Source organism: Homarus americanus, unplaced genomic scaffold (genome assembly GCF_018991925.1).
Source record: "Homarus americanus isolate GMGI-L3 unplaced genomic scaffold, GMGI_Hamer_2.0 scaffold31037, whole genome shotgun sequence".
In the NCBI taxonomy this organism is placed as follows: Eukaryota; Metazoa; Arthropoda; class Malacostraca; order Decapoda; family Nephropidae; genus Homarus; species Homarus americanus.
The window spans coordinates 3682994-3747636 of record NW_024722227.1 but is presented as its reverse complement, the minus strand read 5'-3'; the positions used below and the strand labels follow the sequence as shown (position 1 = coordinate 3747636).

The window sequence follows — 64643 nt, the reverse complement described above, 5'->3', positions numbered from 1 at the left end:
CAACTCTTTTAGCACTCTAGGATACACCATGTCAGGACCGGGACTCTTATGGACCTTTAGCTTTGACAGTTTATTTCTAATACTCTCTTCTGTGAACACAATGTGGGTCAGTGCCGTGTCGAACCGTCTGTCCTCAAACGCAGGAAGGTTAATCGCATTCTCTCTTGTGAACACCGAGGAAAAGAAGCTGTTCAATGCCTCAGCTTTATACTGGTCAGAATCTGCATAACTACCATCTTCAAGCCTCAGGTCTGATACTCCTACTCGCGTTTTTAATTTCGACTTTGCATAGCAGTAAAACGCCTTTGGGTTTGACTTGACCTCGCTTGCAACCAGCCTCTGGAACTCCTTTTCAGCCCTTCTACACTTTGACTTTGTTTGGTTTCTGGCTCTTGCATACATCCCCCTGTCCTACTCATCATTTGACCCAACCCACGTCTTGAATTTCTGGGTTTTCTTCTTAACTCTGTCGACCGCCACATGGTTCATGTGTAGGGATCCCCTCGTATTCCTAGAGGCAGTGGGTTTGGTTTTGGGTATGTATTTATCGATCAGATGGGTCACTTTACTAGTTATGATATTCAGCCTAGTGTCTGCGTTCTTGTGCCTTAATGAGTCAGGCCAGTGGATACCCCTCATCTCTTCCCTCATCCCGTTGTAATTTCCCCTGTAATATTTAAACCATGGCCTGGTCTTATCTTGAACTAGGTAACAGTTAAATCTGAATGACAACACTATATGGTGACTGGTGCCAACTGGGGCAAGGTGTTCCAGTTTGGCCACCATGCCCTCCTCGTTTGTTATGATGAGGTCTAGTGGCTTGGGTGTTTGCTCCCCTCTGTAATGTGTCGGGTCTCTAACATGTTGGAACAGAAAAATATCTCTCAGAGTTTCTACAAAACTAGCAGGGTTATTGAAGTCATTTGGGGTGAACTCGTTTCTCCAGTCGATGTCGCCATAGTTAAAGCCCCCCATGTAAGGAGGTGGCTGGGGTTTGGCTTCGGAGCATTGTCTATTAAGGCTCTTAAGTTCCTTTGATTTAGTGGGCCACAGTTGCCCGTAATCAATGGGTGGAGATGAGGAGAGAATGTTGGATATACAACGAGAGAGGGCGTCGGCGATCTCGTTGTGGCTGCCTTTAATGTGTTGGACATCGCTGGAGAACTCCGAGATATACGCCAAGTGGCGCAGGACGTGAGGTGTATGTGACTGGGAGGCTGAAATAAAGGCGTGGACGAGGGGCTTGTGATCAGTGAAGATGGTGAACTAACGGGCCTCAAGGAAGTGCTTGAAATGCTTGACAGCCAGATATACGGCCAGGAGTTCTCGATCGAAGGCGCTGTATTTGAGGTAAGGTGGTTGAAGCCGTTGTGAGAAGAATGCAACGGGCATGAGGATCCGTTGATCTCCTGCTGTAAGACGGCACCCACTGCAGTAGAAGAAGCTTCTGTTGTGAGAGTGGTCTGGGCGTTAGGTGCGGGGTGGGCTAGGAGGGTAAGGCGTGTGATGTGCTGTCTGATAGCGGTGAATGCCGTAATAGCCTCTTGAGTCCACACGAGAGGCTTGTGAGACTTCTTTGGGAGTCCCTTGAAAAGGTCGTAGAGGGGAACTAGGACGGTGGCAGCGTTGGCAATGAAGCGGTGGAAGTAGTTGACTAAACCCAGGAATTCTCGGAGTTTCTTCGCCGTTTCAGGTTTGGGGAACTCCCTGATGGCGGCTATCTTCTGTGGTAGGGGTTGGATGCCACTAGGCGAGACTCTGTGACCGAGGAAATCAATGGATGGGGCTCCGAAGACGCACTTAGCAGGGTGAACTTTCATGATGTTGTTCTGCAGTCGTTGTAGGAGGAGTTGTAGGTGGTGATGATGCTCGGCAGGCGTCGAAGATGTGACGAGGATGTCGTCTATGTAGACGGTGACAAAATCGAGGTCGTGAAGCATATGGTTCATGTACCTCTGGAAAGTCTGTGCTGCATTGCGTAGGCCAAAACTCATGAAAGTATATTCGAAGAGTCCGAATGGAGTGGTGATGGCTGTCTTCTGGGTATCTGCAGGTGCTACAGGGATCTGGTGGAAGGCACGCTCCAAGTCGATCTTCGAGAAGATTGTCTTGCCATGAAGTTTGTGGTGGAAGTCCTGGGCATGCGGAATAGGGTACCTGTCGGGTTTGGTGACAAGGTTCAGGGCTCTGTAGTCGCCACACACCCTCCAGTCGCCGGAAGATGGCTTAAGAACCATGTGAAGAGGCGATGCCCAGGGACTCTTTGAAGGACGAATGATGCCGTCTTGCAGTAGTCTGTTGAATTCCGCCTTGGCTGCGTTCAGGAGCTCAGGGCACAGGCGGCGGGAGCGTGAGAAGACTGGAGGTCCTTTGGTCTCGATGTGGTGGAAAATTCCCGACGTAGGTGGTGTGGGTGGAGAGACTCGGGGTGAGAAAAGTTCCTTGAACTCTTCGAGCAGGGGGGAGAACTCGTTGGACGGCGAAAGACAAGTGATAGTGTCGGTGTCTTTGGCACGTGAACCCTGGATCTTGCGTGCTGTAGGTTCATGGATGAGGCGAAGGTGGCTTGGGTCGACTCCAAGCTTATGAAAGGTGAGGAAGTCGAAACCAAGGATGGATTGAGACACGTCTGCGACTACGAATGATCAGCGCAGTCTTGGGGAAACCGAGGTCTAAGGCGAGGGTGCGTGCGCCGTAGGAGGCGATGGGGGTACCGTTGGCGGCGAACAGGTCATAAGAGGGTTGCCTTGACGTGTCTTGTCGTGGGGGAGGGATGATACTGACCGATGAACCTGTGTCGACGAGGAATTTCGTGCCGGAGGTGCGATCGGTGACGTGCAGTAGTGAGACGCCTGAAGGGACGGGGGCTGAGGCGTCTACCAACCTCCGTTGTTGCCGTTTCCCGAGTAGGTGCAGTGGGGCTCACAGCGTTGAGCATTGGGGCCAAAACGCCGGTGATACCAGCAGAGGGTATATTCGTTGTGCTGGGGGTTGGCGGCGGTTTCCGGGGCAGGAGGGCGCGTCGGGGATTGTAGGGCGCGGTGCGTAGGTTAGGAACAGGTCTAGAGGCAGGCATGGAGGAGCAGAACTGTTCAATTGTGTTCATACTGCGGCTCAAGGTTTGCAGCAGGTCCCTGATGTCTTGTGAGGTACTGCTCGGCTGAGGGGTGTTGACCCGGCTTTCAAGTTCGGAGGTAAGTACTGGTGTGGGCGTGGGGTTGTCCGCGGCCGCCATACACGCAGCCGCGCACTCGTTAAATATTCTGTCTGCCGCGGTTGCGTAGAGTTCAGGTGTCGTTGAGTAATCTACTGCGGATAGGATGGTACGTACTTGTGTGGGGAGCTTTTGTGCGTGAAGCTGGCGCAGGATAGAGTCGGGAAGTTTGTCAGTGTGCCGGGAGTTCAGCCTACACATCTCCCAGAGAAGTCCCGGAGTTGAGTTTCCAAGGGAGATAGACGATAGGTTCTGCAGGAGACTGGGGCGGGTCCGTTGGTAATGCGTTTTTAAGGCGTCCTGCAGGGTGGCGAATTTGTTGTTCTCTGGAGGGTTGGAAATAGTCCGTGATACATGCGTGGCGACTTCTGTGGGCAAGGAAGAGAGCAGGGCGCCGTACTTTTGCTCGTCAGTAGCTTGTGAGCCGATGAGGATTGCTTCCACATGATCTAACCAGTCCTCGACGTTGTGGTTGAAAGTCGGTAGAGAGATCCGTCCGTCCATTCTTGCGGAAGTGTATCACACAGTCGTGAGATGGTGTCGTAGTGGGGTAGCGCGTGGTGCTGTTGGTGTCGTCGTGGAAGAGTGGGGTAGCACGTGGTGCGGGTGGTGTCGTCGTGGAGGAGTAGGGTAGCACGTGGTGCGGGTAAGGCGGATGGCCTAGGCTGGCAGCAGGCAGGATGATCGTCTCAGCTCCAGGAGTAAGGCAGCAGAAAGGAATGTAGTGTTCACGGCTCCAGGGGTCACCAATTGTAGCGTACTGTTGTGGCAGGTTGTCAGGGTCTCTTATTTAGCCTCACAATGTACGTACATGAAATATATCCAACACTCAGGATTGAGGGAGAATAGAAAGTCACAATGTGTTTCCCGTTATATATACAGTATTGTTGCACAGCACAGTGTTAAAGAGATACTAGATCAGGCGAAGCTTGCTCAGAGTTCCTGTAGGGCGAGGAGCTTTCTGAGGGAGCGTGTAGTGTGGAGCTGTTGAGAGATGTTGCTTGCTGGTGGCGGTATGTAGAAAGAGAGCGATAACGGCCAGGTGGGGTCTTATATAGCGGGGGTAGGCGTGGCTTGATGGTAGGCCCCCGCTTTGTTCGGCGTCGCTGGTTACCTGACCTTGACCACGAGGGATACGCTGGCAGATTCGCGAGGGGTCAGCCAGTCAGCGACACTCAGCGTTTGTAGGGGAGGAATCCACTACAGTACAACTTCTAGTGTTTTTTCCTACTCTCAGCTTCCTCTGAAAGGCTCTCAGGGACTCCAAACACTATCATGTTGTTCCTACGTTCAAAACATTCCCTTCTGCTCCTCCTCTCCCCTATCAGTAGGTCTGCTAGTTGCCATCTCTTTGACACATTTCTTCAGAGTCCCTAGCTGTTGTAGAACTTATTTGGATCCTGCATTACTCTCCACCACTTTCTGTGGCCCAGCTAAAGCCTGACCATAACTCTTCTTTACTACTCCCTCCATTCTACCAGCTACTTCCTCAGTCTTAGCGAGGATCTCTTTCCCAACTTGCTCTAGTTTGGCAACCAGCAAAGATCCAGCCTCATCTATTTTCGTCCCTAAGTTTCTCATTTCCTTATGGTTTGCAATTGCCTCATTTATTCTGATTATGCAGTCAGGGCAATACCAACAACAGCCTTCATGCTTTGCCACATTCTGCATCATCCTAAATGCTGCAGAGCTCAGACCCACACAATGTACATCAGACGTCGCCCTGCAGTAATTATATGTCAACAAACTTCTCGGTGATGCTGGGGTTTTAGTCCCCGATTACCTATGTCTTGTCACAAACTTTCTTCTTCCCTTAGCCTTAAGCCAAATTTACAATGTGATAGTAGTACTTTATCCTTTGCTAGGACGGTCGGCCACGTCTCTGTTACACACTGTTGGCAAGTACTGGTCATGAACTGGTTTCAGAATGTATCTGTACTGGCTCTAGTGTTGGTCAAGATCAGCTGGTCTTGAATGAGCTCACACTCGGTGCCGTTACAACAATCCGGCAGATTGTTCCAAGATTTCACAACTCTTATTCCGAAAAAGTTTGTCCTAATAATTTTATGAACGTCTGGTTTATAAAGCTGGTTCTGCTTAGGAGGTAGCCGGAGTTAGAGATATGATGCCTGATCTCAGGTTGGAGCTGTGTTGATACCTACTAAGCTCAGGGAGAATGGTCTTTCAAGGTAGACCTTGTGAACCACTGAGCCTTGCCTTGCTCCAGAGTGCTAGAGAGATTCCTATTCATGTCTTCCTGAAACTGCATGTGCTACTATTAATGGGCTATAAGTAATGTACAAGTATTAGTTATGGTACTCAAGTAGTGTGCATTTGTGCAGAGATTGTCTGTACTGGAGGTAAATGCAGAAATTGCTGGTACTATGTATGAGGGAAAAGTGAACCCAGGTTATGTACTAACGGTCCAGTGAGCTCGTATTAAGGTACTATCACCATTTTTTGCAAGTGTTAAATGAATGTGTTTAATAACCATTGAGCAGAGCCAAATGATTATTTTTGTAATTGACGATTCAGTATGTTCAATCATAGATACTAAAATTTATCTTTAATAATGAGAAATTGATTGTTATACAATTATGTATCACATTTCCTTCCTCCAGTAAAATTTGCATGCCAGAACATACATAGAATTCACATCTTAACCTCTTGTCAGGCATGCCAGGGTGGTGGCAGCAAAGTTACCAGTTCTTTAATTAATGAAAGACAATAATAAGTAAGTAAAAATTTTAGGCTTGCCCAAATGAAATAATAAAATTAAATTGAAATTAAAATAGAAATGGCACTATAGTAGTTACTTTCTTCCCCTCATTTGAGTTCATGGAGGCCTTAATAAATCTTCATCGTCAAGTATTCAGAATTGCTGTTGTTTATTTTCCTGGTCACCCAGGTACTGATGGGGAGTTCATGGATGAATTTGGCTTGTTTCTTGAGACTCAGGAAAGAATGGGTGAAGGTTGATTTGTGGGTGACTTGAATTACTGTATTAGGTTGACATCCCACATCTGAAACCTTTTCTCGGAAATTCTCTATCTAAAATTTTTTCAATCATGTGTCGTGTCCAACACAACTTTCTGGACACACTGTAGACTTAATTTTGTTTCCTGCTGACTGTGATCGTGTGTTAGATGTTGAAGCTGACCTGAGTGATCCAGCAGTCTCTGACCATGCTTTGGTTACTTTTGGTTTTAATGTTCCAAGACCTACTTCTTACAATAAAACAACTACAGTATAGACTGCATTTACGCGGTCAATTGAACCCGTGGAGTACCGCGTAAAACGAGAAATTCGTAAATGAAATAACAGAACATATGGGATTAATTGAAATAGACTGGGCCGACCCCCAAACTCCACTTTTTCCGACACAATAGTGCATACGTTATAGTAAAAATAGCATCTGAATTTTATGATGGTATGCACACACAATTAATAATTAAGAGAAATATCAATAATATTAGGTTTTTTAACACTTACGTTAGTAGAAAAGCTGGGTCGGCATAAGTGGATGGCGGCTGGTTTCGAGGCAGAGGGCAGATTAGTTGCCCTCCGGTGAATCACTTTCACTACTTGCAGAGGTTTGCAGGGCCTCCCAGACAAACCTCTCAAAGTCCATGTACAGGTAGTTCTGCTATAACGCGATAATTGTGTTCTTGTAAAATATCATGTTATAGAAAATCGCGTAATAGAAATAACAGGGCTTATGGAGAAAATAGGGTTAGGTGCAGATTACTCGAAATCGAAAAAATTTAGTAGTTAGCCTAACACAAAGGATAGCACAGTCTAAATAAATGTTACATTCATATCTAATAATGAAATCATACAGTAAATGTAACACTTTACCTTGAAAAAATATGAATGTAACTTGATGGGGGAGAAGGGTGATTTTGAGGTTGATAACATCGAGCTTCTCTTCAAGTGTTATATCCTTTCTTTTATGATAATCACCGGGAATTCTATCATCAGAACGCTTTTTAGAGATATTCTTCTTTACCATAATCACAGTTAATACCACAAAATTGGAGAAATAGTAAGCAAAAATCGCGTTATAGCAAACAAGCGTTCGAGTTATACAAATATTGTTCCGAATTCATAAATCGCGTTAGAGCAAATTCGCGTTATCAAAACACGCGTTATAGCAGAACTCACTGTACTCACTGTCAATATCACTATCACTGACTTGGGCTGGCTGTGGTTGTGGTGGGTTGCGGGCGAGGAAGTCCTCAATACTATGTTGACGACTAGCATTGATGTTGTCGAGATAGATCTGGATATACGGCTCCATAACTTTCGTCACATGGTTATTACCGTAGACACTTCATATCGATGCTTGTCTGGGTCGTTGTCAAGGATGAGCTTAAGTTTCTCCCCCAACTTGATGATTTCCTTCACATTATCATGGCCTGGTCCAGATAATTCAATGGTTTTCTCTGGTGGTGGGGGTCCTGCGGAAGCCATTGTGAGTTGTGAGGGGAATAGCGGGCACAAGAGAGAACTGTATACGCGGACTGAGAACAATGAGACAGCCCCTGCTAGGTCGGCGACTTCTACCCTCTGGTGGCAGGGCACGTCATGTTACGTTAGACCAATCACAGCTAGCGGCGGAGGGAATGTGTGGGTGGTAAGGATGCGTGGCCCAATCACAGTCCGATACGTCATATGACATCAGCGATAACGTAAGAGCGGCCTAATGCGCACCACTCACCGCGCCGCTTCCTGCGTATGGTCAAGAATGGACCGCGTGGGTAAAAAATGGCGCGCCGGTCTGGACCTCTCCAGCCGCTCGCCGCGTAAATGACCAAATTTACCGCGTAATTAAAGCATTTTCATTCTGGCAAGGCACCGCGTAAATGACCAAACGTGTAAACAAAAGCCGCGTAAATGCAGACTATACTGTACTGTACCTTCAGGAACTATAGAAACATTGACCAGACCCTGAATGATCAGGAAGTCAATCATTCTTTGAACTGATTTGTCCCGAGATGGTTAAATTACATAATGATGTATTCCAGTTCATTTCACACCATTATTGTCCAAGGGTCACAAAGAGAATTATAGTACAAGATGACTCTCCATGGTATGACTCGTCTAGAAATGCTGAACGAGAGTGATGCAGGTAGTGAATAGACCTTACTGTACTTGATCAGAGTACAATATATGACTGTGCATAGGGTTGTTGTTTGTTCAGCGAGGGCACACAAAATTGAATACTACAGAAGTCAAGTAGCCTCTTGTGGCAGTGATCAGAAAAAAAATTAATGCAGTTATGAATGTGCTGTTGGGCCAGAGGTTTGGAACTACTTGTACAGTACTATGCCTTCTTCCACTTCAGATGCTCAGCTTGCCTCAGATTTTTCCTTGTTTATTTATGGCAAAGATATCACATACTGTATAAGAAACGACCTTGATGGTGTTTCTTTAAATGAAATATTTTCAGTTTAATTTCAACCAAGTTATACCATATTATTTACCATTACAAAGCCAAATAAAGGGTTTACACTGTAGTGATTACAGTGTATAAATTTTCAAAATATGTTAAACTTTTTCAACTATGTCAGTATACAGTACAAGCTGTTAAAGTAATTATAAAGAAAAGATTTCTCTTACCAGAATGTAGTTTATTTTACAATGGACAGGGATATACTGTACAGTACTAAAAAAAAAAGAACAAAATCTAACTCTAAATGCATTTCTAAGTAAAAAATTGCAATATTCCAATATTAATAAGCATATCCAAGTACCGGTACCCTGTACAGTACCTTAGAAGCTCTACGGAAATTGCCATCACAAGCAACTTGCACTAACGAAATAATCTTCACATACTGTACCTCATACAGTGAGGTAGTGGTAACATTCTTTATTCAGATTAGTGCAATGGTCACAAACCTAATGTATATTGAGGATGATCTCATATCATGCACAATGAGGCAACGATTATTTATTCCCATGGTGAAAACCTGGTCACATACGCAATAATATGGTACTGGTCATATGCACCATAGTATGGTACTGGTAACATGTACCATACTCTGGCACTGGTCACATACACAGGGCTGCCGAGATTGGCCAGGGCCCCAGGGAAAGATCAACTTTTGGGCCCCCTTTACAGACATATTTAATATTTATATCATCCTTTTCCTGAGCCCCAAGGTTTTACTATCCTGGATTCCCCGCCCTCTCGGTGGCCCTAAACATACACCAAAGTATGATACCATTCACATACAGTACACCATAGAGCAGTAATGGGCAACCTGCAGCCAATGAAACATTTTGTTTGACCGTTGACCACACCCAGGAGAGTCATATAAGAATGATTATCTGACCATGAAATATTCAGCCTATATTAAATGTATTTAAGCTTATTTATGGGGGTCATATTTAGTGCAAATACCTTTTTTTAATCTTATAGATCACTGAAATGAAGGAGAGCCACCCATACTGCCCACTGAGATGAAGGAGAGCCACCCATACAGCCCACTGAAATGAAGGAGAGCCACCCATACTGCCCACTGAGATGAAGGAGAGCCACCCATACTGCCCACCGAGATGAAGGAGAGCCACCCATACAGCCCACCGAGAAGAAGGAGACCCATACTGCCACCACCCATACTGCCCACGAGATGAAGGAGAGCCACCCATACTGCCCACGAGAAGGAGAGCCACCCATACTGCCCACGAATGAAGGAGAGCCACCATACTGCCCAAGAAGGAGAGCCACCCATACTGCCCAGAGATGAAGGAGAGCCACCCATACAGCCCACTGAGATGAAGGAGAGCCACCCATACTGCCCACTGATATGAAGGAGAGCCACCCATATAGCCCACTGAAATGAAGGAGAGCCACCCATACTGCCCACTGAGATGAAGAAGTGCCACCCATACTGCCCACTTAAATGAAAAAGAGCCACCCTTGCTACCCACTGAGATGAAGGAATTCCACACACTAGTCTAGGTTGCCTATCATTGGTTGAGAAAGACATGAAATTGGACACACACACACACACACACACACACGCATGCACACACACACACACACACACACACACACACACACACACACACACACCAATAGTTATATACATACAGTACACCATAAATACACTCCTCAAGTACCAGTCACACACCACAAGTATATCGTGTAATATAAGGAATAGCTTAAGACACCGATGAGCCGCCATGATTGAGAAAATACATTTTCCATTATCCCAGGATCCCCTGGCCTTGCTCTAGAGAATAGTGGTGAGAAACCAATGTTTGACATCATCCTACTGAAATTCCACTTTTATCAAAGCATAGAATCCAAGTTGTGTGTGGGAATCCTGCCAATCTTGGGTGTAAGACAGTAACTAGCTGGTTGGAGAGCCCCTCACATCAGTGGCCTATCAGCAACTTGAGCATAGTTTTGAGATGCTGTCAGCCAATGAGCCTCTGTCATGTGGTGCAACATTCACAGCATCTTGCATGCTAGCTATTGTGCTCCCCTCTGGTGTATTTTGTACTCTACTCTATTACTGTACCTCTTGTGTATGAACCTCTTTCCTACATGGCAATTATCAGTGATAGCACCCTCATTGTCAAGACCTGACTGAACTACCCACATAAGGCAAAATTGCATCTCAATTTTGCTTATAAAATTGTTAAACTAAAGAGATAATCAGCAGTGGTGCCTGGGTAGTCACAAAAGTGAAGGGGGAGCGTGAAGAGCTGGTTTGATGTGACAACACAGAGAAAAATGAAGAGAAGTATAAGAGGGGGGGGGGGGGCGCATGGCCCCATTTTGCTACTACCATTAACTTATTCAACCCTACGCAACAAGTTCGTGATGATTTAAGTACTTTGAAATTAATTCAGGCCCATAGTCAAGGGGGAAAGCCTCCAACAGAAAAAGAGATTTCCACCAGAGTAGTACTGTATTCTGCACTGTGCATATTGTACAATAGTAATTATTTTTTCACACACAAAACTCAGTGTGGCTAGAATTAATGTAATATCATAAAACAGATTGTAAAAAGTATGAGTGACTGAATCATGTGCCAATGGGATAAAGTACTAATATTCACTATGCTCATCCCCTGCTTACACCACTGGATAGAATTAAAGTAATGTCCCTATCTTCCATTCTCCCCCCCACCCCTCTTCCAGAAAATTATATATGCCACTGAACAGAGATAAAGCATACATTAGTTACAAAACTAAACACTCTGTTACTGCCCATGTTGTGGGGCTTGCATGTGCTTGTGGCTGCTTCAATAATGTAGGCATGGACAAGATTAAGGTTATTTTCAACAAGTTTTGGGCTATACATGATTTCAGTCAGCAAAATGCCTATCTGTCTAAGCTTGAGTTAGAATTAAGTGAAACAAAGCCATATTAGGACACTCCACCACATTACTTAATAGTCATGTATGAAAACCAGATTCATGATGCATGTTCCAAGGCCTTCTATAACATACACGATATTAGAGAGCATTATGCAAGACCAATATTAATGAAGCAGTCTGTTACTGCATCAACAGAAGTGGACTAATATGGCAAGTGACAGTCTATAAGGAAAATCTCAAGATAAACAGAGGTAGACAGTGTGTTCAGCCACTACAGTAAAGCCAAAAGCCCTCATAAGAAGTACCTGCCCACCAGTCTGAACATTAACATTATGTACAACAAATGAGGATGAAGGAGAATCATACCAAAATGGAACCTGTGAATCCCAAATACTATCGTGATGTTATCAAACAGGACCTTTAATATGGGGTTTGAACCTTCTAAAAGTAACACTTGTAACTATAATGCTGTGATAAAAGTGAATAGAGTATTGAGCTTTCTAGTCTTAGTGTAGACACATACTGAAAGTATATTTTAACTGAAAGAAAACAAACTCATATAAGAGGCATGTGACAAAGCTGCCCAAATCATTCATCACTCGTACATGGATGGCCAGGACCAAACAGCTGGAGCAATTACCTTTGATTTACAACAGGCATTACCAACCCCAAAGTTAAGTACTGTTGTACAATACAATATTAGAGCTACAAGTCATGGGTATGCAATTTCAGTGTGCATAACATACAAACTGGGAGGGTTGTTATGTATGTCTGGAATGAAACTAAAGGAAAATGTGAATCTGCTAACATTGCTAGTTGACTCAAACACTGAATCATTAATTACACTGAAGACACTTGTGATGTTTAGTTACAAATGCAATGAACAGAATAAGAACACAAACATAGTATGTGTACAGTACTTACTTGTCTCCTAAAACTCCATGAAAGTTGGTTCAATACTATTGACCATTAAGATATTTGGTCCTGCTTACCTGCCGCGTGACTGTGATTTTGAATACAGAAAATAAAATAAAAGATATGGTGATGTATACCCAGGAAAACTATGCATTTATGATCTACAGTGCACATTTAACTAAACCATTCACAGTAGTGATGTCAAGAAATCAATTCCTGGAATTCATTGAACAACAGAAGCAGGAGACAAAGTGGACAGCTACAGGAATGAGTTTCAAGATGGCAAAGTAATTGTCAGAGTTGGCAGATTTAAACTAATAGTTTAAACCCCCCCACAAAACACCACTGGTATTTTCATTGTTTTTAATCTATGCATTTTTTGTTTTTTATGGAGTGTTTTGTTGGTTTTTATTTCTTGCAGATGGGTTTAATGATTTATGGTAGATTGGGAAAATGCATACAATATGATAGGATGAACAGAAAAGCATCATGGGAGGTATTACAAGTGTATGGGGTGGGAGGAAGCCTTATAAAATGCGGTACAAGTATTCTATGAGAACATTTGAAATAAATGTGGGCGTTAGACAGGGATGTGTTATGTTCCTGTGGTTGTTCAATATAGACATGGATGTGAACTATTATACACTGGTGAAAGTCGTGATAATAAGCTTTCTTAGAGGGCTGCACACATCTCAAATTCCAATTATAAGGGAGCCAAGTTGCCACTGTCCAGTAAAACTGGTGACAGCTTCTGTTTAAGGTTGGGCTCTAAACCCCTGATTCTAATGTGTTCAGACCATTTAGTTTTTGCCTTTAAGTATGTAGGATGATTCTAGATAACTGATCAATGCTTGTGTTTTTCAAATTTGGCCTTTTCACAGTGATTTTTTGAGATGGAAAAGAGTATAAATGATTGCTAAATCATTCTGGATGTACTGTTTATGAATAATAGCATATCAAACAGTTATAGAAAGGGCTAAAAATACCTAAAACTTATTAAAAACAACATAATAGCAATGTTTTTTTTAAACAATTGTTTTTGCCAATCCCAGTATTTGTGTTTACCAAAACCTACAAAGAGGGCTTTGCTATTAGGTCCAAGTTCCATGCCAGTGACCTGATTCAGGTGAAACTCCGAAGAGCAGGGTCAGGGAGCAAGACCCACATACAGTAATATCTCCATTAGCCAGAACAATTGGTGCAGAGCACTTCCGGGAACGAGACGACTCTCTCAAAGCCGTAAAACAAATCCCTCATTCCCGGAATTGTATGGGTAATGGAAAAATGTTCTCGGAAGTTCAAGAAATTGCCCCATACATCATCTCTCAAACCTGGAAAAAAACTCCCTCATCAACGGAATTTTCCGGGTACCGGGAAAAAATTCTTGTAATTTTCTGGGAAATGTGCCCCTCGGAAAAACGTTCCCAAAGCCGGAATTTTCCGGAAAATTCCGGCTTTGGGAACAATGATCCGCAAAAATTTCAATTCCGGCTATCGGAGAGTTCTGGGCTTGAGGGATTCCGGCTAATGGAGATATTACTTACCGTCAATCTGTCTTAGATAGTTCTGACCAGTAAAGTAAGATGGGCCCATAAAATTGACAAGAGAGAAGCTAGAGGACCTGGAGACACTAATGAAATATAATCCCCACACGGTAAAAACAGTTCTACCTGGACCCAGTTGTTCTCCAAGACACTACAGACAACATGGCAGCAGTCGACAAGGAATACCAACAATCGGTACAAGTCAACAGTTATTTTAAGTTAGGAAAAGTAATTACAGGTGCTCCTCTACTTTAGAACGTTCAACTTACAAACTTTCAGCGATACAAACATCATCACTGAGGGGGGTTACCTGCCAGAACAGGTGTTTAATGTGGATGAGACTGGATTATTTTGAAGAAAATTCCAGATAGAACAGACATTACCTAAGAGAAGAGTGAGCCAGGTTTTAAGGCTGTATTAAAGGGTACAGTATAGCTGTACTAAATATCCATAATCTTTTAATTTTTTACAATATGTTTGGTATCTACAGGAGTAAGTTGGACTTACAAACAAGCCTCAGGAACGTAACTCTTTCGTAAGTAGAGGAACACCTGTATTCAACAATAATAGACACAGTCATGTGGTAATACTGTACAGGTAATACACTTTTTACCTTCACATCATAAATATTTGTGTTTGTTGCTGCATTTGTGGCCATATTTTCCCTTTTACACTACCCTACCCATAATCAATGGTAAAATACCTATGAAGTGAGACCTTGTTCATTAAAATCCAACAATATTTGGTGATGTTATGCATTTTTTCAGTCAAAAAACTGTGATGTACCATTTCTTATTTTTAAAAAGTGCCGGCTCGTCACTGTTGGGTATTGTCTTGTACTTACAAGATGAGGGACTGTACTATCCTTGATGCTTACTTAAGCTTAATTAACTACAGTATACACTTAGTGAGGCACTGGTTTGAAGCAGAGTGGGGAGAAGGAAACATTTTATGTTTCAACTACTCTCTTAAAATGGATAAAGAAGCCATCTTTTTCATATTCATTGAGCTTCATTTTTTATTATTACAGGTTGACAACCCTTTATCCGAAATTCGGAAAACCGAAAAGCTCTGAAAACCGAAAGTTTTTTTTGTGGAGCAATTTTTTTTTTTCAACAGGGATTAGCCCAGCCAGGCATAGATCACTGACCCACATTGGGACCTGGGGGGGTGGGGGGGGGGGGCGAAAATGTAATAGTAATAATAATAATTATTATTCACAGTAATAAATTTTTTAATAAAAAATACACCAAAATAAAATAATAATAACAATAATAATAATAATAATAATAATAATAATAATAAAATTAATAATGATAACAATAATACTGTAGTAATAAAATAATAATAATAAAGATACAGTCAACCCTCGCTTTACGCGGTCCCACTTTACGCGTTTCCACGTTTACACGGTACTCTGCCGAACACGGAATGCTCACTTTCCGCGGTGTGTATACCCTTTTACGCGGAGAGCGGCGCGAGCAGGGTGCGCACAAGGTCGCCCAGTCATCAAAACATTACCGAGTTCTTCACCCGCCACCCACCATAGCCGGCCCAAGTCAGTGATAGTGATAATGATAGTGAGGATATGGACTTATATGGACTTTGAGGGGTTTGACAAAGAGGCCCTGCAAGCCTCTGTGGTGGGTAGTGATACAATTGATACAAGTGATACAGGTGAGGGCCAATAATCTGCCCTCTGCCTCGGAACCAACCCCCAATCCCCGTGTGCCCAGCCATCTTTTCTACTAATGTAAGTGTTAAAAAACCTAATATTATTGATATTTCTCTTAATTATTAATTGTGTGTGCATACCACCATAAAATTAAGAAGTTATTTTTACTACAACGTAGGTATTGCGTCTGAAAAAGTGGAGTTTGGGGGGTCGGCTGGGTCTCTATTTCAATTAATCCTATATGTTATGTTGTTCACTTTACGCGGGCCACCGTGGGTTCAATTGACCGTGTAAAGTGAGAGTTCACTGTATACAAGAATGAAAAAAAAGATAAAAAGTGAGAAACACGACCTAAACCTATGAATTATTATTATTATTATACTTATTATTTTATTTTCGCCCCCCAGGCCCAATGTGGGTCAGTAACTTGTGCCCGGGTGGGCTAAAAAAAAAAAAAAAAAAAAAAATCTAAAACTGAAAAATTCCGAAATCCGAAATGCCTCTGGCCCCAAGGATTTCAGATAAGGGATTATCAACCTGTATTATTATTATTATATTTTTGATTATTCTCTACTAACTTGTGCAATATCTCATTCTTTTCATAGCTAGCTCACATCTTATTGACAAAACAAGTCTTTTATCACTTGCTAGAGGTTTCTGTTTCTATTCTTCTTTGTCTTTCACTGGTTCAGCAGTTATCAATTCTTTCTCAGTTTGTAGATGCTTTGCAAACTCCTCTTGCTGGCGTTTCTTCCATTCTGCCTTCACTGGGTTACATTTCAGGAACCCATCCCACGTAAGATCAATCATGCCTCCTTGATGTGCAATCTTTGCCTTGACTCTGTGAATGAGACAAAGTTCAGTACATACACAATGAATCTCCCTAATTGGATTTCCATGAACAAGAAACTCCTGTGGTTCAGACAATTTTAGGAAATACTGAAAAAAAAAAAAAATAAGTGTACAAGTTGTGGAATAAAATTGGGCACAAATTACAGGGTAGGATCCAAAAATTTTATAAATTACAAAAAACTTTACTGACACTCTACAACTGGGGTGTCAAACTCATGGTCTAGGAAGAAAAATACCTGATCCATGAGGCTCTTGAGAAAATATTAAGAGCCTCTGCAAATACTGTAAATACAGTTTAAATCTTCTAAAATGGGCATTTCTAACCATGAACACACAGTTAGCAAACAATTGATTAAACATATATAATTTTATTTTACTTATAAACTGTACATAGCATGTCCTTCATTGGTAAAAACAACAACTACAGAACAAACAAGAATATTTCAGTCTTGGAAACAGTGAATGTTTTGACATTTTCAGGAATACCAGACTCGCTTGAGATCGTACTATGGCTGCATATTTCATCAAGCCATTTTTTTATCTAAATTGTCTTTGATAATTTTTTGGCAAATCAACTGGTGAGTGTCACACAGGAACAGTATTTTCTAGGATTTCTGTGTCCCGGGCATCACAGATAAGTTCAGTATCCACGAAGATAACCTTGCTTGCTAGCTTTGGAAAGTCTTCATGATCAGACTTGTGGCAGTTATGTGAAAGAGGCTATTTTAATAAATTTTATGACTAGAAGAGTCCCTCATTTATTGTGGAGTAAGCTTGCTGGGCTGACAACAGATGGAGCACCAGCAATGATGGGAAGAGAAAATGGTGCTTTGACGCTCATCAAGAACCATGTGCACTGTGATAATTCTAACTAGGATGTTCTGGCTGTCAATTGCATTGTCCATCAAGAAGCTCTCTGTGGAAAAACAATGAAGCTGGATCACGTGATGGATGTAGATGTGAAATACAAACAGTACACAGTACACAGCGCGATCACTAACGTCGGTACTCGAAAATACGTAATTTGAAAAATATTTTATACGACTGTGGCAGTCGTATGTCCGGGTGGCCGTAAGTTGAGGAGTACCTGTATACTGTGCAATGCTTTGTGGGCCTGCAATGGTGACTGTGTTGGTAATGGGAGAGGTGAAGCTGGAACAGCTACTGAGAAGGTAATACAGATAGTTGGCTACAATGCCCTTCATTTGAAACCATCAATTTTATAAGTAAAGTGTTCAGTAATTCTATGTTTTTCAATTTCTATTCTTGTTTCAGGTCTCATTTTATAAAGTGAAAAAAAAATTGTAAATCCATAAATGGCTTTCCCTTCCACTTTCTTCTTCTACTATACAAATTTTTTTGGTGAATACTTTACATTTTCATCTGCTTTGTGCTCCCAAGGGCAGATCCGGGGGGGGGGGAACCCCCTTTCATCAGAAAATTCTCATAAGTTTTCTTTAATGCAGTATTGTACTCAGGTATATTTGAATAGTAAAAAGTAAGTTACTATTTACCTCAGAATATCTCCTAATATCAAGTGCAAATGGCTTCAAAATGGCCTCAAAATGCCTATGATATTGGCCAGATAAAAAAAAAAGGGGGGGAGGGGGCAGTGCCCCCAACACCCCAGCTGGGTGAGCTCGCTGCACTCGCCACATTCCCCCACCCTTTTGATATTCCTGGATCTGCCCTTGGCTCCATTTTACATTCACTTTTAACTCAGGCTAGAGACCAGGATTTTTGGGAGACCATTTGGAAATAGGCAAGAGATTAAGCTGAAAATACCCCTATACTGTACAGGTATCTAGGATTGTTACACACAGAAAGCAATCGTCGAGCTAAATTTCATGCCTATTATATAAAAATGCACAAATCGTTAACATACACCTTCAGTTTCAAGGGTAAGTGATGAAAATGAGTAGTTAATATATAATTTGGGAAAAAGCAGATGTTTCGGGAACCACTGTACCAGATGATAAGATGAGATGAGGAGGATTCAAAACAAAACATAAAACAAGCATACAGAAAATTCTTTTATCTAGCAACAGACTGATAACATAATGTTAACAAATACCTGCATATAAATTGTGCAGGTATTTATTTTATTTTCTGAATCTTATACACCTGTACCCCTATATAAATATCGTATACAGTACATATTATTTTCATGAGTTCTTACCTATCAGCAAACGCTATGGCAGATTCACCAGATTTTTTCTTCATGGGCGGCAGATACCAAACATTGCAGACAATAGCCCAAGAAGTCATCATGTACAAGATATAATGGAAGAACTTGTCTTGCCACCAGAAGGCATCACCAAACCGTGCATCAAACCGAATGGCAATTGGATGAATGACACTGTCAATCTGCAAAAGATAAAATGCATTAGGCTAGGCACAACATAGTTTTACAATTTACCGATACAGTACAGTAAAAACTTTCATAATGTGTAACTCCATAATATGATTAGTTTTGGAAATGCTGAACAACAAACCTTACTTCAAACTTTTCCATATCATACCAAATAACTAACAAAACATGCCATGTGGCACATAGTGGAGGCAGCAACTGTCAATTAGCACAGGTGTTCAATAGTGAGAAGATGCTAAGGTTATATGGACTACAAACTTAGTAAATTTTGTGTACTTGTATTTGGAAGCCTCAAGTATTTCATAATGTTTACCAACGAGGGTCGTAGCACTTCCCACTGGAGATGTTAAAAAACTTTATTGAAACCAAGAGGAAGGTGATTCTGGTAGATATGCTTCTTTTGTAATTTGCCACATAAAATTTTCAAATGACGAATCCCACTGTGCTGTTACCGTACATGGGTCACACAATATTCCAGGGAGCTCTGCAGAGTATTACACCTTTACTAAACTACTGCAGGAAAACTCATACTGTTACTTGGAAGGAGAATAGTACCAAACACCAGGAGACCACTCAGCCACTTATCAATGCCAAGGCTACAATTTAGGAATGGGATTAAAACAAGAAGACAGTACTAGCTGAGAGTTACCCCAGGGAATCAATTTGAAAACTGAGGACTTGAGGAATCAGTACCATTGTAAAGAGTTTCCTAACTAGATGAGACTAGCTTCTCTATGGATTAACCTTGCAGTGAAATAAGCTGAGTGAGAGGTTTCTCCATTCAGAATCTGACCCTAACATCACACAGATGCAGGCTATTCATGGTAGCCCAGGATGAACTGATGAGAGTTAAGTAAGTTTTTTTTATGGACGTCCAAAAAGGGAAGCACATTAATGCTGAATTTGTTGGCTGTCTATTGGTGTAATCAAAATTTTTCCAACACTACCACTCTTCCATACCAGCTACCAATCTTTCTCATACTGGTCCATTTCACTTGGGGTGATAGACTTGTACATTATGGTACTGGGTGATGACCTAATCAGTCATATTGGTGAACACACATCGGGTTATGAAGGTGTGCATGGTGGAAGTGGATTTGGAACAAGAAACACTGAAGGCTTAAGAATACAGTAATTCCCTGATTTACGCGGTTTCGCTTTACGCGATTCTACATTTACGCGGTACCTCGCCAGAACCGGAATTTCATTTTACGCGGTGCATCTATTCATATACGCGGGAAGCAGCGCAGGCAGGATGCGCACAAGGTCGCCCAGTCATCAAAACATTGCCGAGTTCTTCACCCGCCACCCACCACACCGGCCCAAGTCAGTGATAGTGAGGATATGGACTTATATGGACTTTGAGAGGTTTGACAAAGAGGCCCTGCAAGCCTCTGTGGTGGATAGTGATACAATTGATACAAGTGATACAGGTGAGGGCCAATAATCTGCCCTCTGCCTCGGAACCAACCCCCCATCCCCGTGTGCCCAGCCATCTTTTCTACTAATGCAAGTGTTAAAAAACCTAATATTATTGATATTTCGCTTAATTATAATTAAGCGAAATATCAATAATATTAGGTATGCACACACAATTAATAAATATTAATTGTGTGTGCATACCTTCATAAAATTAAGAAGTTATTTTTACTACAACGTAGGTATTGTGTCTGAAAAAGTGGAGTTTGGGGGTCGGGCCAGTCTCTATTGGAATTAATCCCACATGTTCTGTTATTCCATTTACGCGGTTTTCGTTTTACGCGGTACCCTGTGGGTTCAATTGACCTCGTAAATCGGGGTATCACTGTAATTGAATTTGGGTGTGAACTGAGAGTAGTTGTATGCAACACATTGTTTATGAATATGGTGAGGTGACTCATTAAATACAAATCAGGTGGTACAAAAACCGAGATTGACTACATATTTTTCAGGAAATCAGAGAGAAGGCTTGTTAGGGGTGCAGCGGGGAAAAATGTGCCTTGCAAAATAGATCACTTGTGTAACATGTGAAGTTAGAAAGGAGCAGGGAAAGAAAGAAATTGTTTGTTCCAAGAACAAGTGTGTGGAAATTATTATTAATATTTTTTGTTTTTAAGCTAGGTTGAGAGCGGTGGAAATGGTTAATAATAGTGTAAGAGTTAATGCATTAAGTTGCTGGGCCACAATAACTCCTGGCAGGCATGTCCCACAACAGGTGCAGGACAGAGGGTCACACTTTTCTGGATATACTGTAACTGTTGCAATATATTTTGAATGAGCCCAATTAAAATTTCCCATGTTTTGTATTTGCCGAGCACCTTTGTGGTGGCTTCTGACAATTGCTCCAAGATGGTGTTAGCCTCTCACCCATTAGTAGAATTGCCAGATTGGCAGGTTTCACTTCAAATTGGTCTAGTTTTAAGTATGGTTAGCTGACAAATTTTGACAGAGGCGGGTTGGTGGTTCTTGGGGTGTTTTTTACTCAAGTTGGCATTTTTGGGAGGCTGGTTTATGGGTAAAGTGCAATTTCTAATAATGGCATAACCAGTAACATAAATATGGTATTTTTATAAAGTTTTGTTCCCTTATGTTTACATAATGGTCAGTTATTGAACTGACAGTCAACTGAGGTTGACTTAGACCACCATTCAGTGACCCAATGACCCACTCCTCCCTAACCTTGCCACAAAGATGCATTAAGGCGGGACCTTTGACAATTCCTGTTTGCGAGCATTATGTCATTGGCAACAGGGCTGGACCCAGGCAAGGTAGTCCAGGGGGAAACAGTTTGACCATTAAGTGTGTTGTGATATCCCCGTTAGCCAGAATAATTGGCGTAGAGTTCTTCTGGGAATGAGAGATTTCCACATATTGAAACAAACTTTTCATCCCTTGAAAAAATCCATCCTGGAATTTTTCCAAGAGAATAAACTACTTAACTCACACAGACAGACACTATCCCACTTCCCTAGAATGCTTCAAGGTGCTGGGGAAAGCTTTTCGAGAGTCTAAACTACGCGTTTCGCATGGACAAAGACATAGCTGCATCTATTTACGCAAACACCACTGCACATGTACAATATATTGTAAATAAATAAAATATGGTACTATATACACTATACCTGTACTACGATTACCCTTTCATCATGCTCTTATGCTACATGTATCAACTCAACAATGAATTTGTCCTATACTTCCTAATTTAGTCCAATCTGTGGGGTATATGCTGAACTGTTACTGAATTCTTGCATTTAATCTTTTTACTTCTAGCACTTTCTCTAGCCACTTTTCAGCCATCAGGATCACTACACTACCTGACCCAGAAAAGATTTTGGCTGTCATTTTTACCAATAATCAACCTAAGAGCTCATTCTTTCCAGCTAGTTTCTTGTACACAATAGGCATCTACCTTTCTGAGACTCAATGTTACAACAACCTCACTGAAGCTTCCCCACAGAGTACCAAACTATGTACTGTATATCATCTAGCTAAAGCTAAAATTGAATAGTATTTATGTGCCCAATAAAACTGCCATGATCAAGCCAGTCATGAGCTGAAAACTTGTGCTGTCATCAGTTAACACCCTCCGCAATCCTGCTGGTCTTTACTGTATATATCAGGGGTTCGCAAGCATTTTCCAGTGCGACCCCTTCTAGTACTGTCGCCTATCCAGTGCGACCCCAAGTCATTACATATGCTGTATATATGAGGATCCTTAGAGTAAATATGGATATACCTGTATTGCTATATGTATTTTATTATAAAAACAGGTAAGGAAAATGTATTACATAATTGTGAAGCCTAAAAGTAAACACTGTCAAAACAGGCTACAACTCTGTCATGTTTAATATGTGACATGTTTCTTTGATAGTTTAACCCTTAGGCCACTGGTGACTTTCCAGAGCGTCCGACTAGTGCGCCCCGGGTCAAGTTCCAGAACGTCCACCTATTTTCCCACCATTTTTTTATTTATTTTTATTTATTTTTTTAAAACTATTTTTGGATTTTTTTTCACGGTTTAACCCTGCGCGGGGGGGAGGGGGGGTTACTGCCAGCAGCACCCTAACCCGGGGCTTAAGGGTTACCGTATATCTCGGCCTACAAGGCGACGGGGTGAAAAGATGGCCCCCAAAATTTCCATTTAAAAAGTCGCTTTTGAGCTCTATTCGCTGTATAAGACCAGTACCCCAAATGTGACACTTACCATTGGGAGCTTACTGACCCAGTAGTCCTTTACCAACCATCCCATTGACCAGTGCTGTTTACACATCCTTGGTTTTTTAAAATAAGGCCAATTCACTTCAAGTAATGTCATCAAATGTTACCGGCTGGTGTAGTGTAAACACTAGTGACTCACTTAAACTTCTGTTATTTAACTGGAACTAATGTCGGTGTCGAATACAATTGTTTCATTTACTTGAAATGGATTTACCGATTTATTTGTTTATTTATTTATAACATACTGAAATATATTAAACACACTGCAAGTATTTTCTTTAATTTATAAGCTTGCTTCACGAGAGACAATAGGTGGTGGGACTGTTCCGACTGTTTACACCAGCTACAGTATTCTAATTCAATAGTGTTTCATTAGGATTTGAGTGAAAAAGATTACTGTACATACTTACTACATACATTTATTACACAATATGTAAAAAATATAAATTTTAAATGAAATATTTATAGTGTGGTCGACTTCCTACACAAAGACGGGCTATAAATAGCCGTCTTATCTCCCCTCCATCCCTCTGTTCTCAGAGAGAAGGTCTTGGTAAATAACTTTTGTTTGTTTATTTTCATTGTTTGTCTAATTTATCATGTTGTATCAAAGTAATATTACTAAAATTTTTAGGCAGCTACCAAACAGGGAGATACTACCGCCTGGGAAGATATTGGAAGCATAATGTTCAGTATTGTCTAATGGTAGATCCTGCTTCCATATGGCATCACGAAAATTGTGACCAAGTCTTAAGTTGCTGATCTATCTTTCTGCCTCATTTACACACAATTGCAGAGTTTCAATTGTTTCTCTTCCTTTGACAACACAACATACATACAATATAATGTTTCTCACCTTTGATCTTTTTCCTTTTTGCATTTATTTATGGTTGGTTATTTAAAATAAAGACCAATTCACTTAAAGTATTGGCATCAAATTTTACCGGCTGGTGTACACTAGTGACTCACTTAAGCGTCAGTTATTTAACTGGAACTAATGTCGGTGTGAGTAAAATATTTCCATTTACTTGAAATAGATTTCCCAATTTATTTGTTTATTTATTTATTAATAATATACTGTAATATATTAAACACACTGCAAGTATTTTCTTTAATTATATACAGCTAGACCCCGACTTACGACTGCTTCGACTTACAACCGTCGGGACTTACGACCGCCGCAGTTGTGACCATTTTTTTTTTCATTTTTTTTCTCTCTCCAAATGACACACGCATTTTCTATACCGAAACGTTTCCAGTTAATGTAGTCTCCATGTATAATTAGAAAATTATGGGGGCCTCATGTGCATTCAGCTGACTACATTAAAGGTACAGTAAGTGCTCAGTCACACTGTATCCATTCCTCATTATTTATTACTTTCACTGTACTGTATCCATTCCTCATTATTTATTACTTTTACTGTACTGTATTTCATTGTAGACTTTTTATTAATGTTTTTTTTTTATATCTATGTCGGACTTATGACCATTCGGACTTACGACCTGGATTTAGGTCCCTAACCCCGTTATAAGTCGGGGTCTAGCTGTACTTGTTTTGCAAAAAAGGGAGGCTACCATTATACCTGGTAGGTGAAGTTGACCAGACATTTATGGTGATCATTAAGGACCAAACTCCGAATCCATGACGTGACTTCTGTTCATCATTTATATCCTAAATTTACCACTGTTGGTAGTTTCAAGAATTAAAACAGTCATTTACTGAATATTCTTTGTAAAAAAATAAATTTTAAATGAATTATTTATAGGAGATAAGTATTATGATCAGTAAATATACAGATATACATTACTGACCACCTCCGAACACAAGGACGGCTAAAAATAGCCACAGGCGGTCACAGTCAAGGTCACTTTCCCTTTCTTGTCACTGGCAAATGGGAGGGGGGGGGGTGATAATAGCAGCTGTGTTTATTACCGGGGTATATTGTTCTTTTACGGTATGTTAGACAGATTTATAATACATTTTTATTATTTTAATATTCCGGTAATCTTTATTTTAATCCAGCTTCCCAAACGTAAGTTTCAGTATAAAATAATTAGTGTTAGGACCTTGTGAGTGGCTTACGATGTTTCCATCACCACTCTTGACAGCTAAACCGCAATATTTAAGAGATAAGAATTTTATCTCTGGTGCTTAAGATGACCCCGTAACTTTGGGCTCATTTTTTATGGTTCAAATTCCGTCTTGTAGGCTGAGATATACGGTAATGTTCCATACCTGGGAATATAATTACGTGGTTAAGCAACATAACATACAGGGTACAATTTTCTTAAGTTACAACTACCGTATTTTGCGGCATAGAAGACGCACTTTTTATTGCAATATACAGTACCTTGAAAATTACCATGCATCTTCCATGATGCTAGTTGATGGGTTGTAGCAGATGCTTTCTTAGGGTCAACTGAAATCAGCCCCTTACAAAGACTGTTACCTCATTACAGTACTTAGCAATTACAAGTATTCTCTATACTACAGTACATATAAAACAATTGATTTAACTAATATTGTTGATATACTGTACTGCAAAAAATACAATTATTTACTTACTCAGTAGGTAAAAAATAAAAAAAATAAACGGCTGTAGCTACACAACCCTTGCTGCTGTGCGGTTTGTTTACTAATGGCAGTGGTGTGGCAGCGCCATCTATTGAGAAATAGCGAAAGGTTGTCTCCTGGTCTCAAAGCTCAGAAATTTTTGTTTCTTCACACCAAAAATTTTAATTCAACTGATTTTTACAGAGTTGCTTTTTCACTTTATTTTTTCAACCCTTAGGCCCCGGGTGATGTTCTAGAACGTTCGCCTATTTTCCAGCCATTTTTAATTTAATTTTTTTGGAAAAGTTGATTTTTTTTCACGATTTAACCCAGCGGGAGGTACTGCCAGCAGCACCCTAACCCGGGGGTTAAGGATTAAATAAAGATTTTTTGTTTTCTTTACACATTGATATACATGTTTACATTTGCTTACCTTCTACCGTTGGAAAATATTTCCCGTCGTTGTCATACCGACAAAAACAAGAGAAAGAATGTAAACACTACAGCCCGCTAGACGTGGAGGTGACCAGGTGTATAAAATGAGTGCTGAATTAAAGATTTCCACTTCTTATAGAGATCTTTTATTTAAATTGATGAAAATGACGACTGATAAGCAGTTCTAAGTGATGATATTCAAAGAGGTGTGTGTACTTGTGCCAAAAGGGCTGTATATCAAGCAACTGTTTCACTGGTGTCAGTTAGCAAGTATAAAAAGTTTTTTCCTTGAAATTTAGTTAACATATTGATAATATAGACAGTACAGGGAACATTTTTTGTGCTCCCATCAGCTGATTGAATCACCCAACAACCCTTCTCAGTTTAACTTTGTTTACAGTGGAGTGAACATCAATTTTATTGTGCTCTTGAATATTTTTGCATTTTTACATTAAAAATATTGGTCATTCTGAAATTTAGTTAACATATTGATAATATACAGTGCAGAAAGTATCATGAAACATGAAGAAGGCATTAGAACCAATGCACTCTGTAAAGGGGTTAATGTGCATAACTTTTTATAGCTAAATCAAGATATATTTTAGCGTGCTCTTTTACTTAGGATAAAGAAATGATGTTGAATCACCAACCAGTGAATACAGGAGGTCCCCGGGTTACGAACGGGTTCCGTTTCTGAGGACGTTCTTCAGTCAGATTTATACATAAGTTGGAACACAGAAACCAACTTTTTTGATATTTACTTCACTGGAAACGAATGTAAACATAGAACCAATTACTGTATTGGTGAGCTAGCTGATCAGCTGATGCGCACAACAAAACATGTTTGTTGTAAGGATTTCGTTAATCGAAGTTTTGTTCGTTAACCGAACTGAAAATCCTTATGGGAGCTAATTCGTAAACCGAAATTTCGTTAATCAAACAGTTCGTTAACCGATGGACCACTGTACTTGAGATACGGAGCTAATGAAGACAATCTCACATGTGGCCATCTCTCATGTTGTGGGTGGAACTAAACATCAAAGGCACAGAGATGAAAACAAAAGTAGAGAGGATTGTGATCTAGTGACCTACCTCAAATGCTCCCTTCTTGAACTGCATAACAGAAGTGTTGTTGACACAAACACCCTCAGGGTAGATGAGGATGGGAGGTAGGCTAACATCATTAACATGTTCCTGTAACCTGAAAATATTTTCAAGATATGTAAAAGAACTAATATCCCAACCTATGATTAAATAATAATTTGTAATATATCTTGAGTCAAATCCCAACTGCTTCTAGAGGCAACAACCCAAGACAATGCACTCGTATGGCTCAAATGTGGATATGAAAAAAAAACAAAAAAACAAACAAACATCCAAAAAAAAGTATTATGTATATGCCTGACCAATCCTGAGGTGTGAATTACCACGAGTTTCATTATAAACAAGCACAGCCTATAACAGCCTGAACAATCATATGTCAGAATAATCCTTATCTTGCAATAATAGCCTAGGCTTCACAAATAACATCTTAGAAATCTCATGTCTGGACCTTGCCCACAATGATACACCTGTAGAAAGCAATGAACTGAACTACAGGTGTGTGTGTGTGGCCAGATACACAACATACCAGGAAAGATGGCTCTCTTATACCAACACACTTGCAGTAAACACTGACATTAGGTCATTACATGGTGTAATCTTTTCCAATAAAAACATCCACTCCTAACCTCTTCACTACGGGGACGCCACGTTAAACATTTAATTTGGCTAAAGCCAGATTATTTCATTCAGCTCAGAGGTGGTATCATACACAAGGGGTTAACTTATTAAACTCCAGTAACACTGCTACTCGGTCCACCCTCAGTGCCAATGAGATACTGTGTGCACTTATCTTATTCTAAACACAGGAGTCTACCAGACATGTTTTTCCTCTGGTAGGTTGACCATTGAAGTAAAGGAATTGTTATATTCAGTTTCCAATTAACGAAAATCTTGGTGATTTTTTTTATACCATACTTTGATCTATGTGAAAAAAAAAATCCTCAAATTGTTTGTAATTTTTTGCACCATCAAAAGACACAGGCATTTCAGAGCTTGCCATCCCAGACTTGGTGAGTGCACTGTATAAAGACAAACTACTGTAAAAGCAACATATAGTACTGTGCTGTATTAAGAGTGGTTTACTTTAGCTAAAAATAGAAGTACAGGTACTGACCCTCAAGTCTAAGACCTTTGGGACCACGACCAAACTGGTTTTGCGGATTTCCTGGGTCCTAGGTCATCCACGATACCCAACCCAACAGTAGAATACATCAAGTGATGCTTCCACACACACACAAACTCAGTTGCACATTTGTTTTACTTCTTAACCCATTCATTACAGGATGCCACTTTCAATATATTACTTGGCTAAGACCAAATGATCTTATTCAGCACGGAGAGACCATTTGTACACAAGAGGTGAATAAAGAAAAGGCTAATAAAGTACAGGTTGTACCTCTCTAGTCCGGCAACCTCGGGACCTGACCGGTGCCGGACCATGGAAATTCACCCTTTTCCTAGATAGATAGTGACTTGGCTTGGAAGCACTAGCACCACTTTCTCTGCTTCATGGTCTCTTTGAAGACATATTGAAGGGTTAAATGTCGTACAGTAGCTTCTCAAATTTCGCGAGTTTTTAATTCGATGTTTTCTATTTGAACACACAAAAAAAACAACACATTTAAAAATTTTGACGGCGGAAACTCGAATTTCGACGGGTTTGAACGGCCCACCAACGTTCAGACGACGTGCACAATCTGTAAACAGCGTCATTTCTCTTATGTACAAAAGATTCATTATTGTTTATTACTGAAAGTCTTTTTGATTGAATTAATGTTTGTGTGAGCAAAATGAGCAATACAATTCATTAATAATACGTAGAATATTAAAACACGAGGAAATGAGCCAGCTTTGTTTTCGTTGATTACAAAACCAGTGACTGACTGGTTCTACATATAAAACTGAAGAAAATAAGACCTTGGTTGAAGCTGTAGTAAAATTAATATGGTTGTTTCAAGTAATGTTATTTAATGTTAATAAATGGAACAATAGAAGTACAGTGAGTTCTGCTATAACGCGTGTTTTGATAACGCGAATTTGCTCTAATGCGATTTATGAATTAGGAACGATATTTGTATAACGCGAACGCTTGTTTGCTATAACGCGATTTTTGCTTACTATTTCTCCAATTTTGTGGTAATGTATTAACTGTGAATATAGTAAAGAAGAATATCAACAAGAAGCGTTCTGGTGATAGAATTCCCAGTGATGATCGTAAAAGAAAGGATATAACACTTGAAGAGAAGCTCGATTTTATCAACCTCAAAATCACCCTTCTCCCCCATCAAGTAAAGTGTTACATTTACTGTATGATTTCATTATTAGAAATGAATGTAACATTTATTTAGACTGTACTATCCTTTGTGTTAGGCTAAATACTAAATTTTTTCGATTTCGAGTAGTAATCTGCACCTAACCCTATTTTCTCCATAAGCCCTGTTATTTCTATTACGCGATTTTCTATAACACGATATTTTACAAGAACACAATTATCGCGTTATAGCAGAACTACCTGTAGCTAACGATAATGGTAAAGAAAAAAGAGAGATCGTGTATGTAAGTGTGCACACGTGAAAACATCGTCATTACTTTACATAAGAATATGAAAGCAACACTTATTTACTGTTCATATATATTTTAATTAATGTTTCTGAATTTGTTTTTATTGAATTAATGTTTGTGTGCATAATTACAATTTATTAATAATACATGGAATATTAAAACACACGAGGATACGAGACGGCTGCCGGCATTGTTTTTGTTAAAGCTTACAAAACCAGTGACTGATTGGTTCTACATATAAAACTAAAGAAAATAAGACCCTGATTGTAGCTGTAGTAAAATTAATGTAAAAAAATTAATATGGTTGTTTGAAGTACCTGTAATGTTATTTAATGTTAATAAATGGAACAATATAAGTAGCTAACCATTAATGGTAAAAAAAAAGTGAGACTGCGCGTATGTAAGTGCGCACATGTGAAAACATATCGTCACTACTCTACATAAGAATATGAAAGCAACACTTATTTACTGCTCATATATATTGAAGGGTTAAATGTTGTACTCTGTATAGACAAGCAGAGAGAGAGAGCAGCCGAACTGCCGGATGTAAATAAACCTTAATTTCCCGCGGCTTTGTTGTTGTTGTTTTTTACGGGGATTAGCCCACCCGGGCATAGGTCACTGACCCACATTGGGGCTTGAGGGGCAAAAATTTAATAATCCTGTAATAATAATAATAATAATTCAGATAAGTAATAAAAAAAAAGAAAAAAAAAAGAAGAAAAAAAAAAGCTGCCTATCTACCTATTGGACAAACTAAAATCGTTCCGGACCACAGAATGCCGGACTAGGGAGGTACAACCTGTATATGAGACGTGGCCGTCAGCAGTTCGGTAATTATGGAGGGTGTTTTTAGACACAGTTTTGTACGCTGATTACTTTCACTTCTATTCATTTTCTTGGGCAAATGCTTACTTTTCTAGATATACTGTAGGTGAGTTAAGATATAGGATAGGTTCAGTTTGGTTAGGTTAGCACATGATTTCACCCATTCTTATACTTTCCCACAGCATAATACAGTATCTCCTAATAAAATCAGTGAAAACAGGGTATTTTTAAAACCATTTTAATGAAAAACAGCAGTCAGTCACGTCCCGAATAATTTCCAAAGAAAACTTCGTTGTATGCATAATTTAAATAAAAATAAACACATTTAATACAGTCTATTTAGAAGTTGAGAATTCCCTCAAGAGATTTAAATGGTTTGTTGACATTCCAGAAGCTTGTAGTGAGTCACAACATTTACCAGAAATATAGGTTCATTAATTATTGTCAAATTGAATAAACAACCCAATACAGTACCATGATTATCTACATTATATATATATATATATACTGTACTTTACTCTGTATTTGTAACAATAAATTATTATTATTATTTCTCCATTGGTTTTGAAATTAACATTAATAACATTAAAACAAAGATTTGAGATACGATAAATTATGCCAGATGCTATATGTAAAGTACTGTACATACTGTACTTGTTCTCACATTGACCATGTGAGAAGCTTCTGGAACATCAACAAACCCATTTAACTCATTTTTAGGGAACTCTCAACTAAATAGACAGTATCTAATGTAGTTTTTAATTTGAATTATGTAAACAATGATATTTTCATTATTTTGTTATTTAAGAAGTAAAATTAACATTTACCTGAGTTTGTAGAAAAGTGTCTCTGTAACTTCTGTTTCTTCCATTCCATGCATTTCAATTATTATGCTTAATATTGGCTTATAATTACCTGCACTACTGCTTAAAACAAAATTCTTATTAAAAACATTTTTCCCAGTGCTTTAAGACCTCTGGGGAAGTTTTTTTCGTAGGAACGTATCTCAACTTTCATATTGTGAGTCTACAGGTAAATGCAATCTGATTTAAAAAACTGAATTTTTAAAATGCTTTTGAGGAACAGAATCCTTTTGTAAATCAACGAATGTCTGCGTGGCAAACCTGGTTTACATAATTATTAAATGAAGAATTAGTTACACAGTGTCATGACTCTCTTATACTATTAGGGCAAACTTTGACCTCCAATCTTTGATTCTGAGCAAAGACATCATAGATAAGTAAAATAAACAGATTACCACCAGTCAGCATTGCTTTGGGGTTTATTGGGAACCACAAAGAGCCTGTGTGCATATATTCACAGGTAACTCCATACTGTACAACACTTATGTTACAAGAGTGTCAGCCTATCATAGGCAATATCACAGCATGAGGAGGAAATCACTGCAGATGTGGTTCTTTAAGTTCAGAGTGAATCAATAAAACTATCAGGGATGTACTGTAGACCACAGTATAGCAAGGAAGTAATTCTCAAAATACACAGCCATGAAGCACAAATACAAAAACACCACCCTATCAGGAAGAAGCAGGGCCACTATGCCATTAAACCTGAAGTAACCTGTAACAGGGGTCACTTTAATTCCTGAGGCAGGACAGAAAGAAGGCCCAGGCAAGAATTCAGAACCATCCTAAGTGTGGTGGGAGAGCTAAGTGCACTGCCACCAAGAAGACTTCCCTTCAAACCAAGGGGGTGACCCAAAATACTGAGCCAGACTACCAACTGGGCTCAACTAAGATGGAGCACACAAACTAACAAATCATAAGTTATGAAAGGTACATCAACAGGAACATTGTTCATTAGTACAAAATAGCTATAAACATAACACATACTTGTATAGCCTGTATAATGTAATTTGAAATTGCCAGTGAATGATGGAGGATATTTGTTACCTATAAACGGGAGCAGTGTGAATTTTAGGTAAACATTAATATTCCGTCAAGGATGTTTTCATAGGAAAGAGCGTTGGACCTTTCTATGTTCAACATCAAATACAAGTGAATACAGTACACAATCAGTCCTACAAGATATTATAAACAGACTTCAGTAATCCAGTGGTGAGACTGACAGTAAGCTCCCAAGCCATCAAAACTGGCAAAAAACAATTAACAAAATGAGTAAGACTTAGCAGTGTGAAAGGTTATCACAATGCCAGTGTATGATGGGCCCTTAAACCTTCATACAAGTTACCTGCTAGTAAGGATGCAATATACGTACATATACACTTGCAAAACAAAGTAAGTAAAAGCATAGTAAGGATTCACTCTTTACCTTTCATACAACAGAGTATGATACAGTCTAAACCAAACCCCAAGGAAGTTGGCAGCTGGTAGCTTATGTTATCATAGCACTTTCCAAGGATGAGGATTAGCCCAGTCATAAGAGTGGAGTCAAACAAACACAGAAAGATAATGTGTGGAAATAAGGTGTGAGTGGCCTTTCTAGGATGAAAGGTAAAAAAAAAACACCAAAAATCTTGTGGAATGTAAAAAAAGACATGAAAACTGCCCAACAGTGGCTACTATGGGCAAGGAACAAAAGGCTATCTTTTAAGTTAAGAGCATGATTTATAATAAAACATTTTTAAACCTTACCTCTTTACAACTAAAGATCTATCCTTGGCATCAGAACGCTCAAACCAGATGTGGGTGGAAGCTCGACTCAGTGCTGACATGAATATATTCAAAAAGCCATCATGTTTCTGGCCAACCTGTGAAATTAATAAAATATGAATTCAAGTAAGTACTGTATGCGGTAAAATATGATTAAAAATAGTCAACAATAATGGGGGATTGATTCTGAAACCCCTTCTAATGACCAATGGCAAGTGAATGGTCAGGTACAGTTTATTACTGTATTGCAATGCTATATACCAAATACTGTATCTACTTTATCCTGACTGATTATAGCAGTAATGTATTTGGTCCAAGGCGGATGGTCAAGAAGGTACTAGGAGATTTCACTCACAGTACAATACAGTATTTCCACTCCTGTTAATTTCATTTCCTATGCATTTCACTCCCAGTAAACTCACTCCTTGAAATAATTTATTAAGGTAAATAAATACAGTTTATCTATATTAAGTGATCTTTATAGAAAAAAGTATCAACATTAAAAGTGACATCTACCAATTTTTTTTAAGAGATACAAATCATTAGCCGTTCCTTGTAACAAGCAACAACTTACCGAGAAAATTCTTGGGGAGAGATTACAGTAGAGCCTCCCTCAAGCCAATAAGTCTTGGTCTCATAGGCTTTTATTTTCTGTGCTTTGTGTATGTACTTTGTACTTCATATCATCTACAGTACATGTTTTCCCCTTCCCTGGGTGCTGTTGATAAGGCGAGGCATGGTTGAAAGACCAACCCTCAGACCTCACCTGGCAGCAGTAACTGAATCACTCACCAGGTTAGGCCATACCTAAAGGTGGCAACACTTCCATGTCACTGATAGATCCATCTTCTGTGTATTGAAAAATATTCAGATCTACTTGTTTTTTAAATTAAAGTTAAAAGTAATTAAATTCAATCTTAATTGATATACATGTACAGCTACTGTACTGTACAGTATATCAATTTAGTAATCACAATACTGTCCTATACATGACAGTGCTGGGAGTGAATTACACCAACCTACATTATATAACATTAAAAACTTTTTTGTATTTTCACATTGACAAAATAATTCTAGGAGTGAGTTTACCAGCAGTGAAAATACCGTGAGTGAAATTATCAGTCACCAATCAAGAGTGTGAGGATTTGGTCTAAGGAGGATGGTCAGGACCTGTGCTTAATTTGTAAAATATGAAGTGGTGGAACTCTAGTGAGCCAGACGGATGCTACAAAGTAGCCGACAGAGCCTGCGGAACTGGCAAGGCACTTGGTATTACCAAGGCCTGTACAGATATATTGCAAAGAAATTACTGTATATGCATAGTACTGATTACACCTACAATTTATTCATGGAAAATAAGTGCCGGAACGCTGTTCTGGTATGTTCCACCGCAAATTGAGCACTGGTTAGATGTACAAATATCTGATCCAGGGAGGTATTCAGGAGTGTACAGTACCAAAAATGGTACTTGCTCAATCTCATATACAATGGAATACTGTAGCTACAAAACAGTATTACATATACTGTAAAATAAGAAACATACATTTATTACATATGGTTAAATAATTAATCATCATTCATCACATTGTCTAGTGATGGAATGAGTGAGGGCCTGAGGAGCACAGAGTAGGGGTAGGATGAGGTGTATGTGGGTGAGGTGTGGGGGGGAAGGGGTGAGGGGAAGAGGTGAGGGGAAGGGGTGAGGTATGAAGGGTGAGGTGTGAGGGATGAGGTGTGGAGAGTGGAAATGAAATGTAGGGGATTGAGGTTGTGGAATGCACTGTCCAAAGGTTGATTGACCTCCCCTACCCCAACCAAACCCTAACTGAGTGACCACAGACAGAAAAACAGAAGATAAGCAGAAAAAGAAAGAAGGGGAATAGATAAACATGGGGTGTGGAGGAACTATAAAGGCAACATAATTATTGCTAGGAGATAAAAAAAAAATACTCCTTACCATATCATAGCAGTTGTGAGTAGCCAGCACCATGGAGTCAATTGGTGAAGTGTGGTTAGCAACAGCTATGCCACCCTTTGGAGCATTCTCTTCATGGTGGAAAGTGGCAACAAGAGACAACGATCCTGCTATAAAATCAAAACAAAAAACCAGGAGTTTCTCATTAAGCCAGCGCTTGAAACTGCCAGCAGGAAACATTCCAATAGCTACCATACATGTCCAAAACAACAACACACCAAGAAGAAGAATGACAATACGTAAAGGAAACAGTAGGAAATAACGAACAAGAAAGCCAATAAGCCAGCATACTGTCAATCGGAAAGACACAAATTCATAAGCACGGTCATTTGTACGTGATAGGAGATTCCATGCAGGGAGCTGCTCTGGTTCAAATGATTTAGTTAGGTTATCTTCCATGATGGCTCCCATTCCTGCACTGATGTACTCCAATACATTATCAAGTTGGAAGCCTTTAATATCTTCTTTGATGCCCAGAGCTCTTGGATGATCAGCAGAAATTAATGGCCTGTCTTGCTCATCTAAAGAAGATTCTGATTCATCTGCTTCATTGTGTGGGCGTAACAAACGCTTACGTTCCACACGCTCTTGTCCAAAGGCAAACAGCCTCAAAAGAAAATTTATGTAATGCTTACGCAGACCTAAGTGATGGTGGACAGTTGCTGATAAAAACAGCACAAGAAATACAAAGGCATATAACCACCACAGTATTCTCCACAGTAGTTCCATGACTTCAGGTGTGTTATTTAGTATGGGTAATTACTGTATAGGTAGTTTAAAAACCCTTAATACTGTATTTAGAAAAAAGCAACATGTCAAAAAGCACTGGAGTTCATGCTGTTCTTGCTTCCCACATATATTGTTCAAAAGACTTCCTACACACCACAACGCACAAGGTATGCACTACAATCACAAGAGTTCCCAAACAAGTCTGCACCTTAAAAAGAAACAAAGAAAAATTAAAATTCTATACAGTATATTTAATATATACATACAACAAATATATATACACATACACAGAGTACAGTGCAGCATAATAAATCAGGGGCATGAGGTACACCCATACAGAATTATAAATACCAGTAAAGTATCTGACATGTATACAAGTATTCAGTTTGGAAAGTGCCATGTACTTGTATCAAGGATGGAGTGACTACAAAAGTTTAAGTATTTGAATGAAACTACTTCTAATTTCTAAGAATATAAATATGAATACTGTACAAAGAACAATGTCACTCCAAATACAAATACTTTATGAAAATATTCATGAATGCATTCATAAATAGTACAGGTATATTAGTAAAAAAAAAAATATACAAACTTTTTATTGATCTTAGTATGGTATGCAGCAGTACATGATTTTATGATTAGTATTCAATACATCATACCTATCTTGTGTAGATATATTTATTTATAATTTCCTCGTACAGTGCTGTAGTCACAATAGAAACATACAGGGCTTCATCATCATCTACTAGTTATAACGGAAAAATTTTAGCTTCGGTCATCCCTGTATTTATATATCCAAACTACTGTATGTGATTTCCGACAGATTTGAAGGTACAAATCATTCAAAACACATGAAAAACCATCGGAAAAACAGTTTGAATACCTAACTTAACCTAATTCCCAAGATTCTCTGGATATCCAAAACTAAAGAGATACCATTATAACAAACTGAAAACAAATTATCTAACCACATTAAAACTAGTAATGTTATAACAAAATCATATTGGATATTTTGCCATGACCGGCTAAGTTCCTACTAATGCTATTTTACCTTGAGTGCGCTCTGATTGGCTAAGTACTTCCTCTTTAATATGACGGTGATGTGCGCTCCGACCAGGAAGTTAGGTAAGGTTAGGTAGGTTTCCTTGATTGGTTAGGTAGGTTTCTTTGGTTGGTTACAAAAGAACATAGGAAAATAAGGAGTCTGCAATAGGCCGGTTGGCCTGTGCATGGCAGTTCCTGTCGAGAGTTACTACCACTCTCTATCATCCATGAATCTATCTAGCCTCCTTTTGAAACTTTCCAGAGTTCCCGCACTTACTACAAAGTTGCTAAGCTTGTTCCACTCGTCCACCACCCTATTTGTGAACCAGTTTCTTCCTCCTCCCTAAACCTAAACTTATCCAACTTGAATCCGTTGCTCGAGAGTCCTATCCTGCTCGGATATTATAAGAACTTTATCTATATCCCCTTTATTGATTCCTTTCACCCACTTAAATACTTTCTATCATATCTCCGCACTCTTTTCTAGGGAATGCAAGTTAAGTTTCTTTAACCTATCCTGATATGGAAGGTTTCTAAGTCCCGGAATCATTTTTGTCATTCTTCGCTGCACCGACTCTAGTGAATTTATATCCATTCTATAATAGGGGCACCAGAACTGAACCACATAATCGAGGTGCGGCCTGACTAGCGCAAGATATACTGTAGTTGCAATAAGACCTCTGCACACTTGTTACTTACACTTCTAGATATAAAACCCAATACTCTGTTTGCCTTATTTCGAACATTAACGCACTGTTTTCTAGGCTGTAGGTCCGGGCTTACAAGTACCCCTAGGTCTCTTTCACAAGTCGACTTCTCTAGGTTGATGTTGTTAAGGCTGTATACATTATCAGTACTTATTCTTCCAATATTAAGGTCACGTTGTATTAGGTTCTAGTATATGTCGCCTCTTTTATAATGATAAGTACATGTGGAAAAAATGAACAAAATCAAACAACTTCTGTTTGCCAGTAAGGGATGAATAGCCAACCAGAGCGCACTCACGGATAAATAGCACGAGTAGGAGCTTAGCCTGTCACGGCAAAATATCCAATGCCTAACAAAATTAAAAGCTATACCTAAAAAAATATACACATGAAACAACAGTAGAAGAGTGAGTTTCTATACTATTAACAATACAATGCTGGCTAACAATGTTCTCTACCTTTACCATATTTATCAACAAATACATACCAAACCGATTGTAAACTTATATGACGATTTTACAGAATACATATTATCAATACTAGTAAGTAGTTCTGTATACAGTATATATCATAACAACTAACTCCATTTAATTGTACTGTACACGTCATTAAAGTTCACATAACGGCCAGATGTACAACCACAAGTACTAATAACCTTCTCTGTACCAATAACATAACTTCAACATTACTCCCTAGAATTCATATGTGCATGTTATAAATGTCTATGCTTTTGTAAAATTTTCCCAAATAATACACCACTGTAAAAAGCGGAGGAAGGAGAATGCACTATCCACCAAGCACTCAAGACAACAAACTGCTCAACACTGTTCCACTGACGTCACACCTACACGTGCGTTATGGTCGCTTCATTCTCTTGACCGAATTGACTCTTATTGTCACATACTTTTACTTTTATCCTCTTAACCACTGATCGGCTCGTTAGCAGCTTGGGCGATCGGTCACGTCTCTGTTACACACTGTAGGTAGATAGGCAGCAGGGGCGCACCCAGAAATTGAGTAGAAGGGGGGTTTGTACTGAAAGTAATTTGGAAACCCCTGGGTGTAAGGGTCTACTTTTTCCTATTTATATTTGACGTCATTTGCACTGAATCTTAGGAAATAATCTGAGGTTGAAGATGGTGTAATTTAGCATCCTCATCTTTGTATATATACTTATAATACAGGATAATAGAAGTCATAAGATTTTTTAAAATATTTTATTTACACAATTTTAAAATACATGAATTTACTGCACTAAATATAGAGTAGATAATATGGTTATTACCGTACTGAATGTGGAACAATCATTAAGCATTTTAATACTTGTATATAATGACTAACTAACATTGAACACTAACAGAGCTCATAGAATCTGCTTAACAGTTTTTGAACACCCGTAAAATACATTGCCTTTATTTTTCTGCAAGTACATTGGCAAATTTCATCTTCCTGGGATTTCTCTGTGCAAATGTGTCAATTACTTAGTTTATATCCACTGGTATATCTCGGTGCATGTGCAGAATGTCAGGCCTGTCAGTCTCTCATTCCCCATTGTTGATGCGAGTGTTGTTTTTATTCGTTTCAGTCCACTGAATGATCTTTCTGCAGAGCATGTACAATGTAGATGAGAAAATGAAAAAATAAATAAATCTCAATATTTCACACTGTCTGGCAGTGCTGTATATTAAGTGCATTCAGGTGCAGGGGAATGGCAGAGGTGGTGGAAGTTACCGTGGGTTGGGGTGAGGTCAGGTAAGTTGACCCAACCTTCATGCTACTAAGGTGTCGCCAGGTCAGGTATGGGTTGGCCGCACCATGCAGTACCTGGAGGGGGGGTGGTTCCGGGCAACCAGGAAACCCCCCCTGGGTGCGCCACTGATAGGCAGCTACCAAACAGGGAGGTACTACAGCCTGGGAAGATATTGGAAGCATAATGTGTTGTCTAATGGTTGACCCTGCTGTCATATGGCATCACGAAAATTGTGATCAAGTCCCAGGTTGCTGATCTGACTTTCTGCCTCATTTACACACAATTGCAGGAGCCCTGCTGGTTGCCAAACTGGAGCAAGTTGGGAAAGAGATCCTTGCTAAGACTGAGGAAGTAGCCGATAGAATGGAGGTGGTTGCTAAGAGGAGTTATGCTGAGGCACTAGCAGGGCCACGGGGGATGGTGGAGAGTAATGCAGGATCACAAAAGGTTATACTGCAGCTAGGGACTCTGAAGAAGTGTGATAAAGAGATGGCAACTAGCATACCTACTGATAGGGGAGAGGAGGAACAACGGGAACGTTTCCAGCGTAGGAACAATGTACAGTAGTAATAGTTTTTGGAGTCCCTGAGAGAGGCGGAGGGAACTGAGAGTAAGGTAACACGATTAAATGCAGTTTCAAAATATTTGCACGGAGGTTCTCAAGATTCCATCAACCCCTCAGGATGTGAGGAGGCTAAGACAAAAGCAGGGGGATAAGCCTCGCCCCCTTGTAATGACCACGGTCATACACGTCAGTTAACGTAAAATCAGACGATTCATATTACGCTCAATAGTCCACAAAACATGTAGCTATGCTTTCTTATTGGAGTTACCCATCTGAGGAGTACGTTTTCTCATCACTTCAGGACGCCTGAGTTCTCCGTTTTCTCTCAATCTTAGAATGCACCCGAGACTTCATTATTCCTTAGTAATGACAAAATTTGAAATAGCAACTGTGGTTGCAATTGGTGAGGCAACCTAGATATGATCGTGATGACGGCTAACCTAAAACCCTTAAGGATTCATATTACGCTCAAACGTCCACAAAACCTTCTGAGTTCCCCAGTGGAAACGTCCCCCGTTTTCTGTTTCCTTTATGACGTCATCGAGAGGCCGTCTTTGTCTGAAGGAAACTTTGAATATAATCCGCGGATTTCGTAACAAGACGCTGTATGTTGGGACCTGTTGCCATCCAACCCTTTGTAATCAATTTGATTTTGCTTTTGATAGCTCAGTCAGAGCATTGTTAGTGAAGATAATAGTAGGGGATGAAACTGAGTTCATAATCTCAGTTTCAAATTAGAGTGTACAGTAAAGTAATTCATCGAAATAGAAGTAGGTGGACTCCCTGACCAAATTTGAGTGAGGGTGCCGCGGGCATTTCAACCGTTAGTAAGTGCTCGCCACTTCACCCATACAGGTCCCTAACGCAGCCTAGGCCGTGTCTGTAGCGTGGATGTTGTATCCACTATGTCTGGAGAGATGTTCGAGGTCCAGTAGGATCAGTTATCTTCGTGAGACCCGACCGTCAGACACGTCAGTACTACCTATGGGCCCCATAGCTGGCCCGTCTGACCCTAACGCTCGGCCAACGAGGTGACCCTGGATCACCAAGCCACACACAACTCCCAGCCCCCATCATTGGTGGATGAGTGTCTAACTCAATAGGGCTATTTGTGTGGTGGTGTTATTCCACTGGGATCTTCAGAGTTCGTTGGAAAGTACCCCCATGGTGGCGGGACCCCATAGCGGTTGTTTGAGTATCGCTCCTGACGACTGAGTGTTGTAGTGGCAGTTGCCCCTGGTCTTAATGGTGCTAAGTTACTATAAGAGTTTATGTGTTATTGAGTATGTCCACCCAGTAGTGGTGTGAGTATTTTGAGCCTGAGGGCATAGTACCAGGTTTCGTCTGTTGGCACATATATTCTTTCTCCTACCTCCATTTAATGTTTAAATAAATATTGTATTTGTATATTGTGTCTATTATTTACCTACAGTATCTATCGTTATTTCTTCCCTATTATTTGATACTATCATTACATATACTCACGAGCCTCCTCTCGTCACGCTACCAAGCACAGGCCCTTATTATCTGGATATGTCTGTTTACAGTTGGAACATTCAAGATCCATTGTGAGTGGCGTTGAAAGCTTCAACTGTCCTTATTGTTCGTAAAACTTGTCAAGTGAGTGAGTGTCGAGTTTGCCAGCTAGAGTGGCATATTTTATGTCGTTCGTGGGGATATCCTGAATTTCTGATCGCTCTTGAAGTGATATTATTTTGTTGCCCAAACATCAGAGAATCTGATGTTTGTAGTTTAGTTAGTGTCAGTTGTCTATTTTAGAAAGTCATTAATCTACTGAACAGTTCCTGTCAGACTCAAAATTCTCCAAGACTTAACGGCTGTTTTGACCTGGAATGTGGTCTGCGGTCAGGCGAGTAGAGTTGCTAGGGCATATATAACTCTATTTCACCTCTTTCCTGACAAACTCAATCTCTGATTAGATCATAAAGATGGACGTAGAAAATTAGCTTGATCTGTGACACTGACGGTCACAGCTAGGTTGTAGCGTACTGTATGCGGCCAGTTGTAAATTCTCTTTAGTTGTCTATTGTCTCTTTGTATGGTCACACAAACGTACGTACATGTAGATATCTCACACTCAGGAATGAGGTAGATTAGAAACTCACAATGCGTTTTCTGTATATATATATTGTTGTACAGTGCAGTGCTAAGGAGCTACTAGGTGAGGAGTAGCTTGCTCAGAGGTCCTGTAGGGCGAGGAGCTTTCTGAGGGAGCTGGGTGGAGAGGCACTGGAGAGAGTTCTTGCTGGTCCAGTAGGTCAGAGTAGAATGGTCTCCCTGATGATGATGATGATAATGAAGTAAAGTGGCAAATGACTTTGCACTGGGAAAGGAGAGGAGAGAGAGAGAAGTAAAGCGTAGAAACGGGAAGAAGAGTGGGAGGGGTAGATAGCAGGTGGGCTGTCCACCTAGCGGAGACGAGTTGAAATGATTGGGTGGCGGCAGCGTGCAGCACAGGCCCGTCCGCTCAGGGAAGGAGGTTGAGGAGGGAGGGGGGAGGAGTTAAGCTAGCTAGATATTCATTATTGTAGTGAGTGTTAATTTTTATTTGTCCGGTGGTAGTGTTATTTGTTTATCTCTTTGTGTAGAGTGGTTCTTGTTCTGTAATGTCAGCATGGAAGCTCTTAGGCCACCAGCTGTGTATTTTAGTTGTTCCTTCTTCTTTTAACTTGGAGAATAATGGATCCTCCATCTCTTCAAGTTTGGTCCATACTCTCTGTGCTTGGCTGTGTGTACGTATATTCAGTGGTTCGATATCGAATAATTCGTGAAGTTCTTGTATTTTGGTGGTGTATGGCGGAAGTTGCTTTGATGCTCTACGGATAGCTTTGTTTTGTACTGCTTGAAGTTTAAGTTGACTGGATTTGCTGATCGTGTTGAGTGGTATTGGTGGATATTCTAGGTGTGGGCGGATAAGTGCTTTGTATAGGTGTAGTTGAATTTTGGTGTCCATTTTGCTGAATCGTCTCAGTTTCGTGAGTTGTGATTGGGCAGTCTGTTTGCGTTGTTTTACGTGTTTTGCTATGCCTGTTCTTGTTATTGTGAGTCCCAGAATTTTACCTTGGTTGGAGTATTGTATAGGTACGTTGTTGACTGTGATTGGTGTAGGGTTTTTTCTGGCAATATGTATTATCATTAGTTTCTGTGTATTGGTTTGAATTTTCCATTTTTTTTCATATTCGTTGATTTGCTCGATGGCGTGGGTTGTTATCCTTGCCATCATTTGTTTGCCCTTGCCTGGATATCGGATGATTTGTGTGACGTCATCAGCATAGGCTACATATTCTCCGTGTACAGGAGGTGGCATGTCCGCCGTATATATTGTGTAGAGTGTTGGCGAGAGGTTGCTTCCCTGTGGTACTCCGCTGTATAATTTGAAGCTTGGGCCTGTGTGGTTACCTATGATAATTTTGGCCTCTCTATTATCGAGGAAGTTGCAGAGAATGGAAGTAAAGTTGTTGGGAAGTTCTTGGGTGGTAATTTTGTATTTGAGTCCTAGGTGCCAGACCTTGTCGAATGCTTTAGCTACGTCCCTTAGTACTACGTTACATTGTTCGTTGTTGTGCATCGCGTTTGCTATGTTTTCGTAAATTAGGGCTAAGGCTGTATGGGTTCCTCTATGTTTTCTAAATCCATGCTGTCTGGGGTTGTATTTCTCCTCAAATTCGAGGTGTGTTCTCAGTCGGCGGTTAATTATTTTTTCTAGGATTTTTCCCGGTATTTCTAGGAGAGAGATTGGTCTGTAGTTTGCTACTTGGGTTGGGGATTTGCCTGGTTTTGATATAAGTCTGATGATTGCTGTTTTAAATTTTCTTGGGAAGTAGCCAGAGGCAAGTGCTGCATTAAAAATGTGACTGAGTTGGTGTATCATGTTGATTGGTAAATGCTGGAGTATGGGTTTGTTAATTTTACTGATGCCCGGGGCCTTATTTTTGAAACTGATTATTGTTTTCTGAATATCCTCTGCGGTGATTGGTTGAATCAGTGTGGAAAGATCGTCCAAAGCGTGTGTGTCAATGCTGGGACTTGGGTGCCAGATGTGGGTTGTGTGTGTCATGTGATTGGTTACTTGTTGCTCGGTATTCATACAGAAGTTCCGGTTGTCTTCTTGGCTTATTTGAAAAATTTTGCTCCAGTATTTTCTGAATTCAGGTTCTTGTTCTTTGGGTTCAGTTAATTTGATTTGGTTGCTATTTAAAATGTAGTTTGTCTCGTTGCTTGAGATTCCCATTAGGTTTTTAATTTTTCGCCAGAATTTTTTCGGGTCGTGGTAAGTTGCTTCTGTGTCTGTTATTAATTTCTCCCAGTTCTTCACGTATGCTTCTTTGGACATGTCTCTTAGTTGATCGTGTATGGTGTAATATTGTATTCTGTATTCTGGCGTCCATCCATGTTCTAGGATTAATTTGAATAAGTTACTAAACTGTGTCTGTAAAATTCTTGATTGATGTGTGTATTGGGGGTGTGGTAATGTGCGGTGAGTGGTCGTGGGTATGTGGTGTTCCATTGCTTGGATCACGTTTCCGTACCATGTCTCCAGTGTGCTGTCTATTTGGGAGGTGTGTTTGTTGTTTAGCCTGGTTATTTGGTGGTTGCTTAACTCATTTTGGAATTCCTCCCAGTTGGATCGGCTGTAGCTGTATCTCGTCCTGGCAGGGATCTGAATTGGCGACGTGGAGAGTGTGGCTACGATAGGGAGATGGTCACTGGTGGTTATTGGGCCGGGTTCCATTTGCAGGTTAAGATGGTGATGCTGGTTTGTTAATACTATGTCTGGATGTCCGATTTTACCTGCACTGATGTATGTGGGGAATTCCGGGCCGAGGTGAATTGCGTTGCCGTGACTCAGTAATGTGTTTAAGATCTTGCCCACGGCGTTGTTGTCCTGGTGTCCCAAGACGCGATGTCGAGCATTTAAATCACCCAAGAAATATCCTGGTATGTTTCTTCTCAGGAGTTTGAGCATGTCTGCTAATGGGAATATGGGTCTTCTTGGAGGGAGGTAACAGGTGCCGATTATAATAGGTCCTGTTGGGCAGTTAATTTCGATCGCCAGAAAGTTTTCCTGAAATGAGTCGTGTATCTTGTGTTGTATGTTTCGTTTGATGGCTATGGCTATTCCATCATGAGGTGTGTCTTGATTGTTTTTTTGGTATACTGTGTAGTTAAATAGTTTTATTTTTTCTGAGTTTTTCTTTCCATGCGAATTGATGAGAATAATATCTGGGTCTATGTTACGGTATGTGTTGTATAATTCGCTTGCTCTTTGTGGGATCCATGCTAAGACATTGTGTTGGATTATTTTTAGCTTATTTATTATGAAGGCTGGTGTCTAGAGCTGGTTTGCGCCATTTTTGCTGACCGGTGCTCCCCTGACAGCCTCCTGTCCAGGCCCAAGCGGATCTTTTTAAATGTTGACTGATCAACTCTTTCTATTCTGTTGTGTTTTGTGAGGATTCTTCCCTTCTTCATTAGTGTTTCAATATGTGAGTCATCTAGGTTTTTGTCTGAGTATGTGTATTTGATCTTGCCTTGCCTTATTTCTGCCATTAATCTTTCTTTTGAGACTATGGGAGGAGCTGTAGTGGAGTAGAATCGGACACCAGTTTCATGCCCTAGATCTTTGTTCTCCGTAGCAGGTGGTACCTTAGTTCCTGTTTGTTTCTTTTTTGGGGTTTTGACTCTGGCGGCTTGTTCTATTATTGTGGTGGTTTCATCTTCGCTTGAGTCTTCCATTGATTCTTCATCGCTTGCTGGCTCGGGTTGTATGTCTGAGGTAGTCTGTTCTTGTGTTGATGGTTCATTAGTTGAAGGTTCGTGAGTTGTTGGTATTTGGATTTCAGTGCTCTCTGATTTGTAAATGAAGTTGAAGATTTCAGAGGAAGGCACATCATTTGGGAATTCCATATCTGGCAGGTTGTTGGCGGCGAACATGTCTCTTGCTGCCTTGGCGAAAGTTCCAGGTCTGGCTATATTCATTATGTGGGCGTGGATTATGGATGTCATTATTTTTACAGAAAGATTATTTCCAAGCTGAAGCACAATAGGTTGGTTTGCGGGGGGTGGTGTGGCGACTTTTTCGAGGATCTTTGTCGTTTCTCTGGTTAGTTTGGTTACAGCTGAGTATGTCTTGTTTTGCTGTTCCTGTGTCTTCTCCCTCTCCTTCTCCTTCTTTTGATTGACTATCGCTTTTCGTATGGGGCAGCGAGTGGCCAGTGTTCTGTGATCCCCTTCGCAGTTTAGGCATTTGGGGTTGTCTTTATTTTTGCACTCTCTGAAGGTGTGCCCCTTATTCCCGCATTCTGAGCAGTGCTTGATGTCCTTGTTAGGGCAGTCTGTTGCCATGTGTGAATATTGGTAGCAATTCCAGCATGGAGTTATGGGGAAGAATTCCTCCTGCTCCACCTGGCTGCTGCTAACGTGGTAGTAGGAGAGACACAGTCCCTCCTGGATTGCTTTTTGGGCCATGGCTATTTCAGTGAACCGTATTTTCAGCATGGATGGCAGTCTGGGCAGCTTGACAACTTCCTCCACCTTGGCCCATTCATTTTTGTCTTCTATATCAGATGCCAATTCCTGTTCGCTAGATTCTTCAGTGATTGCTTTATCTAATCTTTTGATCACGATTGACTTCCTCGCTCGGAGTTGAGGAGGGATTGCAACTTCGAATTTCGCGGACTTCAGTTTCTTTGTGCTGTCGTTCGATAGGAGTTGGTCAACATCATTCTCAGTCAGGCACAAGGCGATGAAGGAGTCCTTGGTCGTGATAAGGTTGGAAATTTTGATTAGTAGTGTTGTAGTAAGGAGTCTTGCTAATTCATTTTTTCTTCCGTCAGTCACGCCCCCTTCATGGGAGCGTATCCGTATCCGGTGTGCTCTCATACTAGAGGGTGTGTGGTGGACATGCCACCCTTGCGTGATTTCAAACTTGAGACCTACCTATTCCAGGACAGAGTTTGTTACAAGAATTACAACACTCCCCACCGCCACTTGTTGGTCGAGTGGTCGTAGAGTGGTTCCCGCAACACTGTCCCGAAAGCCCCGTCAGGGGATCCTATTTCCCTAGTGTTACTGAATGTTCACTTATAGGCGTGAACTTGATGTGTACCTATTCGGGGGAGGGGTGGAGGATTAAGGATTTGCGACCCCCTTCCTAGGTGGAACACGCACGATCACGGTTTCCCAGGAAGGCTCGGCGGAGAGGTGGGTTCTGCTCCTACCCCCTTTCGTGTTCACAAACCCCTACAGTGGAGGTGAACAGTTACAGGGGGGACCCAAGGACGAATACACCTCTAGGGTGCAGGTCCCCAGGCCAGAGCGAAAAAAGAAGGAAGAACAAGGTAAAACAGCCAGAGGTGCAAGTAACACCAATGGGATCGCGGCCCAAATCCGCTACAGAAAGCCGTTACAGATCACCCGATCAGGGCCGCCTCTGATCAGGAGTCACCCCTGATCAGTAGGAGCACAGAGGGCGTTGTCTGCAACGAGCTACCGGTGTGTGTAATGATGGGTGTGGTGGGTCGATTCGGGGGTCGTCAACGGTTGAAAAACAGGCTGGCAGGCTTTAGCAGAGAAGGTTCTAGAAAGAGGTCCGTTCACGGCGAAGGCTGGCTGGCGAGTGTCGTTGTTGTTGTTCATGGTCTTCCTGGCCAGCCACGGCCGTATTTATACAATTTAGAAACATCAGGATTTGGGGTGCGTGTAGCGTGAGAGCCAATCACAGAGGAGGACGCCAGGAATCCCTGGTACTCTGGTCCTAGCATTGCTACGTGTGCGACTGCACTGGAGAGTAGGTCTACCAGCATCGCTGGCTGTACGCTGATTGGCTGGTAGGCGCGCTGGAGCTCAGTCGTCACTTGTAGGGGATGGGGTACACTACAAGGTGCCCAGCGATCACTTTGAATAGAAGGTCTATTGTTAGTAAGATTAGTTTTTCTGGAGCCGATATGCCCTCAGGCATATCGATGCCCGAGCAAAAATCACCCTCTCGTGATTTCTTCTCCACTCATCTCCAGGTATGTGAATTAGTGTTCCCTACCGCCATATTAATTCAGTTTAACTTAGTCAATTTTGTGTATATCAGTGTTCATGTTGTAACAGTGAAATCGTCATTTACCCAGTGAAAGGATTAATATAAAGTAAGTGTGGTCTGGACCGTTGCCAGACCTATGTTTTGTATTGTGAAGTTAAATATTCACTCTCTCGTGATTTCTTCTCTATGCATCTCCAGACGCTGTTTGTGTGTTAGCAACACTACTGACGTTTGGTAGCTGCCTATGGGCAAGTTGGTTCTCGAAGGATGTCTTTAAGGTGGCGAGATTAGAATCCCAGGGCGAGATTCTTTGGTAGGCGCCATGGCCGACCCTCTGCCACAACCCTTCCCGGGCGGGGCGCTCCCAGCTAGCGGGAGAGCCTGTAAACAACTTTGGCCCGTGGACTCCGTCTTGTGATCGTGGTCCATCTACTGTTCTTGGCTATATGTATGGAGCCGGGTTAATATCTAAGGTTGGGATGACTTGCAGAAATATAGCATCCCAGGTTAAGTATTGAATCCATGAATGTTGGTGGTACCAAGGTTATTGTTATTCTCTGAGTTGAGTCCACCAAACCACTGAATATGAATTAAAGTGTCACGTTAGTCATTCCGAAATAACATGTTGTTATAAAGACTATTTTAATTCGGGATAGTGTCAAGTGTGTCATATTATCCACTTGCAGTAACAATGGAATAATATAATGATTGTTAAATGTTGTAACCAAGAATTGAAGATGTAATTTGTTACAAGTATGACCTAAGGGTCCAGTGTTATCTGACCGTGTGTAGTAACTCCTGAATCTTACTTGTCAGAGAAATAATACAACTGTTGTCTCATGAAGTAATGAGTATTGAAGTAGTTAAATGATATACTAAGTACTTGGAGTTGTTTAATGACATAATAAGTACTTGAAGTGTTTCATGAATTAATAAGTAATTGCGGATCTGTTTTGTCAATGGTACAGTAAGACCTGAGGGTCCAGCCTTGTCTGAGTGAATTTAAATAACATCTTATTCACTCACTGTGTTAATAAATATTGAATTAGTAATCTACGAGTATCACCACTCTATTCCTTCTAAACATTGGTTCCCAGAAAATAATACTTACTCACGTGCCTGTACATCTACCACACTACCCAACAGCTGTCCATGAGTTATGTTATATTCTACTAAAAGTCTGGGTGGTGGCAGCCTACCCTTGTAAGTATAATAAGTGTTGCACTAAGAATAACATGGTTCCCCAGAGAACCCATGTATGAGAATATAAGTAAAAACAGAGTATACTTCAGAAAGGTAAGGACATTGAAATTTAGAAAATATGATATACAGTATATGGAAAAAATATATGACATTTTTGTACATTGTGGAACTAAAGACACAGCATAGAAATTATTAAATAAATACACCATGAAAGTTTAATATAAAAAAATATACATAACTAAGAAAAGAATACTAAATAAGAATATAAGGTATATATATATATAAATAAAGAATTGAAGAATAATAACAGAAAATAATATCTGGATGGTAAAATATGAAGTAAAGAAACTCGGGCCATTACAAATAGTGACAGCTTAGATGGAATATAAAGTGAAAGAAGCTCCGCCTGTTACACCCTCAGGATCACACTAGTGAGAGGAAAAGAAATGGTAGGTTATTCGGTGGGCAAAAAACTTATCAAGGAGCGACGCATTTCGGGGTGTATTCATTCACCCAGATCGCACGGTAATGCAGAGGGAACATCACAAGAAGCTCCTGCAGGACTTGAAGGAGAAGAGGCAGGAGTCAAGGAGGAACGGGGACAGGTGTACATGGGTTATATTCAGGGGGAGGGTAGTGGAAGCAAGTGTGCCGACACAGGGCCAGGGGGCAGCAGCGCACCCTCCACTCGCTCTACCCCCCACCCGGGAGGCGGCAGCAGCTCTGCCTACCGGACAGGAGGAGATGAGAGCCGTGTAAACAATGACATTTCTAACCATACCCTGAAAAATACAGTGTACTTAGCAAATGCTGCAGCTTCTGAGAATGGGGGGAGGGGGTTACTACTAAGAGCAGAGACGTTACCGAGAACAAATTCTGGCTTGAATGTCATGTGCACTAATACTGACAGGTTTCTCGATAAGAGAGAGGAGTTTGAAACACTACTGAAATACACCAACCAGATATTGTAGGAGTTGTAGAACTGTTGTACAAGAACAGGAGAATCGACCCAGAGGAATGTGAGTTCAGTATTGATGGATACGACTCATTTACGAACCTTTCTCAAGAAACTTGCAAGAGGGGTGTGGTTATCTATGCTCGGCAAGACCTTAGAGCCAGCCAGGCGAGGGTACAGGGAGAGGATATTTTTGAAGAGTCTAATTAAATTAAAGGGAGGAGAATTACTTATTGTTGGGTGTATCTACAGATCCCAAACTGTGGCCCACTAAATCAAAAGTACTTAAGAGCTTTAATAGACAATGCGGCAATGCTCAACCCTAGCCACCTCCTTATCATAGGGGACTTTAACTATGGCGACATCGACTGGAGAAACGAGTTCACCCCAAATGACTTGAATAACCCTGCTGCTCTTTTTGTAGAAACACTGAGAGATAACTTTATGTTTCAACATGTTAGAGACCCGACACATTACAGAGGGGAGCAAACAAGCCACTGGACCACATCATAACAAACGAGGAGGGTATGGTGGCCAAACTGGAACACCTTGCCCCAGTTGGCACCAGTCACCATATAGTGTTGTCATTCAGATTTAACTGTTACTTAGTTCAGGATAAGGCCAGGCCAAGGTGCAAATATTACAAGGGAAATTACAACGGGTTAAGGGCAGAGATGAGGGGTATGAACTGGCCTGACTCATTAAGTCACAAGAACGCAGACACTACGCTGAATATCATAACTAGTAAAGTGACCCATTTGATAGATAAATATATACCCAAGACCAAACCCAGTGCCTCTAGGAATACGAGGGGATCCCTACACATGAACCATGCGGCGGTCGACAGAGTTAAGAAGAAAACCCAGAAATTCAAGACGTGGGTTGGGTCAAATGATGAGCAGGACAGGAGGATGTATGCAAGAGCCAGAAACCAAGCAAAGTCAAAGTGTAGAAGGGCTGAAAAGGAGTTCCAGAGGCTGGTTGCAAGCGAGGTCAAGTCAAACCGAAAGGCGTTTTACCGCAATGCAAAGTCGAAATTAAAAACGCGAGTAGGAGTATCAGACCTGAGGCTTGAAGATGGTAGTTACGCAGATTCTGACCAGGATAAAGCTGAGGCATTGAACAGCTTCTTTTCCTCGGTGTTCACAACAGAGGATGCAATTAACCTTCTTACGTTCGAGGACAGACGGTTCGACACAGCACTGACTCACATTGTGTTCACAGAAGAGGGTATTAGAAATAAACTGTTCAGGCTAAAGGTCCATAAGAGTCCCGGACCTGACATGGTGTATCCTAGAGTGGTAAAAGAGTTGAGCAACGAGCTTGCCGAGCCCCTGAAGATCCTGTTTTGTAAATGCCTGGATGAGCGAAAGGTCCCCAGTGAATGGAAAATGGCTTATGTGAGTCCTATCTTCAAGAAGGGCGATCGTCACTCCTCGAACAACTATAGACCGGTGAGCCTGACCAGCATAATATGTAAAGTACTTGAGAGTATTATCAGAGATGCCACAATGGAACATCTACTACGAAACAACCTTGTAAAGGATTGCCAACAAGGTTTTATGCCGGGGCGCTCCTGCTTAACACAATTACCCAAGGTACTGGATGTTTCGACCCAAATTCTGGAACAGGGAGGTAATATCGTCAATACATACCGGTACCTAGATTTTGCCAAAGCTTTCGACAGTGTACCCCGTGAAAGGCAAACAATTAAACTGGAAGGGTACGGGGTTCGGGGAAATGTCCGAGTGTGAATCGAACACTTTCTACATGACCGCAAGCAGTGTGTGGTGATTAATGGCACTACGTAAATTTTAACACAAACTCTACTGGCTCATTTACAGTATACCCTTAGTGCTATTCCCCCCAAAGCTTGTGTGTCCTTATGTTCTTTTGATTTACCTCATATAATTTTTCCAGCTTTCGGATAAACTGTACTGTACTCCCATTAATTTTCCCACTGTCTCATCTCCCTTGTCTGTTTGTAATATCATCTTGTACACCCATCTTACTTTTATGTTAAGTTTGGTAAACACTAGTCAGTGGTCTCCTACACATGATTTCTAATCCTGATCACGTTTATGCACTTAGTAAATCACCCATGTGACCTGTCAGATAGTCACCCCGTCATTATGGAAAGGTTACGTCTTTGAGAAATTCCTGTAATCTGAATCCAATTTTCATGTTTACTTTCATTATGTTTTTGAAGATTTGTCCTAAGAAAAAATACACCCTAAGATATAATAAAAATATATGTATTATAAGTACTGCATGTAATAAGCCTTTTTAAATACAGTACATATTTACGGTAATGCATTTTATTATATTCAATTTTTACGATAATGTTAATTATATACAAAACATCCGAATTCAACTTTACGGTTATGACAGAATGGGAGGTAATGGCCTAATGGGAGGGAGATTAAGTGGCAGTACGGTCGTCTCCCTCACCTCAATGCATCAACAAAAAATCGAACAAAGTCAACTGCAGGTTCACCTCAAACAGGGTGAGTACTGGATTGAAATGCAATGGAAACACAGCATCATATGAAAAATATCTAAATTAATCTGAAAATTATTAGAATAAGATGGGGCCAGTGGTTCAAGGGAAAAACGATTCTTCTCTCTTCTAAACTACCTAGTCATCTTTTTATGAATTCCCGGCACCATCTTCACCACCTGCGCCACCCCGTGGTCCAGGTGGTGGTCGTCGTATAAAGGTAACGTTACCTTTGATGTCTGAAATATTTACAATATAGTTTTCCCGGCAGGGTAAACGAGCCCTTGAGCCGCTCTGATGGCTGGTAACTTGGCGGCCATGTTAAGTAGGTGGGGGAAACTGGAGAATTTTGGTGAATACATGTAGGAGGGCTTTCTTGTGTGAGGGGGGGGGGATGTTGAGGGGGCATACACACACACACACACACACACACACACACACACACACATATATATATATATATATATATATATGGAGCAGCTGATACCTTCAGTCGTGTCCGGATCCTTCTGAGGTAAGCATCCTTACTCCTGAGTGGGTCACTACTTAAGGCACTTGTCCGTGCCTTCCCTTTCTCATTAAGCAGCGGGTGAGTCATGCTTAACACTGTCACTTGAAATTTTTTATTATGAGCCTTATATTCCAGATAACTGAATCATACAGATCATCATGTGATCTGACCAATATTTTTCTAGCATGCAATATTGACGTTAAGGCTAATACATACAGGTATTAGTATTAGATAAAAGAATAGGTATGCACATAATGTAATAAGATAAAACACAATGTACACACATAGTGTGATAAGATAAAGACACAAGGCATACATAGTGTACAAAGATAAAATCCCAGGAAACACAGTGTACTAAAATAAAACAATAGGTTAATACATTGTGTAATGAAACCACTAATTTTAGAATCTGAGACAGAAACCGAGACAACTGCAATTTTAACATTTATTTTCATTTATTATATATATATATATATATATATATATATATATATATATATATATATATATATATATATATATATATATATATATATTGTGTAAAGCTTGACGTCTCTGCTCATACAAGATGCTATCTTTGAGGGGTTGAAGTCCATGGATAATGAAGGGCCAGTAGTGTCTTAAAGCATAAATGTTTTCTAACTAGTATGGGCATATGTATACCTTAATTATTATTTTTTCAATTTCAATATTTAATATAAGTATTTGAATATACACCATTTACTTTTTATTTATTTATTCGGTCATATCTTCGATCTTAGGCTCGTTGATCATGTCTAGGTTACTTAATTTTTCTATATATTTGAAACATGAGAAGTGTTCACTACACGTAAGAAACATCAACATACTCACTATATACTCAGGTCAGCATCTATGGGGCCTCAGCTGTCGGGCACACTTAGAATGGTCAGACCCTGATTGACCAGTGATGAAAACTTAGCAATGTTCTGTTGTTTGAACTGAATTGGAATCATATGTGTTGCGTGGGCCATCTTCCCTCAGAAACTTAACCTAAGGAATCCTTTTCTATTGAATTTTTTTCCCAGACCCAAGAAGTATTGGATTAATGGTATTGGTTGTGACCTGAAGTGAGTCATCTTTACTACCTGAATCTAACCTTACCAGTTGACAAGTCTCTCCCATCAGACCCAAGAGTTTTTTTCTTTTATCCTCTTCACCACTGATCGGCTCGTTAGCCGCTTGGGCGATCGGTCACGTCTCTATTACGCACTGTTGACAAGTACTGGGTTTCGAAAGGACTTAAGCTAAAACCCTTCGACCCTAGACTAAGGATGTCCGACTGTGGGAGAGCGGGCCTGGAAAATAAGTTTTCTAGACCTTCATCACTGATACATACATAAATATACTAAAAAAAAAAGATAGGCACACACACAGAGGTGTACCTGAATAAAATACAGTGCACCAAGATAAAACACTATATACACACATCGTGCACCAAGATAAAACACTATATACACACATCGTGCACCAAGATAAAACACTATATACACACATCGTGCACCAAGATAAAACACTATATACACACATCGTGCACCAAGATAAAACACTATATACACACATCGTGCACCAAGATAAAACACTATATACACACATCGTGTACCAAGATAAAACACTATATACACACATCGTGCACCAAGATAAAACACTATATACACACATCGTGTACCAAGATAAAACACTATATACACACATCGTGTACCAAGATAAAACACTATATACACACATCGTGTACCAAGATAAAATACTATATACACACATAGTTGTACCAAGATATTGAGTGTTCACTGGAAAATGCTAACTTATCACACATGAATTACTGTAGTATGTTGGTCCTTTCCTGCAGGTGTGAGCACAATGGTTAGTGTTGGTGTGTCCCTGGCTGCCCTCCTCATGTTGGCGCTGGTTGCCTCCCACCCTCTCTGGGTGGACGAGGTGAGTCACCTTTTGTTTTTCTCAGTTAAATTACAAACTGTCGAACATTTGAAGTAACAAAGCATATCGTTGATGTTGCTTGTTTCAGTCGATAGCCCGAGCGGCTAGTAAACTGATAAGCGATAGAAATTATGAATTAAAAAAAAAAACGATATATCAAGTCTATGAACTTTATATAGCGATAAGAAGGCTTACATCAATAATCAAATCAGTTTTATGTATTATGTGGGAAGAGTATGAGGTGAGAGAGGGAGAGACGCTTCTGCACACGAGTTACGGCATAGTTATTCAAATTACATACCATATACTGTAGGTGCGTGGGAAGAGGACTCAACCTTGTAGTGCGTCTAACTACTTGGAAAATATGACTGGTCGTGTTCGTCAGGGAATCAAAACCACTTAAGAGTGCCATAACTAAGTGCAAGATCTGGTCTTAGTTTTGCATTTAAAAGCTATATGTGAAATTGTACACTTACATTATTACCATTATTCAAATATTATACCTGTACAGTACATGTGACAAAGAGTTTAATATTATGATATAAAAAAAAATAAGCTAATACAAGTGATTGAGCAGAACTGGCAACGGTTTGACAACTTTCAAATAACCAAAATATTACGAGTTTAAATAATCCTTGAAAACTGCTTGAAAATTGATGACAGCGGCCAAGTTTCTGGGATAAGTTAAAAAAAAGTAACCCAAAATTACCATTAAAGTGTATAAACTGTTGACTGGAGTACAACAAGTACTCCACGTTTCCCTTCTAAAAGTTTTTCTTTTTTTATAAGTCACTCATAATACGAATGAATTTGTACTGTTTGTGTAGAGGTTTTGGGCTGTTCATCGTACACACTTGTACCACAACATTGAGTTGAGGATCCAAATCTTTGACAAACATACAGGCAGGCGGCGAGACGAGGTCAAAGTAATTGTAGAGTATAACTGGGAGTCTTACTAACACTCATATTCATTTTGTTGTGTAGTTAAAGCACTTCACCTTATTCAAATGTTGTCCACGTTGCAGCAGACAGAGGGAGGTGAGGGGTTGGTGCCTCTGGTGATCGTGCCCCTACCACCACATCACCACCAAGCTGTGAGGGAACCTGTACACAAGCGCAACTCAGAAATCCTTAACACTCTACTTGGATCACAAGACCTAAGCAACATGCGAAGTGCTGGTAGGCGTTAGTAACATGGAAGTGGTCATCAGCCAACAAGAAAACAACACCGTCTGGCTTAGGGTGAACCATCATTGTGAAAAATGGATCTGATTATTCGTGGAATTACTTTAAAGAATTAACCGAGAAACGTTCCTAGAAATATGTATGCATTTTCTTCATTATTGAAGGACAAGTGAAATAAAATGTCAGAAAGGCACCAAAGCTCGCTTGTTCAGCAATCATGATAAAAATATCTGTAAAAAATAGATTCCATAATTTGTGCAACTCCCCATATGTAACTAAGATCAGCTAATGAACCATTAATAATATTCCGAAGGCAGAAATTAGATTCAATATAACTAGATTAAAAACTTTGACCACGTGGGACTTCATATAAAGAGCGGACAGACCAACGCAGCTATACAACAACAGGGAGCCAGAAACATCTAATACAAATTACATCTAATCTTTGTTTTGAAATACCCTATTTTGTGAGATAATGAACTAATATTATGGGCACTCCCATAGTAACATTTGTATGTACAGGTGCGGAATACTATATACAGTATAATGAAATTATATTCCAATGCCATTACAAAAAGAGCCAAATAACTTCCTGAGTGATTGGTGTCGCAAACCTAAAGTGTGTCGTCTTAGCATCACCTTTCACATAAGTTTTAGCAGAAGGAGCTGCATTGAGGATTAGTTTATGAAAATCTTAAAGGTGGTCACACGTTTTTAACCATTTCGAACAAGATGTTTTCTTACCTAAGTAGGTTAAAAGCGTCCATTTTTCTGTAACTATTGCATCTGATATGTTTATTTGAGTTACACTGAAATATCTTGCGCTTCTCAGTAACTTACCCTCACAGTTGTTCGACAGTTAATCTATGTGTTGCACGATACTACCCTTCTTCATATACTGTAAATATTTTACAGTACTACTCCTTTACATATTTATGTATTGGAAAACAACTGTAATTTGACATACACATAGAGCACAACACTTTCGTTTGCATACATAGAATTATCCTTCTACACATTGCACATATTTACTTTTACCTTTATCCTCTTCACCACTGATCGGCTCGTTAGCCGCTTGGGTGATCGGTCACGTCTCTGTTACGCACTGTTGGCAAGTACTGGGCATGCACCGGCTCCTGAATGTACCTGAACCTGCTCCAGTGTTGGTCAAGTCTGGTCTAGAAAGAGCTCACACTCGGTGCCGTCACAACACTCTCTGGTAGATTGTTCCAAGAGTTCACAACTCTCACCCCGAAAAAGTTTGCCCTCACAGTTTTCTGGAACTGCGGCTTCTTCAATCTTGAGCTGTGACCCTGTGTGTGTTAGTAACGTTAGGGTGAGGACAATCAGTAAAGCTGAGGCGAAGCAGTGAGGTTTAGACGAGGACAGTCAGTGAGGGTAGGCAAGGACAGTCAGTGAGGGTAGGCAAGGACAGTCAGTGAGGGTAGGCAAGGACAGTCAAAGATAGGCACTATTACTGTCTAGCGTGCGGTCTACAAAGATATCATTAGTCTAACCTAACCTAACCTAAATATCTTGTAGACCGCATGCTATAGTAGCACCCAATGATGTTCAGACGAACTTAGTGAAGTTCATGCGAGGCGGTACGAGGCTGGGTCCTTCGAATCTGCTCCAGAAGAAACACGATACCTGCCAGTAATATTCCTGTAAGGCAAAGATAAAGAGTTTTGAATTTTAGTGAATAAGTTAATGAATAAGTAGCTAGATGATTATTATGTAAAAAGATGATCAAATGAATGGATTCATATATAACTGATTAAGTAGTTATGTTTTTCCTCATCTGAACATGTGCAGGACATTAAGAAACAAAATACTGTACGAAAACAAGGTGAGAAGATAGACCAAAGAAAATATTAGGAAAAGAATCTACAGATAAACGTACGTTCTTATGACCACCGTATCCCTGAGACACTATAAAAATCAGTTCTCCAACACCAAAGTTGTTTGTGTATGCAATTATTCTCAGTAGACATTCAGATTCAGATTTGCCCCCGAGGGGGCTAGTTTATTGGGCACCCCCTTACATCCTGTGCAAGGTGAAGCGCAGAAGCGTTTACAGCGCCCAACAGGGAAGTATGAAGAGTTCTTACTTGCCTTTATGACTCGTACATTAAGGGCGTAAAAGCCTGAAGGGTCATAGGTTCTGTCAAGTTACATAAAGTGAGAGAATGATGAGTGTGTGGGGGGAAAGTTCCCGGTACATTTTATCTGTTTATGGCAAAGAGTGGCAGGTCCCTAATAATGTCAAATGCCAGGCCTGTGACTAGGAGGAGGGATATCTGGTCTGGGAGGGAAGAGGTGTTGGTAACGGCTGGGGACCTATAGGAGGAGGTCATAGGGCAAGTGAGGATGTAGTGAGAGAGGGTGTGAGAGTCGGGTTGGTCAGTAGACATTCAGATTGTTTAACTCAATGAAGTAAGAAATACCCCCTCGGGAAGGACTTACTTCAGGAAGGACCTTTAGGATAAAAACAGAGAATGTTATGATATATAAGGGTTGGGTTAGTTGTGGGAGAGGCGGGACGGACGAAGAGGCATAGGCTCATCTGTTAGTGTAAATAAAATATATTATGGAAGATTTATCTTTCTTGTATTTGAAACAGCACCAATGCAGGTATCAGTTCATGTCATGGTTTTGATAAGAGTGTCACTGGTGGAGGAGTAAAATCCATGTGTTATTTTCTGTTTGTTCAAGGATGAAACCTCAGCGGGTCGTAAGGTTTGTTAATACCTGCTGGCCCTGCCTGGCCCTGCCTGGCCCTGCCTGACTTGAAGGTTTCTTAATGTAACCTTAAGTGTGCCTAGACAACTTCTTTCTGGTGTTTGCTGCAGATGTTTCATATCACATAAGCCTATGCGACCGTAAAGGTTGCCTGTACAAGTACCTGAGGCAGCTCTGAAGGGAGCAGTGTGAGGACAAGCCACAAGTCCAGAAAATTGTAAGGGCTATTGTGAACTCGTGAAACAATCTGTCAGAGAGTGTTGTGACGGCACCGAGCGTGAGCTGTTTCAAGACCAGACTTGACCAACACTGGAGCAGGTTCAGGTACATTCAGGAGTCAGTGTATGCCAAGTACTTGCCAACAGTGCATAACAGAGACGTGACCAATCGCCCAAGCGGCAAACTAGCCGATCAGTGGTGAAGAGGATAAAAGTAAAAGTAAAAAATACTACATCTAGTTATCCAGAGGTTGGTCAGTTCGTGCTCTACAATATACCTGCGTTCTTCAGTGCTTACATCTATGCTCATCTCCCACTTGCAGGCATATCCGAGTCAGAGATGATGTAGACGACTCTTCATTGGTTCGTAATGGGTGGCTTTTCGAGACCATCCAGGCATTGGTGACGTCTGCTAGTGGGGCTGTGATTTATTCCGTATCAGTTGTGATTTTGTTTGTAGTACAGTTCCCTTGGTTTACTAGAGACTACACGGGATCGGCATGCTGAGTCTCTATAGTTTTGCTGTGACATGAACTGCCCTATCAACAAGTTCATCGCCTTGTTTGCTAATATGTTTCGGGATCTAGTGTTACCCCACGTCTCTTGAGGGATTGTAATGTGTCAGTTTTTTTTTTTGGTTACCCTAACAACCCTATTGTGTGAATTGAAGACTGACATCCTTACTGTCGAAGAAAAATAAAATATACCCTACTCCGTCAAGGAGAAAAATTAATATCCAGATAGCTGGATATTTGATATCCAGCCTATAATAAAAACAGATACTGGATATTTGGCCAGTTATCGGGGAGGTATCCGATGTTTAAAGTAACTTGTACCATCATATGATAGCAGGATAAGTCTACCCCAAGATTCTAAGTTGTATAGTTATTGTAGATTATCTTAAGCGTGAAGTCCCCAAATTCTAGTTCTCTATCGGTTAGATATGCTTCGGGCCACTAGCGGTGCACATATTAAGTACACAGACGAGCATATGGCACCTGATTTGTGAAGCAACAAAATGCGAAAAAGTACATGACAAATCAAATTTAACATTTGCAATAGCAAAGGGGACATTACAAGGCTAAACAAAGGGGACATCACAAAGGTACTCAAACTATCCAACCAGGAGCGAACTCGTAACAATGGTTTTAAATTAGACAAATTTAGATTTAGGCGCGAAATAGGTAAACACTGGTTTGGAAATAGAATAGTGGATGAGTGGAACAAGTTACCAAATATCATCATTAACTCGAATACGCTGGATAGATTCAAACATAGGTTGGATGCTTATATGAACAATAGGGGTTGGGTGTAAATGGGACTGCCCAGTATGGGCCAATAGGCCCGCTGCAGTTTCCTCCATTCTTATGTACTGTACACCAGTTCACAACAACGTCATCCAATACATTCAGCAAGTTCTATTTGCAGCTTCTGAGAATCCTGCCTTTATCGAACACAACACATATATGGACGAAACATTTCATATGACTGTAGTTCTTGTGTCATGTACTGTGTCTACTTGCTGATTTGCTCATATTTTCCAAAATAAGCCAATCGACGCTCGCTACTTTATATGGATTTTTATTTATTTATTTATTAATTATTATTTTTTTTACGGGGAACAGCTCACCTGGGCACCGGTCATCGACTCACAAGGGGCCTAGGGGGGGAAAAAATAGGAGTAAAAAAAAATAGAAGACAAAAAGACCATATTAATCTACACCAAGAATATGCTGGAAAACCAACTTTTTGAAGTGAGACAGATTGTATGAATATGGAAACACAAAAGAAGGCAGAGCAAATTTCTCCCTTCCCACTCGGAGATGCTACATCAACAATATCAGCTCTCGGAATAGATCTAGTTTGAGAGTCAGGGGGAAGGGAAAAATGAGAAGAGTGAATAGTAGAATCATCATCTTTGTGTGTGTACGTTAAGGCGACATATTAATCGTTGAATGTTGGTATGCTTTGAGGCGTCGGAATTTTTACATTCAAATTAGATATTGGCTAAGGACACGAACACGGACAGGGTAGCGTGCGTATACCATAAGTATTTCGTGAAAATGTTCGGGATTATAATTATAGATTTCGGTACCTCACCGCCATAGACATCGAGTGACACTTCTATCCTCACCTCCTGCATAAACAGAGAAAACACCATAGAAGTCTCCAAGTTCGAGGGGTCGGAGGCTGTTGTTCTGTTTAGCGGAGGATCCTGACTTGAGACACTCTCGGGCGTGACGAACACCGTTCATTAACAGGCGATTCAAGATCCCGAATTGGTTTAGGTTCTGAACACTGTTGTGGTAAGAGAGCATGGAATAACAGTAGAGTAATATTAGACCAGATGGCAAAGGACAATACTGTCGGTACATACATACATATATATATATATATATATATATATATATATATATATATATATATATATATATATATATATATATATATATATATATATATATATATATATATATATATATATATATATTGAACATTATGTGTTAAGAATACTGAAGGAATTTTTGAAGGATATTGATGAACGTTAACAAAGAAGAAATATTAACATTTTACTTCTTGTAATTATTATTCATTAGGTTGAGGGGGATGCAGTGTTATTCTGCTTCTTAGTTATTCAGAAGAAAATGTTATTGATGCATATTACATGGTGAGGATATTCTTACATTGGGTCTATCTTTTGGCGGAGGTTGGAACCCTTGGGGAAAGCGAGGCTGACACTGGTGGTATAGAAAGTCTCGTCCGTCAAGTATAAAGGGCACGTCTTCGTCTTCATTAATGTCGTAGTTCATGTCACCAATACCACCAAGAAAAAATGAGACATTTATGGATCATATCTATTGCCCGAAGGCTTACGACTTTTGACTGAAGCTCTGGAAAGATCTTTAGTATCAACAATTATAAAATACAAGAAATTATTTTTTCTTTCTGCAGATGGACATTATTATTTCTCTATTCCCCATATCACTATTTGGTATGTGAACACGACTTCTATCAAAATTTAGGTTAGATTAGTATAAATTTACATCCTATACCTATTAGTGATTTATTAAGTGGTACATATATAATTGATTTATTAAGTGGTACATATATAATTGATTTATTAAGTGGTACATATATAATTGATTCAAGGTTAGTAATTCCACTATTGACAAGACCAACAACATTAAAAAAAAACTATGAGACATAAAACTCGAGAGTAAATAGTGATAACTGCCGATTAGCGATAACTTATACTTTATATATTTAACTTTTTCGAAACTTCTGACTGGCCATATACGATCATTAAGATATTATAATACTGTATATATTAAATGAATAACTTAATACATAGACTATCCTAACCTAGTTCAACCTAATTATGGTATAATTTATTAAGTTAAAATGTACCAAGTTTATATAATCAAACAGTTCTAACTCGATTCATGTACGTATTTATTCATTCAAACATTTGTTCATTACCTGAGCAAAATGAGAGTGGATGATGAAGAGAATTCCGTTTTCGGTGGAGAAGGCCGCTTCGGTGCCCACCAACAGGTTCTTGACGGCCAGAGGCAGGTTAGTGTGAATCACCGCCTGACGCTTTAACTTGTACAGCGTCGACCCCGGCTTTGCTGTCTGTACCAGGAACGATTAAGGTGATAATAATAGAGACAAAGAGTTTATACAGTGATCATTTAGATTGTTGCCATACTAACGTCATTTTCATAGATATGGCACCTGAAGTCTTTAATCTAAATATAATAAAATACATGTGTAGCCATGGGATATTCTGAATTTAGTTATAATCACCAAGCAATTTTAATTATTTTTAAGAGTACCTCTACATTCACATTTCCTCTATTTTAGCTGCATATATGCGTAATACTTAAGCATTTTTAGTGCATAATCATCATAAGTCTATTTAATGACGTTTTCTTCAATCCTGAACAAGTCCACCCGTGCAGGAAGGCAAGAAAAGAATTTTTGTTTTTTCCGGTAAACTTGTCAGCGCCGGTAATCTGCAAGCGGGTGACCTACTTTCTTTGTATTCTTACCCTAAGCTAGAGTGCATCTCTTTCTCTTCACTCCACGTGCAGCGTATTACTGGCGTTGACAAGCTTCATGAATGCGAATATGCTATCAAGAATGGCAGCACACAGTAGAAGCCTGTTGAAGCCCGTCGGCGCTGGTTGCCCGCCCTGACAAGTTTGCCAGAATGAACAAAACATTTTTTTCTCGCCTGCCCACACGTGTTGTTGAGACGGTGTTTAGTTGGGAGTAGGGGTTTTGATCGCCTGTGTATTGTAATGATAAGAAAACAAACCCTTCTTCGGTCTCTTTTTAGCTCAACAAAAAGATGGTGATATTCACCATAATATTCTTTACTACGATTGATTTCATGTAACGTCTAACCTCTAAATAATGGTGGAGGGTAGTGTCTCACCTCTACATAATGGTGGAGGGTAGTGTATCACCTCTAAATAATGGTGGAGGGTAGTATCTCACCTCTACATAATGGTGGAGGGTAGTGTATCACCTCTACATAATGGTGGAGGGTAGTGTATCACCTCTACATAATGGTGGAGGGTAGTGTATCACCTCTACATAATGGTGGAGAGTAGTGTATCACCTCTACATAATGGTGGAGAGTAGTGTATCACCTCTACATAATGGTGGAGGGTAGTGTATCACCTCTACATAATGGTGGAGGGTAGTGTATCACCTCTACATAATGGTGGAGGGTAGTGTATCACCTCTACATAATGGTGGAGGGTAGTGTATCACCTCTACACAATGGTGGAGGGTAGTGTATCACCTCTACATAATGGTGGAGGGTAGTGTATCACCTCTACATAATGGTGGAGGGTAGTGTATCACCTCTACATAATGGTGGAGGGTAGTGTATCACCTCTACATAATGGTGGAGGTAGTGTATCACCTCTACATAATGGTGGAGGGTAGTGTATCACCTCTACATAATGGTGGAGGGTAGTGTATCACCTCTACATAATGGTGGAGGGTAGTGTATCACCTCTACATAATGGTGGAGGGTAGTGTATCACCTCCACATAATGGTGGAGGGAAGTGTATCACCTCTACATAATGGTGGAGGGTAGTGTACCACCTCTACATAATGGTGGAGGGTAATGTATCACCTCCACATAATGGTGGAGGGTAGTGTATCACCTCTACATAATGGTGGAGGGTAGTGTATCACCTCTACATAATGGTGGAGGGTAGTATCTCACCTCTACATAATGGTGGATGGTTAATATCTCACCTCTACATAATGGTGGAGGGTAGTGTATTACCTCCACATAATGGTGGAGGAAGTG

The 64643-nt window shown here is 40.3% G+C and overlaps 3 protein-coding genes across 4 annotated transcripts in view; 1 reads left to right on the top strand and 2 right to left on the bottom strand.

The window, feature by feature from the left end:
- Positions 1-16154: 16154 nt before the first annotated feature.
- On the bottom strand, positions 16155-38520 carry LOC121862304 (glycerol-3-phosphate acyltransferase 4-like). 2 transcript variants are annotated; one of them, XM_042360445.1, is made up of 6 exons: positions 38328-38520; positions 35175-36129; positions 33200-33315; positions 27186-27294; positions 18716-18903; positions 16155-16525 (listed from the first exon to the last, which is right to left on the bottom strand). In XM_042360445.1, exons 2-6 carry the CDS (start codon positions 35919-35921, stop codon positions 16348-16350), a joined length of 1338 nt encoding a protein of 445 aa, XP_042216379.1. In that variant the 5' UTR covers positions 35922-36129; positions 38328-38520; the 3' UTR covers positions 16155-16347. The 2 variants fall into 2 exon arrangements, with proteins under 2 accessions (XP_042216379.1, XP_042216380.1); XM_042360446.1 differs by having other exon boundaries at positions 38427-38497.
- A 9139-nt stretch (positions 38521-47659) lies between these two features.
- LOC121862302 (glutamate receptor 1-like) overlaps positions 47660-64643 on the bottom strand; it is a 21011-nt gene continuing 4027 nt past the window's right edge. Inside the window, exons 9-13 of the mRNA XM_042360441.1 lie at positions 62788-62943; positions 61992-62095; positions 61442-61605; positions 57875-58012; positions 47660-47904 (exon numbers count right to left, since the gene is read on the bottom strand). Of these exons, the coding sequence (XP_042216375.1) occupies positions 57930-58012; positions 61442-61605; positions 61992-62095; positions 62788-62943 (507 nt within the window). The 3' untranslated portion in view covers positions 47660-47904; positions 57875-57929. The remainder of the gene's footprint in view (positions 47905-57874; positions 58013-61441; positions 61606-61991; positions 62096-62787; positions 62944-64643) is intronic.
- On the top strand, positions 55067-56789 carry LOC121862303. Its single transcript, XM_042360442.1, has 2 exons — positions 55067-55162; positions 56188-56789. Exons 1-2 carry the CDS (start codon positions 55085-55087, stop codon positions 56350-56352), a joined length of 243 nt encoding a protein of 80 aa, XP_042216376.1. The 5' UTR covers positions 55067-55084; the 3' UTR covers positions 56353-56789.

Coding starts and splice junctions, on each gene's coding strand:
- LOC121862303 (XM_042360442.1), top strand. CDS start 55,085: ATGGTTAGTGTTGGTGTGTCCCTGGCTGCCCTCCTCATGTTGGCGCTG. Junction 55,163..56,187: donor ACCCTCTCTGGGTGGACGAG/GTGAGTCACCTT, acceptor TCCACGTTGCAG/CAGACAGAGGGAGGTGAGGG.
- LOC121862304 (XM_042360445.1), bottom strand. CDS start 35,921: ATGGAACTACTGTGGAGAATACTGTGGTGGTTATATGCCTTTGTATTT. Junction 33,316..35,174: donor CTCACAACTGCTATGATATG/GTAAGGAGTATT, acceptor TTAATTTCACAG/GTTGGCCAGAAACATGATGG. Junction 27,295..33,199: donor AGATCTTTAGTTGTAAAGAG/GTAAGGTTTAAA, acceptor AAATATTTTCAG/GTTACAGGAACATGTTAATG.